We start from the raw sequence: 63,653 nt of genomic DNA on the forward strand, positions 1-63,653 counted from the left end.
ATCAATAACACTATCTGAACTCTGAGTTCCTATAGATGCCAATCATTCTGAACCTCAATGGATAAAGTGAGATGCCAAAACTATTCAAGAGGCAAAAAGCTACAAGTCCCGCTCATCTGATTGGAGCTATGTTTCATTGATAGTTTGGAATTTATAGTATATTCTCTTCTTTTTATCCTATTTGATTTTCAGTTGCTTGGGGCCAAGAAACAATTTAAGTTTGGTGTTGTGCTGAGCGGATAATTTATACGCTTTTTGGCATTGTTTTTAGTATGTTTTTAGTAGAATCTAATTTCTTTTAGGGATGTTTTCATTAGTTTTTATGTTAAATTCACATTTCTGGACTTTACTATGAGTTTGTGTGTTTTTCTATGATTTCAGGTATTTTCTAGCTGAAATTGAGGGACTTGAGCAAAAATCAAATTCAGAGGTTGAAGAAGGACTGCTGATACTGTTGGATTCTGACCTCCCTACACTCAAAGTGGATTTTCTGGAGCTACAGAACTCAAAATGGCGCGCTACCAATTGCGTTGGAAAGTAGACATCCAGGGCATTCCAGCAATATATAATAGTCCATACTTTGGCCAAGTTTAGATGACGTAAAAGGGCGTTGAATGCCAGTTCTACGCTGCTGTCTGGAGTTAAACGCCAGAAACATGTCACAAACCAGAGTTGAACGCCAGAAATACGTTACAACCTGGCGTTCAACTCCAGAAAGAGCCTCTGCACGTGTAACATTCAAGCTCAGCCCAAGCACACACTAAGTGGGCCCCGAAAGTGGATTTATGCATCAATTACTTACTTTTGTAAACCCTAGTAGCTAATTTATTATAAATAGGACTTCTTACTATTGTATTAGGATCTTGGGGATCATCCTGGATTGTATTTTTGATCCTGTGATCACGTTTGGGGGCTGGCCATTTGGCCATGCCTGAACCTTTCACTTATGTATTTTCATACGGTAGAGTTTTTGTACTCCATAAATTAAGGTGTGGAGCTCTGCAGTTCCTCAAAGATTAATGCAAAGTACTACTGTTTTTCTATTCAATTCAACTTATTCCGCTTCTAAGATATTCATTCGCACTTCAACCTGAATGTGATGAACGTGACAATCATCATCATTCCCTATGAACGCGTGCCTGACAACCACTTCCGTTCTACCTTAGATTGAATGAGTATCTCTTAGATCTCTTAATCAGAATCTTCGTGGTATAAGCTAGATTGATGGCGGCATTCATGAGAGTCCGGAAAGTCTAAACCTTGTCTGTGGTATTCCGAGTAGGACTCTGGGATTGAATGACTGTGACGAACTTCAAACTCGCGAGTGCTGGGCGTAGTGACAGACGTAAAAGGAGGGTGAATCCTATTCCAGTATGATCGAGAACCTCAGATGATTAGCCGTGCTGTGATAGAGCATTTGGACCATTTTCACAAGAGGATGGGATGCAGCCATTGACAAGGGTGATGCCTCCAGACGATTAGCCATGCAGTGACAGCGCATCGGACCATTTTCCAGAGAGGATTGAAAGTGGCCATTGACAACGGTGATGTCCTTACATAAAGCCAGCCGTAGAAAGGAGTAAGACTGATTGGATGAAGACAGCGGGAAAGCAGAGATTCAGAGGAACGAAAGCATCTCTATACGCTTATTTGAAATTCTCACCAATGAATTACATAAGTGTTTCTATCCTTATTTTCTATCTATTTATTATTTATGTTCGAAAACTCCATAACTATTTTATATCCGCCTGACTGAGATTTACAAGGTGACCATAGCTTGCTTCATACCAACAATCTCCGTGGGATCGACCCTTACTCACGTAAGGTTTATTACTTGGACGACCCAGTGCACTTGCTGGTTAGTTGTATCGAAGTTGTGAATGAAAAACGATTTATTAAGACGTGCGTACAGAGTTTCTGGTGCCGTTGCCTGAGATCATAATTTCGTGCACCAGTCAGCTGAGTAAGAAGATTACTGAAACTCCTCCTAGCACTCTCCTAAGCAATACAGAAGAGAATCCCAAAAGAGAGTGCAAGGCCATAACCTTACTTGGTGTGGCCGAACCTGGAGAGAGTGAAAAGGCAGTGATTCCCAGTGAGGAAGACCTCATGGAACGTCCACTGACCAGTAAGGAGTTCCCCTTTGAGAAACCAAAGGAATCTGAGGCTCATACAGAAACCATAGAGATTCCTTTGAACTTCCTGTTACCATTCATGAGCTCTGATGAATATTCCTCCTCTGAAGAGGATGAAGATGTCACTGAAGAGCAAGTTGCTAAGTACCTTGGAAGACCCTTCCTAGCCACAGCAAAAGCTGTAATTGATGTTGACAGAGGAGAATTGGTCCTTCAATTGAATGGGGACTACCTTGTATTTAAGGCTCAAGGATCTCCTTCTGTAACCATGGAGAGGAAGCATGAAAAGCTTCTCTCAATACAGAGTCAAACAAAACCCCACATCCAAACTCTAAGTTTGGTGTTGGGAGGCCACAACCAAACTCTAAGTTTGGTATTGAGAGGCCCCAACCCTGCTCTGATTATCTGTGAGGCTCCATGAGAGCTCACTGTCAAGCTATTGACATTAAAGAAGCGCTTGTTGGGAGGCAACCCAATTTTATTTAATTATATCTATTTATTCTCCATTGTCATTTTATGTTTTCTGTAGGTTGATAATCATGTGAAGTCCCAAAAACAATTGAAAAAGCAAAAACAGAATGAAAAAAAGTATTAAAAATAGCACACCCTGGAGGAGAAGCTTACTGGCGTTTAAACGCCAGTAAGGGTAGCAGAATGGGCGTTAAACACCCAGTCTGGCACCATTCTGGGCGTTTAACGCCAAAAATGGGCACCAGACTGGCGTTTAACGCTAGAAAGGGGCACATAACTGGCGTTTAACACCAGAATTGCACTCTAAGGGCATTTTGCACGCCTAATTGGTGCAGGGATGAGAAATCCTTGACACCTCAGGATCTGTGGACCCCACAGGATCCCCACCAACCTCAACTCACTCTCTCTCACTTCTTCACACCTTTTCATAATACTCTTCCCCAAATAACCTCCACCAATCACCTCTATTACTCCTCCAAAACCATTATACAACCCACCTACACCCACCCACTCAAATTCAAACCATCACTCCTTCCTTTTCCACATCATAACCACTTAAAACCCCCTTTGGCCGAACAATTCACACACCTCCATCTCCTCCATCTCTTCTTCTTCTCCTCCTTTCTTTATTCTTTTGCTCGAGGATGAGCAAATCTTTTAAGTTTGGTGTGGAAAAGCTCAGCATTTTTGTTTTTCCATAACCATTTATGGCACCTAAGGCCGGAAAAACCTCTAGAAAGAGGAAAGGAAAGGCAATTGCTTCCACCTTCGAGTCATGGGAGATGGAGAGATTCATCTCAAAGGTCCATCAAGACCACTTCTATGAAGTTGTGGCGAAGACTCCTCATTAAAGATGACAAGCCCATCACTAAGAAAAGGATGGAGCAAACAAGAGAGCCCACTCATGGACCTCAACAAGAGCATGAGGAAAATCCTCATCATGAAATCCCTGAGATGCCTCAAGGGATGCATTTTCCTCCACAAAACTATTGGAAGCAAATCAACACCTCCCTAGGAGAATTAAGTTCCAACATGGGACAACTAAGGGTGGAGCACCAAGAGCATTCCATCCTCCTCCATGAAATTAGAGAAGACCAAAAATTCATGAGGGAGGAGCAACAAAGGCAAGGAAGAGACATTGAGGAGCTCAAGCACTCCATAAGATCTTCAAGAGCAAGAACGAGCCGCCATCACTAAGGTGGACCCGTTCTTTAATCTCTTTGCTCTTATTTTTCTGTTTTTCGAAAATTATGCTTTATGTTTATCTATGTTTGTATCTTTATTACATGATCATTAGTGTCTTAGTGTCTATGTCTTAAACCTATGAATGTCCTATGAATCCATCACCTTTCTTAAAAGAAAAATATTTTAATAAAAAAAGAACAAGAAGTACATGATTTCGAATTCATCCTTGAAACTAGTTTAATTATTTTGATGTGGTGACAATACTTTTTGTTTTCTGAATGAATGCTTGAACAGTGCATATTTTTTGAATTTGTTATTTATGAATGTTAAAATTGTTGGCTCTTGAAAGAATGATGAAAAAAGAGAAATATTATTGATAATCTGAAAAATCATAAAAATGATTCTTGAAGCAAGAAAAAACATTGAAAAGCTTGCGAAAAAAAAAGAAGAGAAAAAAATTGGCGAAAAAAAGAAAAAAGAAAGAAAAAGAAAACGCAAGCAGAAAAAGCCAATAGCCCTTTAAACCAAAAGGCAAGGGTAAAATAAAAAGGATCCAAGGCTTTGAGCATCAGTGGATAGGAGGGCCCACAGGAATAAAATCCTGGCCTAAGCAGCTAAACCAAGCTGTCCCTAACCATGTGCTTGTGGCGTGAATGTGTCAAGTGAAAAGCTTGAGACTGAGCAGTTAAAGTCGTGGTCCAAAGCAAAAAAAGAGTGTGCTTAAGAGCTCTGGACACCTCTAATTGGGGACTCTAGCAAAGCTGAGTCAGAATCTGAAAAGGTTCACCCAGTTATGTGTCTGTGGCATTTATGTATCCGATGGTAATACTAGAAAACAAAATGCTTAGGGTCACGGCCAAGACTCATAAAGTAACTGTGTTCAAGAATCAACATACTGAACTAGGAGAATCAATAACACTATCTGAATTCTGAGTTCCTATAGATGCCAATCATTCTGAACTTCAAAGGATAAAGTGAGATGCCAAAACTGTTCAGAGGCAAAACGCTACTAGTCCCGCTCATCTAATTGGAGCTAAGTTTCATTGATATTTTGGAATTTATAGTATATTCTCTTATTTTTATTCTATTTGATTTTCAGTTGCTTGGGGACAAGCAAAAATTTAAGTTTGGTGTTGTGATGAGCGGATAATTTATACGCTTTTTGGCATTGTTTTTAGTATGTTTTTAGTATGTTTTAGTTAGTTTTTATTATATTTTTATTAGTTTTTAAATAAAAATTACATTTCTAGACTTTACTATGAGTTTGTGTATTTTTCTATGATTTCAGGTATTTTCTGGCTGAAATTGAGGGACCTGAGCTAAAATCTGATTCAGAGGCTGAAAAAGGACTGCAGATGCTGTTGGATTCTGACCTTTGTGCACTCGAAGCGGATTTTCTGGAGCTACAGAAACCCAATTGGCACGCTCTTAATTGCGTTAGAAATTAGACATCCTGGGCTTTCTAGCAACATATAATAGTTTATACTTTGCTTGAGATTTGATGGCCGAAACCTGCATTCCAAATCAGCATAAAAATTCTGGCGTCAAAACGCCAGAACTGGCAAAAAAGCTGGTGTTAAACGCCCAAACTGGCACAAAAGCTGGCGTTTAACTCCAAGAAAAGTCTCTACATGTGAAAGCTTCAATGCTCAGCACAAGCACACACCAAGTGGGCCCGGAAGAAGATTTCTGCATTAATTACTTATTTTCATAAACCCTAGGCTACTAGTTCTCTATAAATAGGACCTTTTGCTATTGTATTTTCATCTTGGTTCTTCTGGTTCCCTCTCTGGGGCCGAAGCCAATGATCACCATTATCACTTTTTATTTTCAACGGTGGAATTTCTAGACACCATAGATTAAGGTGTGGAGCTCTGCTGTTCCTCATGAATTAATGCAAAGTACTATTGTTTTTCTATTCAACTCAAGCCTATATCTGTTCTAAGATATCCACTCGTTCTTCAACCTGATGAATGTGATGATCTGTGACACTCATCATCATTCTCACCTATGAACGCATGCCTAAAAACCACTTTCGTTCTACTTGCAATAGCTTGAGTGCGTATCTCTTAGCCTCCTGGTTCATGACGCATGGTTGCCTCGCCTGACAACCGAGCCTTCCATTCCATGAGATCAGAGTCTTCGTGGTATAGGCTAGAATCAATTGACAGCATTCCTGAGATCCGAAAACTCTAAACCTTGTCTGTGGTATTCCGAGTAGGATGTGGGAAGGAATGACTGTGACGAGCTTCAAACTCGCAAGTGTTGGGCGTAGTGACAGACGCAAAAGGATCAATGGATCCTATTCCAACATGATCGAGAACCAACAGCTGATTAGCCGTGCGGTGACAGCGCATTTGGACCATTTTCACTGAGAGGACGGGAGGTAGCCATTGACAACGGTGAAACCCAACATAAGCTTGCCATGGAAAGGAGTATGAATGATTGGAAGAAGACAATAGGAATGCAGAGGTTCAGAAGGAACAAAGCATCTTCATACGCTTATCTGAAATTCTCACCAATGAATTACATAAGTATCTCTATCCTATTTTATGTTTTATTCATCTTTTAATTATCAATTCTCCATAACCATTTAAATCTTCCTGACTGAGATTTACAAGATGACCATAGCTTGCTTCAAGCCGACAATCTCCGTGGGATCGACCCTTACTCAGTGCACTTGCTGGTTAGTTGTGCGAAGTTGTGATAAAGGGTTGAGATTACAATTGTGCGTACCAAGTTGTTGGTGCCATTGATGATCACGATTTTGTGCACCAACACGCCATGTGCGCGTACGCGTCGCATCCAATCCACCACCATCCACGCGTGCGCCATGCGCACGTACGCGCGGATGTCCTTCCTTCATTACATTTCTTTTCTTCTCCTCTTTCCATTTCTTTCCTTCTCCTTTCTTCTTCCCTTCTTCTACCCCTCATCTAACACTCCCAAACACCATTGATGACCATTTATTTTAGTTAACTAATTAGTTAGTTAGCTAGTTGATTAGTTAGTTAGTTTAATTTTCATTTCATTTTCTCTTTTTCATTGTAAGTGTTGGATTGTTATTCTTGTTTACCATTAATTGCTGCTGAGTATTAAAAAGGGATGTTATCTTAACATTATTATGTTTATAATCTTTGTTGGATTCTATTGTTGAGGTTATATTTTGCTACATGGTTTTGAGTTTTTCATGCTTACCTTTTATGAATACCAAGTGATGAGAATTGTCTTCGAGCTTGTAACTCTTCTTGAATTACATGATTTGGCCACCATGTGATTTAAACCCTATTCTTTGATTAGGCAATCTCCTGACATTGGATGTTGTGCATTTACCTTAATGCATTGTGTTTCATGATTATATGCATCCATATGTTATGAATTGAATGCTCTCATGCTTCTTTAATGATTGTTTTACCTTACAAGCTTACTTAAAGCATCTCAAGCATACTAGAATGAGTAAAGTGCATGCTTCTTTTCTGACATCGCTTTTTGTACTAGTGTGCGTTCTAAACCACGCAATTTAGAACTCACACACCTTTTTGTCATTAATGTCACAATAATTCACTCACTCATTCCTAGTGATTTACCTCATTCCAACAATTATACTTCCTTGCTTTTGTATTCTCTCATCTTATGGTGTTATATTTTTGTTTTTCATGAATGATGCACCACAAGCAATAACGGAAGCGGGAGAAAGAACATGCAGCAACTGGTTGACCTACCAGCTGAAGGTAGCAATCCGGAGAGTCGCCGTACCCCCTTGCTCATCTTTGAGTGCACCGAGGACGGTACAAACTTTTAAGTGTGGGGAGGTCGTCCGACCGTTCGGCGATTTTGGGTGACAAGTTTCTAATTTCAACACTTCTGCATTTCATTTTAGGTCTTTTAGGATTTTTATTTTCATTTTCATATTTTTACATACATATACATAATAAGCTTAGTCAAAATAATGAAATTTTTCAAGATTTCTATCTATAGGGCATCAATTGATTTGAGTGAAAACTTTTCATAAAACTTGCCTAAATTATATATATATTGTGGAACATGATTTTTGAGCTAAGAACACAAGCAAGTGAGACTTGAGCCTAATGGCGTGGTTACATCTTATAACCATTTATTTTTTCCTTCTTGTGTGCATTATTCTCTTTCTATGATTGTAATCTTTGATTTGTTTGATTCTCTATGTCCATTATTTTGTGTATTCATGCATTTATATGATTGAGGCCATCATTTCATTAGCTCACTTACCCAAAAAGCCTTACCTTTTATCTTCCTTTGTTAGCCAAAATTTGAGTCTATGATTAACCCACTTGTTCTTAATTTAGCACATTACAAGCCTTAAAGCAAAAAACAATAAATGTTGTTAATTCAGATCTTTGATTAGCTTAGGCTAGAGTGTGTGTATCATTCAAGTGTGGGAATCTTGGGACATTGGGGGAATAAAAGATTAGTTTTGTATTTTTATTGAAATTATTGGGAATTGGGTACATGCTCATGTATTGATAAAATGTATAGACCTTATCCATTGATGTTCTTGTATATAGTTTGAAAGAAAGAAAAAAATGAGAAAAATGAAAGAAAAAGAAAAAGAAAGAAAAAAAGAAAGAAAAGAAAAGAAGAAAATAGAAAAAGAAAGAAAAAGGAAAAAGAAAGAAATAAAAAAGGGACAAAAATGCCCTAAAGCAAAGCGAAGCTCAATAAAATCAATGCATAAGTGTCATGATCAAGGAAAGAAAATGCATGAGTATGTGAAAAAGTGAGAAAAATTGGTAGTTAGGTTAGCTTTGAAATTGTATATGATGTTGTAGGTTAGGTGGGAAGTTTAATCTTATCAAAGATTCAAATTTTAAGAAAAGACCTCATGATAATTGTATGCATGCATGGAATATATGTTGATTGTTAGAAGAAAAACAAATCTTAGAAAGCATGAAATATAGGAGAATTGAGAGAATCAACCCTAAACACTTGAGCGAATAGAGTGCAAACACATCCGTTGAGGGTTTGATGCTCAATTACATGTTTTCACCTATGATCATTTCTTTTCATGCAAGTTTGTAAAAATATTTAATAACTCAATTCAATTGTGGATTAGACTTGCTAATTCTTAGCCCTTGTGCATATATGTATTCTTGGGAATTGATTTATTTTGACCAAGCAATTGCATTCATGTAGCTAGTTGCATATAAGTAGTTTGCATTTAGATTAGTTTACATTGAATAAATGTTGATACCCTTTGTTCTTTCTTGGTTTAAGCATGAGGACATGCTTGGTCTAAGTGTGGGGAGGTTGATAAACCCCATTTATAGGGTTTATCTTGTGCTTAATTTAGAGGATTTTATCATCTTTTCCCATATTTATTCAATGAAATAGCATGATTTTGTAAATTCTCCTTTAATTGTGCTTAAGAGTAAAAACATGTTTTTTTAGGACTTAAAATAGCTAAATTTAATTCACCTTGATTCCATTAGATGCCTTGATATGTTTTTTAAGTGATTTCAGATTTAGGAGGAAAAGATTGGATCAAGGGAATGAAGGGAAAGCATGTAAAAATGGAGAACTCATGAAGAAATGAAGGAATCGCAAAAGCTGTCAAGCCGACCTCTTCGGACTTAATCGACCATAACTTGAGCTACAGAGGTCCAAATGATGCGGTTCTAGTTGTGTTGGAAAGCTAACATCTGGAGCTTCAAAATGATATAAGATTTTCCATATTTGCATTACGGATAAGGGTGCGCACGCGCACAGTAAGCATATGCGCTGATTTGCATGTGATTCATTAAATGCAAATTCGTGGCCAGCGAATTCTAAAGCCTTGTGGGCCCAATCCAACTCATTTCTGATGCTATTTAAGCCAAGGATTGAAGGGGAATTGATATACTTTACATACCTTTGATCATTAGTCATAGTTTAAGCTTTAGGAGTAGTTAGAGTTAGTTTCTAGAGAGAGAAGCTCTCACTTCTCTCTAGAATTAGGATTAGGTTGAGGTTTTAGATCTATATTAGAATTCCTTAGATCTAGGTTTAATTCATGCTTTGATTCACTTTTCCTTTATCAATTCTAGTTCCTCTTCTTCTCCTCTCTCTAATTTTCTTCTTTTAGTTATGAGTTTACTTTTCTATTGTTTTGCCTTTCTATTGTTAATCTCTTACTTTTGTAGTTGTAGATTCCTTTAATTCTTGCAATTTACTATGCTTTTCTTTTGCGCCTTCCAAGTGTTTGATGAAATGCTTGGTTAGATTTTAGAGTAGATTTTAGTGCTCTTGACTTGGGAAGGTAACTTAGGAACTCTTGAGTTACTAATGTCCAAGTGATTGACGATTGGGAGCCATTAACTCTAGATCTCACTAATTGATTTGGTGGAGAACTAGGACTTATAGACTTGGATTGACATAGCTCACTTGACTTTCCTCTACTATTAGTTAGGGGTTAACTTAGTGGGGTTGGTCCTTGCCAATTCTCATGTTGTGGTTAGTGATTAGGATAGAGATCCTTGACCACCAAACCTTGTCAAGACCTCTTTAGTTGTTAGTTTATTTTCATTTCCATTTACTTTTCATGCCTCTTATAAAAAACCCCAAATATAACTCATCACCAATAACAAGACACTTTATTGCAATTCCTAGGGAGAACGACCCGAGGTTCAATACTTTGGTTTTTAAATTTAGGGGTTTGTTACTTGTGACAAACAAATTTTTGTATGAAAGGATTGATGTTAGTTTAGAAACTATATTACAACGAGACTTATTGTGAATTCTAAACCGTCAAAAGTCCAGTCATCAGGTACCGAGAGTGACTTGGAGTCCGCTACTTCCTATTCTTCTGTTGGCACTACTAATACATCTTTGCATCCTACAGGTGAACCATACATGGCGGAGCCACGACGGATCACTTTGCATAAGCAAGGAGCTCCAGATATCATACTTTAACCTTTGCAAGCAAGGTATCCCAACCTTGATTCAAACTTTGAGTTGAAGAGTAGCTTGATACATCTACTTCCTAAGTATCATGGGTTGCCGGGTCAAGACCCTATCCGACATCTAAGAGACTTTCAAGTTGCTTGTTCTACGGCTCGAAGGTATGGAGCCGATGAGTTGGCTATTATGGTTTTTGCCTTTCCCTTCTCTCTTGAAGGGCAAGCAAAGACATGGTTTTATTCACTACTGGATGAGATTGTGACCAATTAGAATTTCTTGAGAAGAGAGTTTCTAGATAAGTTCTTTTTACTGGAGAAGACCGATTACGTCCGGAAAGAGATCTCGAGTATAATGCAAAGGGATCAAGAGAGTTTATATGAGTATTGGACTCGGTTCAAGAGGCTATTGGAATCTTGTCCATACCATGGATTGAACACTCACTTGCTCATTAGTTACTTCACCGGAGGTCTTTGTGTGGAAGATAGAAGATTGCTCACCGCTTCTAGTGGTGGTTCCCTTTCAAAAAACAAGATGGAGGGAGAAGCTTGGAAATTGATAAATGATGTTGCCGAGGCTACACAACATGTAAGGGTGAGAAGTAATCCTCTCAAGGGTGTGGTAGAACCATTCCCTTCCGAAGCAAGCTTGACCAAGGCGCTTGGGGACATGACCACTATCCTCATGCAGATACAAAAAGATCAAAAGGAATACTACTCCATCCAAGCCATCCAAGTCCCACCCCCAGTTACTCAACTTGAAGGCCCTCCTAGGATTTGTGGTTTGTGCTCTAGCACCACACATTACACCGATCAATGCCATCAAATTCAAGAGGAGCATGCCCTTGTCGTGGCCAATGTGAATTACAACAACCGTCCGCCCTATCCTTCTCAAGGCCAAAAATAGCTACCCTCATGGTAGTAATCAAAATCAAGGGTGGAGGGATAATGTACAAGGGAGCAGTCAAAACCAAAGATGGAACAACTCTTCTTATCATCACAACAACAACCAATCTTCATCCCAATACCACCATAACAACACCAACCACCAAGCCAACCAAAATCACCCCAACCAAAACCAAAACAACTACACCAAATATCAAGCACCTCACCATAGACAAAAATCCAACCAAACCTTTTCATCTTCCACTAATCAAGTTGATGAGCTTAGAGACGCTATGGAGAAACAGGACGAGAGCAACAAGGCTCAATTTGATGCCTTGGGCGCTCAATTGGCCAATCTCACCAACATGCTTTCAAAGATGACCATGCCCTCTCCCAACAACAACACCAACCAACCCTCAAGCTCTTCTAACCTTCCATTCCAACCCCAACCAAACCCCAAGGGTGGTCTCAACGCCATCACTCTACGGTTGGGGACTACATTGGAGGAGATACCTCCTAGGGTCATGAAAGACGATGAGGAAGAAGTGGTTGTTGAAGCTCCGCATGAAGAAGAGGAGGAAGACAAAAGGCATGAGGAAGAAGGAGTAAGCTTTAAGGAACCCAAGAGAAAAGCTATAGTGGATGAGTTCATTCCTATCCCATTCCCTTCCATGGTGAAGAAAGCAAAGAAGACCCCAGAATTTGATTTGAACATGCTTCAAGTGTTCAAGAAGGTTGAGGTAACTATACCACTTCTTGATGCTATCCAACAAATTCCGAAGTATGCAAAATTTTTGAAAGACTTGTGTACACACAAGGATAGGATAGGAGAGTTGGAGGCATTATCCTTGGGTAGTTCAATTTCTTCCTTGATGGAGCCTATTCCAAAAAAATGTAGTGACCTTGGGCCTTGTTTGGTGTCTTGTTGTATTGGTGGGCACACTTTTCATGACTGTATGTGTGATCTAGGAGCTTGTGTAAGCATCATGCCGCTTTCTATCTTTGTGCAGTTGAATTTAGCTCCATTAAAGAAGTCGACGGCGAAGTTTGCCTTAGCCGATAAAAGTGTGATCACGGTGATGGGAATAGCAGAAGATGTACTTGTGGCGATCAAGGACTTAGTCTTTCCGGTTGACTTTTACATCCTTGAAATGCCTCCAACAGAAAATAGAAGCTCATCCTCCGTTCTACTTGGTAGACCCTTCCTTAAGACCTCTAAATTCAAGTTAGATGCCTTTACTGGCACATATTCTTTTGAGGTTGGAGACAATACTATCAAGTTCAATTTGGAGGAAGCCATGAAGCATCCTTCCGAAGAGCATTCCGTTCTTCGATGTAATGTAATCGATGAAGTGGTAGTGGAAGTGCGAAAAGAAGACTACAACAAGTTATGCTACCCTATTGTTGAAGGAACGAATGACCAAGAGGATAAACAAGAGAAAGTTGTTGAGAATGAACTCCATGAGCTTGATGAAAAGGAACTTCAGCTTGAGGCAAAGAGTAAACTGAAGCCTCTTCCATCTCATTTGAAGTATGCTTTCTTAGAGGACAACCAAAAGTTTCCAGTCATTATTGCTAGTGATCTTTCTAGTGAAGAAGAAGGAAGCTCCTAGATGTTCTAAGAAAGTACAAGAAGGCAATTGGTTGGAGCCTAGCCGATATTTTGGGGATTGACCCTCGCAAGTGCATGCATCGTATATTTCTCCAAGAGGGAGCTAGGCCGGTTAGGCAACCACAAAGGAGGCTCAACCCAACCATCCTTGATGTGGTAAAGAAGGAGGTCACTAGGCTACTTAATGCGGGTATCATATACCCAATTTCTGATAGTGAGTGGGTGAGCCCGGTCCAGGTTGTTCCCAAGAAATCAGGCATCACTGCGATTATAAAGGATGATGGTGAAGTGGTCACAAAGAGAGTGCAAAATGCGTGGCGAGTGTGCATCGATTATAGAAGATTGAACGCCGCTACAAGGAAGGACCACTACCCTTTGCCCTTTATCGATCAGATATTGGACCGTTTGGCGGGTAAATCCCATTATTGCTTTCTTGATTGATTCACTGGTTACTTCCAGATTCACATTGCTCCTGAGGATTAGGAAAAGACCACATTCACTTGTCCTTTTGGCACCTTTGCTTACAAAAGGATGCCATTTGGACTATGTAATGCACCTGCTACTTTTCAGCGGTGTATGACAAGTGTCTTTTCCGATCTGATGGAGAATTGTCTGGAAGTCTTTATCGATGACTTCAGTGTTTATGGAACTTCATTTGATTGTTACTTAGAGAACTTGGCCAAGGTCTTTGCTAGATGTGTTGATACTAACCTTGTCTTGAATTTTGAAAAATGTCACTTTATGGTAAGACAAGGTATAGTGTTAGGACATGTAGTATCTAGTGAAGGCATTTCTGTAGACCCGGCCAAGGTCGATGTTATCACCACTTTACCTCACCCCTCATCTGTGAGGGAGGTCCGCTCATTTTTAGGACATGCAGGATTCTACAGGCGCTTTATTAAAGATTTCAGCAAGATTGCTTTGCCATTGTCGCGCCTACTCCAAAAAGATGTGGACTTTGAGTTTGACAGTGCATGTGTGAGTGCATTTGAAGAGCTAAGGAGAGTTCTTACCACAGTATTGATTGTGCGAGGTCCCAACTGGACGCTACCATTTGAGATAATGTGCGATGCGTTGAACCATGCTGTAGGTGATGTGCTTGCACAGCGCGATGGTAAACTCCCTTATGTCATTGCTTACTCTTCTAAAACATTAGATGAAGCACAATCCAACTATACCACTACAGATAGTGGTATACACGGATCATGCAGCTTTAAAGTACTTATTGACAAAGAATGAGTCAAAACCTAGAATCATACGTTGGATCTTGCTTTTGCAAGAATTCGACATTGAGATTAGGGACCGGAGTGGGTCTCAAAACTTAGTTACGGATCATTTAAGCTGCATTGAGAATTTAAAATTTGACCCATTTCCAATCAATGACTCATTCCCATTGGATAGTTTGCATGCTGTGTCGGATAGCTTTCCTTGGTTTGCACCAATGGCAAACTACTTGGTTGCAAAAATCTTTCCTCCTAACTTTTCTAAACACCAAAGAGACAAGTTGAGGAGTGATTCTAAATACTACATTTGGAATGACCCTCATTTGTGGAGGAGGAAAGTTGACCAAGTAATTCAAAGATGTGTCCCAGAATCTGAAATCCAACCCATTCTTAAAGCTTGCCATTCATCCGAATGTGGTGGCCACTTTGGCCCACAACAGACAGCTAAAAAGGTGTTGGATTGTGGATTCTGGTGGCCAACCTTATTCAAGGATGCTAACCGATTCTGTGTGTCTTGTCATCAGTGTCAAAAGTCAGGAAACACATCCCAAAGGGATGAGATGCCTCAGCAACTTATGTTGTTCTGTGAGATATTTGATGTGTGGGGCATTGACTTTATGGGACCGTTTCCCAACTCAAGTGGGTATCTATATATTCTGTTAGCGGTTGACTACGTGTCAAAGTGGGTAGAAGCAATACCTACCCGCCTTGACAATGCCAATACCGTCATTTCTTTTATTAGAAATCACATTGTATGCCATTATGGGTCGCCACGAGCAATCGTGAGTGACCAAGGATCCCACTTTTGTAACAAAAAAGTAGAGGCACTACTCACGCGCTATGGATTATTGCATAAGGTTGCCACTGCTTATCACCCATAAACCAACGGACAAGCGGAAGTGTCCAACCGGGAGATTAAGAGAATCTTGGAGAAAGTGGTCAATCCACAAAGGAAGGATTGGAGCCTCCAGTTAGGAGATGCATTATGGGCGTATAGGACGGCCTACAAGACTCCGTTGGGGATGAGTCCCTTCCGGATCGTCTACGGTAAGGCATGCCACCTTCCGATGAAAATTGAGCATAAAGCCTATTGGGCGGTAAAGCAATGCAAGATGGATTTAACCAAGGCGGGAGTGGCCAGAAAATTATAGCTAGAGGAGCTCGAGTGTTTGAGGAATGAAGCATATGAGAATGCCCAGATCTACAAAGAAAAGACTAAAGCATTTCATGACCATCACATCCGGAAGAAGGATTTTCAAGAAGGTGATGAGGTTCTCCTCTACAACTCGAGGTTTCGATTCATGCCTTGCAAGCTCCGCTCTAGATTGGAAGGACCCTTCAAGGTGAAAGAGATAAAGCCCTATGGAGTGGTGGAGTTGTTTGATCCTAAAAGTGAAGCAACTTTCAAAGTGAATGGAAAGTAGAGTGAAGAAGTACCATCGCTACAAGTTTCCAAAAGAGCTAGAGGTGTTCCTACTTACGGATGCACCTAGAGGAGGAAAAGCTTGAGCGACTGACCGTCCAACTTAAGGACGTTAAAGAAAAGTGCTTGGTGGGAGGCACTCCACCGTGGTAAGATCTTCCTTGTGTATACCTTCTTGTTTTTAGCTCTAGATTTTTGTGCATTTTGTGACATCCTGATGTTGTTGATTACATAAAAATGCTAGTTTTGTTTATCTTGTTGGATAATTAGGATATTCATATAGATTTCCTCATTTTGGTATGGATGAATTGTTGAAGTAGAGAGAATGCTATGTTTTGAATAATGCATGAATTTGTGAGTGTTCTCTTGACTACTAGCTTAAACACCTGCCAATAATGTGTTAGAATAGCCCTTTCTATGTTGTTTAAAAAAAAAGGGAAAAAGGGGCATCCGCGCGCGCGCGCTGGTGGTGCATTTCATACTCCTGGTCCAAAAACCCAAGACTTATGCCCACTTTGTGTCCACTTCGTGTCAGGCACCCACGCACTAGCGTGCATGCCGCATGCGCGTCCCTTGCAACTTGGCTATCGACGCGCCAGCGCACTGTGCGTGCATGCGTCGGTTGTGCAATATGAACTCCCTGGTACAAAAACCAGATAGTTGTGCCATACTTATGCCTAGTCTGTGCCCGCACTGACGCGCAGGCGTACTGTGTGCGTCTGTGCCACTTGTGCTGCATGCCAACTTTGGTACAAATGACCCGAGAGTTAGGCCTACTTTGTGCCAACTCTATGCCAGGAGCCCAACTGACTTCAGGCGTATGCGCTCTTCGCTCCACCCTCATCGACGCGGTAGCGCACCATGCGTGCGCGCGTCGATTGCACGAACTAGTTTTAAAGCTAGTGCGCCCTGTTCTGTCCCTCTCCCACCTTCTTTCTTGTTTCTTTCTTCTTCTTTCTCCATCACCTCTCTTCCCTCCTTCTTCTTCCAAAACCCACCACCACCGTCTCCGGCCACTCACTGGCGACCACCACCACCTCCGGTGGCACTATATCTCTTCTATCTCTTTCTCATTTTCACAACAAGAAAATTCTACCTTGATTCTTTTACACTTCTCAAGGTTCTACTTCTTCTATATCTCATCTATTACTTTCTTTGCACAATCTCTTCTTCTAGTTAGATGTTTCTTGTTGATTCACTTATTTTCTCTTTTAGTTACATGATTATACTACTTACTTTTTATTTGTTTACTTTTCCTTTTTCTTGCTTTTCCATGGATGTTGAATTTGAGTTGTAAATTGCTTTAATAGATCTTCTTGTTGTCTTGATGATTGGGATTTTGTGTGGTTTAGGATTTCACTAATGAAGTCTCGTTGTAAAGTATAGTTTCCAAACCAATCAATAATCCTTTCATACAAAAATTTGTTTGTCACTAGTACAAACCCCTAAATTTATAAACCGAAGTATTGGAACCTTAGGTCATTCTCCCTAGGAATTTCAATAAAGTTTCTTGTTATTGGTTATGAGATATTTTGGGGTTTTTGGTATAAGAGGCATGAAAAGTAAATGGCAATGAAAATAAGCTAACAACTAGAAAGGTCTTGGCAAGGTTTGGTGGTCAAGGATCTCTATCCTAATCACTAACCACAACATGAGAATTGGCAAGGATCAACCCCATTAAGTCATCCTCTAACTAATAAAGGAAAGTCAAATGAGCTATGTCAATCCAACTCCATAAGTCCTAGTTCTCCACCAAGTCAACTAGTGAGATCTAGAGTTAATGGCTCCTAATCGTCGGTCACTTGGACATTAGCAACTCAAGAGTTCCTAAGTTACCTTCCCAAGCCAGGAGCATAAAATTCTACTCTAAAATCCAACCAAGCATTTTGTCAAACACTTGGAAGGCACAAAAGGAAAGCATAGTAAAATTGCAAGGAAAGTAAATCTACACTACTCAATTGCAAGGAATTAACAACAACAACTAAAGAAAATAAGATCTACATGAATTACCTCAAATTGCATTAAAGGAAAATAGAAGAAGAAAGAGTGCATCAACAACAAAGTAAGTAATTACAAGAATGAAATACAAAATTAGAGAGAGGAAGAGTAGAAGAACAAGAAATTGTAAAGGAAAATTAAATCAAAGCATGAATTAAACCTAGATCTAAGAAATTCTAATCTAGATCTAAAACCTAATCCTAATCCTAGAGAGAAGTGAGAGCTTCTCTCTCTAAAACTAACCTAAAATAAACTAATGATCAAAAGTATGTAAAGTATGTTAATTCCCCTTCAATCCTGGGCTTAAATAGAATCAGAAATGAGTTGGATTGGGCCCACAAGGCTTCTAAAATCGCTGGCCACGAGTTGCATTAAGTGAAGCATGTGCCACCATCGGTGCGTATGCGTACCGTGCGCGTGCGTGCCTCTATGCGCAGATAAAACTATGGAAAATCTTATATCATTTCGAAGCTCTGGATGTTAGCTTTCCAACGCAACTAGAACCGCATCATTTGGACCTCTATAGCTCAAGTTATGGTCGATTAAGTGCGAAGAGGTCTGCTTGACAGCTTTTGCGATTCCTTCATTTCTTCATTGAGTTCTCCATTTTTACATGCTTTTCCTTCATTCCCTTGATCCAATCTTTGCCTCCTAAATCTGAAATCACTTAACAAATATATCAAGGCATCTAATGGAATCAAGGTGAATTAATATTTAGCTATTTTAAGACCTAGAAAGCATGTTTTCACTCTTAAGCACAAATTCGGAGACAATCATGAAAGCATGCTATTTCATTGAATAAATGTGGGTAAAAGGTTATAAAATCCCCTAACAAGATAAACCCTACAAATGGGGTTTATCATGTCTCTCATTATCTTTATCAGTAAGTGATGTTGTATGATGATTGATATTTCATTTTGGGATTCAAATTGGTTGAGTATCTCATAATTGCTCATTGCTTGATAACTGCACGCCAAGTGTTCAAGGAAATGCACGAATGCCATTTTGGGTTATTTTAATCATATACCTTTAATTTGGTGCTTCCTCCTCATTCACTTGCTCTCTTCTAAGTACATTGAGTCCACTTTGCTTAGAGTGTATGCTTGCTAATTAGATACTCATTGAACATGACTTGCTCTTTGTTATGGATGCTTGAGATTACTCTTCTCATGCCATATTGCATGCTTTACTCCCTCTTGCATCCCATGCCAAGTGTTGTGACACATGCCTCTATGATTACTTTATTGCACTATTTCTTTTAGGCACTATCTTTCACTTGCATGTTTTTGTTGAGATGATCCTTTGGGTTTAATGCTTTCCTTCTTTCCCTTCCTTTTTCAGGATGGCCACCAAGAAAGGCAAGGAGAAAGCTTCAAGGAAACCAGCCGCAAAGAGGGCACCCCGAAAGTCAAATCCTAAGGCGCACTCGTCATTAGGAGCCAAACCCCTATCTAAGAAGGCGAAGGCACCTGCTCCTATTGATAAAAAAGAGAAGAGAAAACCGGCAAAGGATTCCTCAAGGTTCCCCAACCGCTTCTGTGAACTTGAGTTCCCCGCCATGGTTGAAAGGAACTATCATGCCGAGTATCTACTCGCCCCGCCAGACAAGGTTGCTCCTTGTATTCTACCCCGCATTGAACGGCGAGGATGGAAGTTTCTTCTGAGAAAACCACAGGAGGTTAACCTCTCATGGGTGGTAGAGTTTTACACTAACTACCATCTTCCCTCTCTTTAATCGGTATACGTGCGTCGGAAGCAAGTCTCAATTTCAGTAGAGGCTATTCAGCAAGTGCTTAATGTGTTACCGGTACCAAGTGACATGGATGGCTACCAAGAGGTCTTACATCAGCAAGTAGAGTTTGGATCTGATTGGGACTCGATCCTCCGAGTCATTACTGAACTAGAGACATTTTGGACCCATGGTCGACTCCGGATGAGGCCCAAGTGCATTGACGCACGTTTCCTCACTATAGAAGCTAGAGCTTGAGCCCAGATCCTATCCCACTATGTGCTATCTAGCGCCCACAAGTTGTCCTTCAGGGCGTATCTCGCCTTGCTTGTTTGGTGTATTCTCACGGAGAGACCGGTGAACATTCCGCTTCTTATCAGGCAAGCGATGGGTCAAGTCCACGCCCGAGGTAATTTGCCATTTCCAGCATTGGTATCTGATTTAGTTGCTGCTGCAGGTGTTCCTTGGGAAGCCATGGACACGAAGGCTATAATTCCGGCTAAGGGCGATGTGGTCCCAAGTGGAAAATACTTACATCTTCCTATGAACAACACAAGCCTTGACATCGCCCTCCCATTTACTATTCCTTCCACCTCATCGTCAACACCACGGCAAAGATCCACCCATCAAAGGATAGAAGATCTACATCGGAAGATTGATAGATATGAGCGGTGCAACCAACACCGATACACTTACATCAAGAAGCTTCTGCGTTGTGTTACCCCTAGCATGGAGGAACCCGAAATATTCACATCCACCTCAAACCCAAGTGATGGGAGCTCTGATGAAGGGGATAGTGAAGGTTCCGGTCCTGACCGTCCTTTGCGCATTGTTGGTAGCACGGAAGACCGTGCTAAATTCTAAGTGTGGGGAGGTCATTCGACCGATCTCCATGGGTAACAATCTCTTCCTTTCAACACGCATAGATCTATCTTTTGCTTAGTAGTTAGTACATTGCATTTGTAGTTAGTCTTGCTTGTAAATACCCTTTGCATGATAGTTAGTCTCTATAGAGTTACTTGGTCAAAATAATGACTTCTTCCCCAAGAAACTGTAATTTTGGGATACCCTACCAATTTTGAAAAAAAAATTTTCTGTAAACTTGCGTCGAGAATGTATTTTGGAACATAGTGATTGAGCTAAGAACACAAGCATGTGAGTTTTGAGCCTATTGTGTGGTTATATCTTCTAACCACTATTTTCCATTCTTGTGTGCATTATTCTCTCTCTATGAATGTAATCCTTGCTTTGTCTGATTCTATATGTCTATTACTTTGTGTATGAATGCATTTACGTGATTGAGGCCATCATTTCAATAGTCACTTTTTCCAAATGGCCTTAACCCTTTTATCTACCATTTCTAACAAATTTTGAGCCCATGATAAACCCTCTTTGTTCTTAAATAGAGTGCATCAACAACCCTAAGCAAAAAACAATAAATGTCCCTGAATTTGAATCCTTGATTAGCTTAGGTAAGTGGAGGTGTGTATCATTCAAAAGGGAGGGTGTACTTGGGAACTTGGGTAGATGTAAAGAGGTGTATTGTAGTTGTAATTGAAAATTCTAGGATTTGGGAACATACTCATGTATTGAATGATTGAACCATATGCATTGAAACTTTTGTACATAAAATCCCAAGAAAAAGGGGACCAAAAAAAATTGTGTGTATATATGAGAATGTAAGAAAAAGAAATAAAAAAAAAAGAGAGAAAGCAATGATAGGGGACAAAAATGACCCAAGACAAAGTAATAATAACAATGCATATGGGATGTCAATTGAAAAGAATGCATGAATATGTAAAAAGTGAAACCCATGGGTAGCTAGGTATTGTATTATAGTTGTATAGGTTGTCCTATGTGTCTAGTAGGATCTTAGGTTAATCAAGGATTCAAATTTTAAGCTCACTTGACCATATACATCCTTACCTTCACCCTAGCCCCATTACAACCCATGAATAAGACCTCATGATACTTGTAAGCATGCATTAAGTAATTGTTGATTGTTAGATGAAAGACAAATCTTGGAAAGCATGATCAGGAGAGGATTGAGTGACGAACCCTATACACTTGAGTGAATAGAGCGGATACACTTCCGGTGAGGGTTTGATGCTCAACTCCTTGTTCCCGGCTTTCACAAGCGTTCATCTAGCAAATTATATGCACTTCATAGTAATGTTCAAATTGGTAGGATTTATGAACTACATATCATTTTCTCCCCATATGCTCATATGTGTTCTTGGAGGATAGATTTACCCTTGACCAAGTAAATAGATGATTTTACATTAGTTGCATGCATTCACTTAGGAAATTTGCATTTCATAAACCCTTTCTTACCATGATCCTTGGTCTTTTTATTTTTTTAAGCATGAGGACATTCTTAGTTTAAGTATGGGGAGATTTGATAAACCCCAATTTTGTGGTTTATATTGTGTAGAATTTGGGGGGTTTTGTTAATATTTTTCACACTTATTATTCACAAGAATTGCATGGTTTTGTGTTCTCTTCCTAATATTGCTTCATGATGGAAAACATGCTTCTTTTGCCTTAAAATTACTATATTTTGATCCTCTTTTATTGCCATTCGATGCCGTGACGTGTTTGTTGAGTGATTTCAGAATTTATAGGGCAAGGATGGCCTAGAAGAGAGAAAGAAAGCATGCACAAGAGGAAGGAACATGAAGATTTGGATTTCGGAAATTTCAGCATGGGCGCGCACGCGTACCTTGCACGCACGCGTGGATGTGGACAGCTGGAAGCGGCGCGCAAAGATCGACGCATCCCCGCAGATTAGGAAAATTCACACCGGCGCACACGCGTGGATCACAAAAGCAATCGACGCGCACGCACGCATGGCGCATATACACGACAAGCTGCACGTGACCTCATTAAAGGAAATCGTGGCTGGCAATTTCTGAGGCTCAATAGGCCCAAATTCAAGCTGGTTCTGCATAGAAAAGACCCAAGGATGCTAGGGGAAAGGGGAGGATCATTCATTTTACACTTAGACACAATTTTTAGCTAGTTTTTGGTTCTTGTTCTTCTAGAGAGAGAAACCCTTGTTCCACTCTAGATCTAGCTTTGATTTGATCTTCCCTTGTTGAATTCTGAATTGGATCTTGTTAATTACTAGTTTTAATGGCTTAATTTGAATTTCTTAGCATAATTTTGTTTAGATCTTGTGTTAGTTTTATGTTTTCTTATCAATTGTCATTTTATACCCATTTCATGAATCTTGTGAATCTTGAATTGCTAATGTTACATTGATGATTTTTATGATTAATTGTGTTGTTTGAATGATTGTATGTTGATAATTGTTAGTGGGTACTTGTTAATTTCAATTTAATTGCACTTTGAATATGTCTTTCAGTAATGCTTACCATGTGTTTGATGAAATGTTTCCTTTGATTATGGAGTAGTTCTCTTTACTCTAGGCCTAGGCTAAGGAAATTGGGTAAATGATGACATGCCATCATGTCATGTTTTTTCTATGCTTTTTCATACAAGAAATTGATAATTAGTGCCTAAATATTGCATTCTTTTGTGCTTAAATGGTATATTTCCTTGATCTTTTAATTTTATAAATTTTGTAGGAAATAAGAAGAAAAAGAAGCAAAAGAGCACAAAATAAGCTAAAAAGAAGAAAAGAGGAATTTTGGGCACGCTTTGAAGATTGAGCACGCCTCGGAATCTTAGGCCACGCTTTTAAAAGCGTGGCCCATGACCATGAAGCCTTGGCACATGCATTAATATCATATGCATGCATGCATGAATTGTTTAATGTAATTGGCAAATAACGTTAATGCATTAAAGCATTATTAATTAAAGTCATAAAAGCATGCAACTTTAATTACTAATGCAATTAACGTTAAAGCCATGCATTGCAACTGGCAAATGAGTTCGTTAATGTTAATACATTAAGCTTTATTAAAGTAAATGCAAGAATGCATGTAACATTGCAAAACCAAAACAAGGAAGCATGGGCGCTGCGTGAATTGCACCAACCGAGCGCTACTCATCATCCAAGGAAAGCATGAAGCGCTATGCTCTTTGCACTAACCGAGCATTATCGGGCGCCATCTCAAGGAAATTACAAGGCGCTACACAAAAAAAAAGGGGCAGCCAAGATTCAAACCAAGGAGCTGGAGGAGCGCTGCCTTTGGTTATTCCTCAAATTGGGCGCTGAAATGCTTCCACCAAGGCTCGAACCTGAAGCCTCAATCCACAACATGGATGCTGCGCTCTCCTTGTTAACCGAGCATTAAGAGCTGCCCAAGGGAAGGCTTGTCACGCACCAAAATTGGAAGGCCAAGGCAAGGGGGAGTGCTGCGCTCACTCCATCAACCGAGCATTCCCCTGGGAGGTGACCTTGGTTCATTTTCCAACCAACTTGAACCAAATCCAACCGGATCCACTCTTCTTCAAATCTAAAGCAAGCAAATCCCAATCACTCAAAGGCACAAGGATCAATTAGATGAGGAATTTCATTTAAGTTGTAATTTATTTTTAATTTCAATTTCATTTTATTTTCATTTCGTAAAAAGCCTATATAAAAGCATCATTCTCATTTCATGAGAAGGCTGGCTCCACTAGGGAGCAAGTAGAATAGAGAGCTCTCTTCTCTTTGCTTTTACTTCTGAAATTCTACTTTCTGTTTCTGAATTTTGGATTGAGATTTGAAGGAATTCTGTTTCAAATCTTGATTTGAAATCTCTTTGTTCTTCTTCTGCATAATCTTAGTGAATTGAAAATTTAATCTGAGTTTCCTTTACTGCTTTCATCTTCATCTCTTTTGCAAATTGTTCTCAGTTGGATCAAAGAAGGAATTGAGATCTAGACTTGTTTTCTAGTCTCATTGATCCCCTGAGATCTTGAATTTCTCCTTTAGATTTCACAATTGAGCTAAATTTAAATTCTGTTTTAGTTCTTCTGCAAGTTTCCCTTTCTGAAATTTCACAATTCAATTTATATTGAGCGTTGATTTCAATCTTCTATTCTCGTTGCTTTCTATTCCCATTGCACCCAATTTACTTTCATGCAATTTAAATCTTCATGTTCCTCTGCATTCTACATTTGATGTTTGCTGTGAGCTTGATTTATATTTCCTGCAAATTTACATTTCCTGTAATTGCTCTAAGTTACTGATTTACTGCTTTCATTTAACTTTCCCGTACCCAACCCCCTTTACATTTGATGCAACATTTCTTGTCATTTAAGATTCTGTCAATTTACATTTCTTGCTCTTTAAGTTTTCTGCCTATTTACATTCTGTCATTTACAATTCTTGTCAATTTACTTTCTGTTGGCTACATTTCATCCAATTTCACTTTAATGTTAGCTTGACTAAACTAATCACCCACTAAAGTTGCTTGATCCATCAATCCCTGTGGGATCGACCTCACTCTAAGTGAGTTTTACTACTTGATGCAACCCGGTACACTTGCCGGTGAGTTTAGGTGTTGGAATTTTGATTTCAACCCATCAAGTTTTTAGCGCCGTTGCCATGGATTGATTTAGATCAACAATGATTAAGTGGGTGAGAAGTCTAGATCAAGCATTTTCTTTGTTTTTATTTTCTGTTTCAAAGTGACACCAAGGTGTTTGAGTTATTGCGTCACTAAGAAATTCTCATCTCTGATATGAGTAATTTCAATTTTCCTTGGGGTTGTGTTTTCCAAAATTCAAATAGAGTTTAACTCATCTTATGATCAAACAAATTTTATGGGATATTACCCACCATCACTAATCTCTAATGGTGGCTGGGAATATCACCAAAAAAAGAACCAATTCTGAGCACTCCAATTCATGGAAATTTTCTTCAGAGACACAAGATGAGCAAAAGAATCATATGGGATACTTCCCACCACCACAAAATGATTCAGGTCATTATTCTAATGGTGGCTGGGAGTATCACCAAGGAATGAAAGAGCATCCACCCTCACGTCCCAGTTTCTCATTTGAAAGTTCTTCATCACTTGATTATGCCTCGACACAAAGTTTCCTCCAAGATCCATACAAGTCATCCCACCAATCACACAACTCATTCCACACCCCTCAACACAACTTCACACAACACATCCATGTCACCAAAATTTCTCTCAACCTTCATCTCTTGAACTAGCAGTTGAGGATTACCTTCAATGGTCCAAAGAACCCTCAGAAAGTCGATGCCAAGCCATTGAAATACACAGGCAACTCGTGGAAAGATACACGCAATCCCAATCCTGAAAAGAAATCCTCTTCAAGAAGATGAATGGGCCCTTAGAGCAAACAAGGAGGAACTTAGAACCATTAAACAGTGAGGATGAAGACCAATTTATGGGTGAGGAAGTGGAAAAACAAGAACAAAAGGTCCCTGTGTCAAGTGAAATTGCAATGAAGGATGAGGAACATGAGCCAAGGTTTTACATTCACAAAAGCTACTTGAGGTGACAATGAAACATAAAGATTCCCTCCCAAAGGAATTAATGGAAAATCATGAAGAAGAAATGGAGGAAGATACTCAAGAGAATTCACACTCAAGTAAAGTAGAGAAGTGCATAGAGGAAGAGCTCACGGAACCACCATTGCAAGGGACTCTTGATGAGGACAAAACTCCAATAATAACACAGCAACCATGTCTTGATATCTAAGAAGTGAAGGCAACTAACAAGAGCACCAATCCTGTCCCTGATCCAGCAAGCAAGCTCAATCAAGCCATCTACAAAAGGAAGCTTGCTGAGGAGAGGCCAAGACAAGGGACACTAGCTGAATCTTCTCCCCCTTTGAGGTCATTCCTCTTAACAAACTGGAAGAAGAGGAAGAAAGTGAAGAACATGTCAATCGTAGGTAACATTTCTTTGCTTTGTTTACTTTCTATCTTTGCTTTGTTTAAATTTCAATAAATTTGGCATACGGTTACATTCTAAGTTTGGTGTTGCCCTGCAACAATTTGTTTTCAAACCCTTTGGATGATTGCATCAATTCTACATGGAAGTGTCACACTAAGATTCTAAGTTTGGTGTGCCACTTATTTTTCTATGCAATCCATTAAGCAACACTACTTGTCTGCATAATCATAATGCCTCTGCAGTTTTATTTTTCTCTTTTGATTTGACACTTTTTCATTCTACTTGCTTTAGTCATTTTTTCTGTTTTTAAATGCCTTCATCTAGTTTGCTTATTAACTGTCTTTGTTAGGACATCACCAAGAGATCCTTATTAATGACATATTCTTGTCTTGGTGATTGTACTTAACATATAACAGTTTCATGTGCTTAGTTTTAATTCAAATAAATTGACATATGATTGCATTCTAAGTTTGGTGTTGCTATGCAACAAAATTTGGTTCCAATCCTTACAAGATACTTGCATCAATTCTAAGTGAAAGTGTCACACTAAGTTTGTTGTGCCACTTATCTTTTATGAAATGTATCATGCACACCCTCTTATGTTTGCAATCACAATGTTTCTGTTTCTCTGTGCCTTAATGGTTATTTTTAACTTGCTTGCTTAAACACATATGCTACTGACATCTTCTTGTGTAAGACATTCATGATCCATTTTAGACCCCAGCACCATTGTTCTAATTGTTGCTTAAGGCTAAGCAAGCATTCTAAGTGTGGTATGGGAAGGAGGAGAATGGGAGGAAAATGACAATAATAGAGAAGATGAATTACAAGGTTGTAAAGTTCCTTTTCCTCTCATTTGTTTCCAGCACTTTAAATTGCATGCTTGTCTTTATCTTCTCTATATGCATGTGTGGTATGAATAAGCATAGCCTAAATTTTGATTTGCATAATGTTGCTGTGACATTATGACTACCAACTTGAGTTTTGTGAATTCAAAAGCAATAAAGCATCATGATCATAAACAAACAAGGTCATTAAAGAAGAACTTAGCATGTGCATACAAGTTTTGGAAAGCTAGTATAATTAATTGTTGCTCAATTGCATTAGATTTTATTTTATTGAAGTTTTCATCTAGGACATTTTGTGAAATCTTTTGAAAATCATGAAAAACTTGAAGAAGAAAATACAATTAAGGCAAGAAAAGCAAAAAGGAAAGAATGAGAAAGCTGAAGGCTCTGTGTACCAAAGACAATTAATTTGTTAAGTACTTGTGGTGTTTATGTATCAAGCAAAAAGCTTGAAAACAAAACACTTAGAGTCAAGGTTAGGCTCAAAGTGCAAATGCACTCCCTCAAAGCTCAAGGCTCTGAGCATCAATGATTAGAGAGTCAAGAAAAGAAACAAATGAGCTTAATGAAGTCCTCTAATTAAATGCTTGTGGTGCTTATGTATCAAGTGGTAATACTTGAAAACAAAGCATTTAGAAGTCGTAGCTTTATTATCAACTCATGGGGCAAAGCACCCAAAAGGAGAAGCTAATAAGAAAATCAAAAGCTTATTTCAAGGAAAAATTATAAGGAAAACATTTCATAAATTGAGCTAGATAGAAGCATTAATCATTTATATTTCTTTTGTGATTGTAGCTTGCATTGAAAACTAGCTTACCATGAACATTAACTTGCTATTTTTCCTACCTTGGATTATCAATCTTTATTGCATGATTCTTTTCTTGCTTGGGGACAAGCAAGGTTTAAGTTTGGTGTTGTGATGACATGCCATCATGTCATGTTTTTCAATGCTTTTTCATACAAGAAATTGATAATTAGTGCCTAAATATTGCATTCTTTTGTGCTTAAATGGTATACTTCCTTGATCTTTTGATTTTATAAATTTTGTAGGAAATAAGAAGAAAAAGAAGCAAAAGAGCACAAAATAAGCTAAAAAGAAGAAAAGAGGAATTTTGGGCACGCTTTGAAGATTGAGCACGTTTCGGAACCTTAGGCCACGCTTTTAAAAGCATGGCCCATGACCATGAAGCCTTGGCACATGCATTAATATCATATGCATGCATGCATGAAATGTTTAATGTAATTGGCAAATAACGTTAATGCATTAAAGCATTATTAATTAAAGTCATGAAAGCATGCAACTTTAATTACTAATGCAATTAACGTTAAAACCATGCATTGCAATTGGAAAATGAGTGCTTTAATGTTAATGCATTAAGCTTTATTAAAGTAAATGCAAGCATGCATGTAACATTGCAAAATGAAAACAAGGAAGCATGGGCGTTGCGTGAATTGCACCAACCGAGCGCTACTCATCATCCAAGGAAAGCATGAAGCGCTACACTCTTTGCACTAACCGAGCATTATCGGGCTCCATCCCAAGGAAATTGCAAGGCGCTACACAAAAAAAAGGGGGCAGCCAAGATTCGAACCAAGGAGCTGGAGGAGCGCTGCCTTTGGTTATTCTTCAAATTGGGCGCTGAAATGCTTCCACCAAGGCTCGAACATGGATGCTGCGTTCTCCTTGTTAACCGAGCATTGAGAGCTGCCTAAGGGAAGGCTTGTCACGCACCAAAATTGGAAGGCCAAGGCAAGGGGGAGTGCTGCGCTCACTCCATCAACTGAGCATTCCCCTGGGAGGTGACCTTGGTTCATTTTCCAACCAACTTGAACCAAAGCCAACCGGATCCACTCTTCTTCAAATCCAAAGGAAGCAAATCCCAATAACTCAAAGGCACAAGGATCAATTAGATGAGGAATTTCATTTAAATTGTAATTTGTTTTTAATTTCAATTTCATTTTATTTTCATTTTGTAAAAAGCCTATATAAAGGCATCATTCTCATTTCATGGGAAAGCTGGCTCCACTAGGGAGTAAGTAGAATAGAGAGCTCTCTTCTCTTTGCTTTTACTTCTGAAATTCTACTTTCTGTTTCTGAATTTTGGGTTGAGATTTGAAGGAATTCTGTTTCAAATCTTGATTTGAAATCTCTTTGTTCTTCTTCTGCATAATCTTAGTGAATTGAAAATTTAATCTGAGTTTCCTTTACTGCTTTCATCTTCATCTCTTTTGCAAATTGTTCTCTGTTGGATCAAGGAAGGAATTGAGATCTAGACTTGTTTTCTAGTCTCATTGATCCCCTAAGATCTTGAATTTCTCCTTTAGAATTCACAATTGAGCTAAATTTAAATTCTGTTTTAGTTCTTCTGCAAGTTTTCCTTTCTAAAATTTCACAATTCAATTTACATTGAGCATTAATTTCAATCTTCTGTTCTCGTTGCTTTCTATTCCCATTGCACCCAATTTACTTTCATGCAATTTAAATCTTCCTGTTCCTCTGCAATCTACATTTGATGTTTGTTGTGAGCTTGATTTACATTTTCTGCAAATTTATATTTCCTGCAATTGCTCTAAGTTACTGATTTACTGCTTTCATTTAACTTTCCAGCACCCAACCCCCTTTACATTTGATGCAATTTACATTTCTTGTCATTTAAGATTCTGTCAATTTACATTTCTTGCTCTTTAAGTTTTCTGCCTATTTACATTCTGTCATTTACAATTCTTGTCAATTTACTTTCTGTTGGCTACATTTCATCCAATTTCACTTCAATGTTAGCTTGACTAAACTAATCACCCACTAAAGTTGCTTGATCCATCAATCCCTGTGGGATCGACCTCACTCTAAGTGAGTTTTACTACTTGATGCGACCCGGTACACTTGCCGGTGAGTTTAGGTGTTGGAATTTTGATTTCAACCCATCAGTAAACTTGAGTCATTGGGTCTAATGGATTTGATGATTTGGGAACCCTTAGTGGTCAATTTGATAGCCATTGACACTAGCCTACTACTAAGTCAATTAGTAGCTAGGTTGGACCTTATGGGTTGATGTTGACTAAACCATTTAACATACTTCAAGTATAGAAGTAGATTTAATGAGTTTGGTTCCTCAAAGTTGTCAAGATATGGTTATTAGACAAGGATAGTGACCCCAATTCCCATGTCTAGCCAAGAGTTGCTTTATTATTCATATTTGAAAACTCCAAAAATCGTAATTGCTTGTCTTAGTCATAGTTATTTGGTTAGTCTTAGAGTAGGGTTATATTGGATGTTATCTTATTAGTTTGGAATTGCTCACATCTTGCTTTAGTTGTTTGAATTAGTTTCTTGCACTCCAAGATTACTTGCTTGTTAGGATTCTTAGTTAATTTCTTGCTCATGACTTGCAACCCCAGAATTCTAAGCAATGTTGATGCACATGTTTGCCCATTCCTTGTGAGACGACCCGAGGTTTGAATACTTAGGTTATTTTTATTAGGGTTGAACTTGTGACAACCAATTCCTTCAAAATTTGACTTGAGGATTGTTGTTGGTTAGAACTATACTTACAACAGGATTTTATTGAGAAATTCTATACCGACATAATCCACAACCATCAAGAACCTCTGGTTCTCATTCCATACTTTGTTGTTATTTTTCAAATACAGGTCGTAGTCCACCTTGGTGAGATTGCGGATATGGTGACAGAGCGGAGTATGGTTCCTCTTTGGTTTATTTATGTTTTTCTTTGTTATAGTTGCTCTCACATCTTTTGTATATTTATCTTTATGGCCTTAGAGGCTTATTTGAGAGAATAGTTGTATAAGCTGTTTTTAACTCCAAACTTTGTATGTCTGTATATACTAGTCGGCTTAAACTCCGCAAGTCGCGACTAGTCTCTTATGATTATTACACTATTATATCTATATATATTCCATTCCTTTGCATCTATATCTTGTATCTTATGCGTTAGTTTCGTGTGAACATTTCGCGCTTTTGTAATCCTGTTTTTGAGCTCAATCCTTCATCAGGCTTCTAGAATATATTATTTCCTTCTATATAAATATGTATAAGCCTTAGAATTATCGTAACCTTTTATTAACCTTTGCCTTACAGCTAGAGGTAAGGCTTAGGGTAATTGGGGTGTTACATTTAGTGGTATCAGAGAGGTTCGTTATCGTGAGCCTGAGGGATGGACCGATTGTGCTTCATTGCATACTCTGGGTCATTTTTCTTTCATGCTATTTAGGTTATCTACTTGATATTTCATAGCATGCTTGTTTGCGAGTGCCTTTTTGGGATAATTGAAGAATCAGGCTTTTGATATTGAGACTGATCACCTTGATATTGAATGTTTTGTGGAGACAGGAACCCTAATGGCTACTCGCGGATGAGGTCGTACACGTTCACGAAGAGAGAGTAGAAACGAGCAACCGGCCGATAACCATGCCGAATTCATTGCAACGATGGCGAATTTAGCGAATACCATGGAGGCTAATGCTACTGCAAGTTTGCAAGCGGTGCAGAGGTTAGCCCAACTGGCGGGAAATGGAAACGCAAATAGTGAGGGAAACGTGAATGACAATGCTGAGGGAAATGGAGATAACATGGGAGGTGCTCCGATGACTTTGGCGACTTTTCTTAAAATTCATCCTCCAAGTTTTTGAGGTTCAACTAATCCCACGGAAGCAGATAATTGGTTCCAAGCTATGGAGCGCGCATGATGCACCGCTATTTGGGGGTGCATCCTATGCTAAATTTAGGGGATTTTATCACCCTTTTCCCACATTTACCCACTAAAATATCATGGTTTCATGATTGTCTCCTAGCAAGGTAAAGACTTGATAAAACCACTCAATTAAACACAATATAAATCATAAAATAATGGTTTATCACCACCATCTCCCTATTCATACCAAGAATCATCCTCTTTTTACTCTTATCAAGAACCATCATCTCCTTTTTATTCATATGAAAAGCCATCAGCTCTTGAGCTTGTCATGAAAGAATGAATACATGATATAAGGATGAGTTTCAAAAATATAGAGAAATATGTGGAGTTGATTATCAAGCCCTAGGAAGAGGAACAAGCGAATTCCTTCCCAAGAGATACAATGCAAGATCCTATGGAAGAAAGTGAGGAAATTAATCAAAGGCATTCATACTCCAGTGAATTAGAGAACTCTCCACCCTCACACATGGAAGAAGAAGAAGATGCAAAAACAAAGGAGGAAGATGCACAAACAAAGGAGGAAGATACACAAACAAAGGAGGAAGCCATGCACACTCCATGCTTGCACATTCCAATAATTTCGGAGGAAGCCATATAAGTCTCTTTAATTCTATGCATGCAAGCTCCTGAGAAGAAAAATCTGAATACACTGTCCACATTTGAATTGAAGTCTTCTCCCTCAATACTTGAATATGCTTTCCTTGGTCCTAATGAATCAGAGAGTTGTATGGGAGTTGCTTTTTGGTGGGTGTCATTTTTCTCCTCATGTCCACTAAAATCATTTCTTTTAACTAACTAGAAGAAGAGGAAGAAAAGTAACAATCAATCGTCAAGCTAGTGACGTTAAAGAAGCGCTTGTTGGGAGGCAACCCAACTACTAGTATCCTTGGTTTTGCAGTTACTTTGGTTTTAATTTTATAATTATTTTGATTTTAGCATTATAGTTATTTTACTTCTGGTTTTAAATTACTTGATCTCAATTTTTTTTGAATTTTTCTTGTTTTATATATGTTTTGGTCATGCAGAGTGATTAGAACAAGAACAGGAGCAATTAAAAGGAATTTTCACACCCTGGAGTTTTTCTTTGCTTGGAGAGAAGAAAACTTTTAATTTTGGTGTTCTAGAGTGCTTTCTCTGTTTACCTTATCATAAGTGGCACCATGGGGAGATGAATGTTCTTCATGGAGGAGCACAGCCGGAGGAATGAGACGGCCACCAGCATAACTGAGGTGGTTGAGTTCCTTTCATTCTATTTCCCCTTCCGTTCTTATTTTGTTGTCTTATGTTTTCTATTGCTTTGATTGACTGCATGATCTTTAGTACTTTCAGTTCTTAGATTTAGTTTCCTTCTGTTAATTTGCTTTAGTTTAAAAAAAATTTGCCTCATGTACCGCTCACTGAGCTTGAATCTAAAAAGAAAAGAAAAGAAGTGATGTATTGCTTGAGAAATTGAGTTTATATTTAAGAGTAGTCTTATTTACTTAATTGTTGTGGTATTATTTGTGATTCTGAATGCATGATATGAACAGTGCATAGTTGAATTTGAATCTAAGGATGTTGGTGCATAAGGAATAGGAATTTAGAGAACTATTATGAATTCTCTGAATTAAACAAAAGCTTAATCCTTGAAGCAAAAGAAACAGTGAAAAGAGAATAAAGAAAATTAAGATCCAAAGCTCTGAGCATCAATAGTTAGGAAAGTCAAATATGATTAAAAGCTCAAAGAGTTGTTTTGCTAGCTATATGCTTGTGGTGTGAATGTGTCAAGTAACCCTTGAGACAGAGCACTAAGAGTCGAGATCAAGTGCATTTAACAGAGTATGCCAAAGGCTTTGAGCACCACTGTCTGGGAGTAACTGAAAGAAGAATCTGAACTAAAAGAGAGTTCCCCAGTCAAGTGCCTGTGATGTTTTTGTGTCAAGTAAAGATTCAGACAAAACATTTAAAGTCACAGCTAGGCTCAAGGTACAAAGTATCAAAGAAAAGAAAATGAAAGAAAAATGTTGTGTTCAAGGATTAATCCAAAGTAAAAAGGCCAGATGATTTATAAGATTACTCGAATTCTAATTCCAAATGACAGTGACAATCTTCAAATTCAAAGGATAGTGAGATGCCAAAAATATTTGGAGTTTCAGTGTTATAAACCCCACTTTGAGACAAACAAGAGCTTAATTGAGTACTCACTTCTCATGCAAATTCACATCCTAAGTTTACATTAGTTTTGGTTGCTTGAGGACAAACAACAATTCAAGTTTGGTGTTGTGATGCGTGAGTATTTTTCCTATCTTTTTCTAGTGATTTTCCTAGTGAATTTGCATTTGAATTGTTAAGTTTAATCAAGATTTAAATACTTTTTAGCCAATATAAATGCTACTTTGAGTTGTGATCAATTTTGTTTATTTCAGGTAGCATTCGGATAGATTTGACGGAGTTTTATAAAAGAAGAGGAAGAAAGTGGATGATGTTGTCAACCCTGACCTCCCTGCGCTCTTGATGACAAGTAATTTTAGGCTAGTTTCACAAGCATTTTTTGTAGTTTTCATTAGGTTTCATGCACTTTCTTGAGCAATAAGTAAGTAATTGGATTAGAATTTCATGCACCCCTTGATTCAATCAAACATGATTGTTTATGTTCTTTTTCATAAGATTTTATACAAATTTACTTGATGATTAAATGATGCAAATATCTTATGATTATAGCAAACTTTGATGCAATTGTTTTATTGATGATAGGTGGAAAAGAAGTTAAGGAAGGGAAAGCAAACAAGCAACAAAAGGGCCATGGAAAGGAGCAAAAGGAAGCAACGTTGGTAACCAAAGTTGGCTCACCAACGTTGCCTCAAACGTTGATGAAGAAAAGGGGAGACCAACATTGGAGCCAAAGTTGGTGCTCCAACGTTGCCTCAAACGTTATGCTCAAAGAGGTGCATAGTTGGAGCCAAAGTTGGACCTCCAACTATGCCTCAAACGTTGGCTAAGAAAGGTGCATAGTTGGAGTCATAGTTGGACCTCCAACTATGCCTCAAACTATAAGCAAGAGGCAACATTTGAGTCCAAAGTTGGACCTTAAACTCTACCTCAAACGTTGGCCAAGAGAAAGGTGCATATTTGGAGGCAAAGTTGGAATCCAACTATGGGTCCAACGTTGGGGGTAGAGAAGTGCCAATGTTGGAGGGAATGTTGGTGGTCCAATGTTACCTCCAACGTGCTCGATGAAATCTCAAAATTTGAAGTTGCAAAAATTGCATCGACGCGAACGCGTGAGCGTGGAAAAATTGCAGTCCACACATACGCGTGGTTGACGCGTACGCGTGACAATGCCAATGTTGGAGGTAATGTTGGTGATCCAACGTTAGATCCAACGAATGCGATAACATTCTTGGGAAATTTTGATATGACGCGTACGCGTGGATTACGCGTACGTGTGGAATGAAAAAAGAGCAGCATTCACGCGTACGCGTGGGTGACGCGTAGCGAACGTTGGTGCACCAATGTTGAGTCAAACGTTGCTGGAAACACCTAGAATTCATTTTTCAAGTGACATTTGACCCAACGTTTGCCCATAAATGTTGACCCCAACGTGAACTCCAACTTCAAAGCCAACTTCAAATGCAAAATGGTACCATATAGAGTATGGATATTAATGTGCAAACGTCCTCATCAACAACACTAAAGGCCACTTTCAACTAGCTTCAACAAAGGCCAAGGCCCACATCAAAGACTTGAAGAGCTGAAAGAAGAAAGTGTATAAATAGAGGAGAATTTGAGTTAGAAAGGGGACTGGAAGGCTGGGAGTGAGGGGACCCAAATTGGGAAACTCTACACTCATTTTTCTTTTGTATTTTCTTTACTTTCTTTTCTAAAATTTTCTGCAGTTCTTCTTTTCTGTTTTACTTGAGCAATGATGAACTAAACCCCATTCTCATTAACGGGAGGAGCTCTATTGTAATCATAATGAATCAATAAAATTCTTCTTCTTCTCAATTCATTTGTGTAGCTATAAGATAACTTCTGTTTTGATTGTGAATTATTTACTCCTGAAGGGGGTTTGATTCAATTGAATGCTTGTGTGAGCCTCGGAAGGGGAATCACTTGCATTAGAATTGGAGCTCTATCCTTCGCAACTCTCTTGATCAACACCATTCGGGAGGAATTGAGATCTTGAGAGTTAGTGTGGCTTATGGATGAGAGATATGCACTTAACCTCTTCTCATGACAATTAGATCAAGGAATTGGCAAGATTGATTGTGATTAGAAAGATTGGATTGCAAAGGAATTGGGATCCAATCAATTTCAATCCGCCATAGATCTACTCATATGATTGAGAAAGGAGTTGAGACCCATTTGATTCATGATGGATTATGATATCTCCAATCCCTAATGAATCATTCTCTTTGATTTTCTTTAATTTAGATCTCTCTAAATTTTCTTTCATTTGCAATTGTTTACTGCCTTTCTTCATTCCCTGCACCCAATTGCCATTTATAATTCGCGAAATTTAAATTTCAGTGCCATTTAGATTTTGCTCTTTTACTTTCTTTAAATCTAAGATTCCAGTCATTTATTTTTATTTCAATTTAAGATTCAGTTTATTTTACAGTTTCTTGCAATTTATTTTTCATGCAATTTAAGTTTCTTGCCAATTAAGTTTCAAGCAAATTTACATTCAACACTTTAGATTTCATGCTATTTACTTTCTGTTGATCCAACTTCACTCAAATCATCACTTTTTAGCTTGACTAGACTCATCGCCATACTAAAGTTGCTTGATCCATCAATCCCTGTGGGATCGACATCACTCTTGTGAGTTTTACTACTTGATGCGACCCGGTACACTTGCCAGTTAGTTTGTGCAGAATTCAATTCTTCGCCATCAACTCTAACGGATATAACTTGAGCTACATAGGTCCAATTGCCGTGCTTTTAGTGGCATTGGAAAGATAACTTCCAGAGCTTTCCAACCATGTATAATAGTATACACTTCTTGTCCAACCTGTACAGCCATTTTGGCACCTAACTTGGCTTTTCCGAAGTTAGGTGCCGGAAGAAGAACATGCGCTCCATTTGCAATCTGCCTAGGCCATGCCTAACTTCAAATTCTTGAAGTTAGGCACCAGGTTCAACAATCTGGGGTGGTCCCTGCTTCTCCACAAATACCAGAACGCAATCTTATTTAATTTTTTATTAAAACTTTTTATTTTAATTAAAAATAGGAAAAGATATTATTTAGTTTTAGAAAATATATCTTACATTAATTAGGATTAGATATAAAAGGGAAAAGATTCAGCCCTTCGGGCTCTGCTCTCTTCTCTCTTACCTTATTCTGCAATTTACAGTTTTTGAGAATCCTAGTTTTCTCTCTGAGCCATGAGCAACTAAACCTCCACTATTAAGGTTAGGAGCTCTGTTTATTGTATGGATTGATACTATTACCCTTCTATTTTAATTCATGTATTTATTTTAATTTCAAGAATTTGTTTTCATTCTTCATCTTACGGATTAGGGTATATCGGAAGAATAATCCTTATTCTAATTAAGTTCTTGTAAACCTTGGAAAAGCAATTTACCTGGACAACATCTTGAAAATGAATTTTCATAAATCACTAATTATCTGGACTTAACGGGATATGTGACATATAATCCTCTTATATTTGGATAATTAGGGTTTCTGTGGCACATAAACTAGTTTTGAACTTAACCCTCTAATTGAAATCAAGTGACCAAGGAATTGGCAGTTGATGAAGGTTAGAGAAGACTAAAAATGTCTAAGGAATTAGGGTTTAGTCACATATAGTTTGCCATGAATTGAATCTTGCATTATTAAAATAGTTGGTAAGAAAAGTTAACTCCGGAAAATAAACATCTCCGAAACCTTAATTGTTTTCTCATATATTCTTCACACCAATTTACTGTTGCTTCCTAATTTCTTGTTTATTGTTTAATGCAATTAATTCTCAAAACACCAATTTTTGCTTGTCTGACTAAGCCAATCACTCAATCATTGTTGCTTGATCTATCAATCCTCGTGGAATCGACCCTCACTCACCTGAGGTACTAGTTGGTATGACTCGGTGTACTTGCCAATTAGTTTGTGGGTTATAAATTCCGCACCAGTTTCTGAATTTGAATTTCATTCAGTTTTTTCATCAAATTTATCAGCGAATAAATCTGACTGTAATACGCTTGTAGTTGTCCAAAATGCCGCGTTTCATTTATTCACATTACCGTCAGAAATTTTCAACGGTAAATCCCTCAATAAAATTGGTGCATATAAAGTTTTTGCACCCGTCATTACCATTGGAATTATGTTATGGAATTCAACGGTAATTTTTTTTGGCAACGAAATTACACTCGTAACCTTGAAAATTTTGCCTCTAAAACCGCTGGTAACGACCCTTCCTAAATTCGTCGATAAATCTGACAGTATTCAATGTTCTACTTATATTGTCAGACAGATAGATTGTGATATACAAATTGGACTGTTTCTCAAGACATCGGAGCCTTAGATTTGAGGACCAAGACAGACGGCTAGATGTTGCTCAGAATTTGGACTCTCAGAATTCTTTTTCACAAAATCGAGCCTCATACTTGTGCTCTTTAGGACACGCAACGCTCATGCATGTGGTGTGCATTGTGGTGCAAGCATACCTTTTCTCCTCTTTCTTGTTAACTTCATTTTTCTTGAAACATATCTATTAGCAAAAACAGTTCAGCTGAAATTTCTTCTTCTACTCTCAATTTTTTGTGCACAAGAAAGAGGATTTATTCAGCTTCAATAATGCAAGGAAACCAAAAATTAAAAAAGTTGATCGTCCTAAATTTTACATTATTAAGTATCTTAGCCAATCTAATTATATAAGTAATTTATTTCTTTTAATTTATGTGAAAAAATGATAATATTATAGATTTATGTTGATTGTATACATTGATTAAATAGTAGTTTATATAGTGTATGCTTAGATAAGTATTAGTTAGTCTTAGACAATGATAATTAGTATTTTAAAATTTTACTTAGGTATATTTAATAGAGGTGTTATAGTATAGCGGTATGCTAATGAAATATTAACTATTAGTAAGGTTAATAATTGTTAAGAATCTTAGTTAAAGATAATTAATAGATTTGTACGTGTGTTGTTTCATATAACAACTGCTAGGTTTCTTAGTTAATGATACTTAGCCAATGACAATTAGTATTTTAAGCTGTATTATAATGAAACGAATTAATGATAATGAAAATGAAAATTAAAATAAGTATATTATGTTAATGGAAAATAATATTGTATTTTTGTCTGGGATAGGATAAGAATTAGAAATTAGATATTGCATATAATAATAATAATACTATTAGTTAGTTATATTTTGGGAGCGTTAAATTTTTAATTAGAATTGTAACTATTTATATTTTTAGGGTAAATTTATTTATTATTTACAGTATATAGTTGTTAGAAAATAAGATTAAATTTGCCTGGGTGTTGTTGATAATTATTAGCTACTACGGTAATTAAGTTAAAATTATTTTAGTGGATATAATTTTATTAAGTACAATAGTTAGTATAGAGGTTAAAAGAATTTTTCTTAAATTTAATATTAATGTTAGTATGTTTACGAAAATTAGAATCATGTGTTTTAATTGTTTATTGATTAAATAACTGAGTTTACTTGTGTTATTATTTGTCTATATTTTGTAGCGTTCACAAATTTTGATGTGTGTTTACATGAATCCACCCGATGTATACAACTTTATTGTGGAATCTGTTTTGGAGAAAATTGGCTTTTATCACGTTTCTTAGATTAGAATGATCCAAAGAGAGTTACCTTTATTAATAGCTAGCTCTGGTTGAGAGATGGCACCCAGAGACCTATACATTTTATCTTCTAATTGGTAAGTGCGCCGCTATGTTGGAAGATACCGCACTAATTCTAGGTCTTCCGATAACTGGTCTTCCCATGACAAGAGTAACTATGAGTAGTCACAAGGCTATGCAAGTTGAGTGTATGCACCAATTTAGAGTTGAACCTAGGACTAGAGATTGTAGAGAAAGCTATATCAAGTTGACCTAGATTAGAGACGTGAAAGATTGGCTACATCTAAATGATCAAGTTACCATCGAGAGATACGTGAAGCACCGCATCTTGTTATAGTTTGCGTCAACATTGTTTGCTGATGACAAGTCTACGTCATTGATTCACTTGAAATTTATGTCGTTGCTCCACGACTTTTCTGGAATCATCGAACTCGATTGGGGATTAGCATCCCTAGCACACTTGTATAGAGTATTATATAGAGCGTATTGTTTTAACTGTAAGGAGATCGGTGGTCCACTAACATTGTTGCATGTCTAGGCTTGAATTCGTCTGCCATTTAATTTCTTGCCCCGATTTCCAGTTCCCCCGATATTTTTTGCTTGCTAACCAGTAATGTTTATTATTAATAACTTTACAAAGTACATTACATTGTACTTTAATGTATACTTAGAAAGTTTAGTAGTAAAAAAAATAATGTCAGGTGAATTAACTGGGAGCGTGCTAATCAGTTGTACAAATATCATACTCTTGCTGACTTCAGGAGATTGTTATATGAGATACAGGAAGGCCAGGTATGTTCTAATAGAATATATAAAATGATCTTGATATCCATGTTTGTTGAACCTTTGTATTATTTGGTGAATAATCCTCTATTTTTTCGTATCTGTCTAGTTTGTTTGAAAAGCATACGGTGTTGATCGCATAGATCCGGAGGTTATTTCATAAGATATTGGTCATCATTTAGTGGTTTGGATCACAACATTACCATTGATATCATTTGAGACTCTTGAGTGGATGCAATCGACAGGTGCAGGAGACAGTTTGGTTTTATACAAGGACATCAAGAGAGGTCTCTGGATGGTCAACATGGAGAGGTTTTATCTGGGCCAAGAAACTTTGACTAGTCCATCAACCACTCGTTTTACATAATGCAATGGACCAACCGATACAGTCAAATTCTAGTTGAGGATCTTATGCCTTTGCAGTATTCATTGGACCTTTACATTTATTGGTACCACATGAAATATGGCACTCACTTGCAGTTGTCTGAAGACTGAACTTATGTTTCAAGAATATTAAGAGGACAATGTTGTGGTGAATTAGCCAGCCCCGCCACATCCGCAACAAGCCCCATAGTCACCACCATTGCAAGAGCCACCTCAGCAGCCTTTGACTTCATATATTCCTCAAACTCATACCACATCTTATTTTACACTATCATACCCACCGCGTCAATAGCATTAGGGTGTACAATAGATGGAAATAGAGGACCCAACATAGTTTAGCCAAATGTTCGAATTCATGGAGACATATCCAACTCGATCACAGTCGTGTAACCTTAGTGAGGTCCCCCTACCCCAGTCAGTGCACCCTAATGTGCTGACCTTAGGAAGAAGGTCATTGGATTCAAGACTTTATTGCTGCACTCCCTCAGGAAACTCTGGAGGGAGACTGTCTATTGATTTGAGAAGGAGTGAGAGGGTTAAGGTGTTGTCAATAGCGGAAATCCCTGTCATATCCCAATGAGTCTTATCGAAGAGAGCACAAGGGGGGTTGATGGTGATGATGGTGACTATCTAATAGAGTTCCCGGAGGGTGATGACGAAGATGAGGATGATGATGAGGATGCTAGTCTTGATGATGACGATGACGATTGTGGTGATGACCCTAGGTCTAGCGTAAGTAACATACTTTTGTTCATTGATGGATGTACTTATATTTTAATGCATAGAATATTATTAGTAGGTTGATATATATGTTATCTTTAATTTTTACTTAGGTGGGACAAGTATAGCCACAAGTGGCCCCTCAACTCCATTTGCGTAAGGAAAATGATACAATCTTAGATCTAATCCTCCACGCTGTAATGCAAACAGATTCACACCATCTGCATTTACAAATGTCGCAAAGAAGTGTACAAATTTTTACAAAGATCTAAAGTGGGCAATGGGGTAGTAGAATGTGACGAAATGAGTTATTTATACTTTGTGTAACTATTTTATGCTGTTTCATTCACATATTTGGACTTTGTGTAACTACTTTAGGGACAAAATTTTTTTGAGTGGTAACATCATGATGAGTAAAAGAATATAAATTACAAAATTTCTAACATGATATGACACTACTACTAATGCAACAAGACACAATTGGATCACAATAAGGTATTTTGACTTTGAGAAGCACCTCCTGCACTTGAACCACCACGTTGATAGCATCTATTATGGTTGTGGCTCTCACCCCCATATTGCCTATTATCCTTGGACCATGCATCATTTGCATGTTCATCTTATTCAAGAACTGGGTTATCTTTGGCCGACCCTTGGTCACTCACTTAAGGAACAGATTTGGTACGAACCAAGGTTTGTGATAAACAGGCCATGTATTGGGATTCTCGAGTGGCCTAAACCTAGTGCTCTATACCCTTCAAGCGTGGTCTATCTTGTAGACATCATGAACGTATACTTGCTAACCCAAGCACTGATTTACACAACAAGCATGATGACATGGCATTCAATCCACTTAGAATTCACCACAACCACAATGATGCTAACGTAAATAAACTACAAACTCCAAACCACTAGGCATCTTACACACCTCAAAGAACTCATTCTACTTGTCGAAACAATCAACATGAATGTTTTCCGCTGCACGCTTATTTGCATGCAATTTGGAGGTTACAAGCTCATGGAACATATGGCCAGCATTTATTCGAGCCTTATGTTTAGCTCTTTTCCTGGTGAACAACTCATTAAGCCTGTAAACTATTCTCTTTACAAGTGTAGTGACTGGGAGTTTTTGTGGAATACTGTTCATGCAGAATGTTGTCCAGTCACTTTGTGTATGCCTCACCTTGCTCGCGTAAACGCTGGTAACACAATGTTGTAGAATACACACATTTGCAATAATCTACCTTTCACAAGTCCTTACTAAGTTTCATCTGTAACCACATACATGTACATAGATATAGTGAGAATTTAAATTTCTTAGTAAATATAAGTCATATGAAAATAATTCTTTAATACAATGTAAATATGTCTTATGGAGCTTTCTTCGATGGAAAAAGTATTTTCAAGACCTTGAAGGACCTGGTTGTAAATGAAAATAATAAAAAACACATGGGTTGGTTCACAAATAAAGAAGAGTAATAGTTGAGGGAGAATTTTGGAAAAATAGAGAAAGTTATTTACGAGGTGAGAATTTTTTATTACAAGAAAGCACCAAAGTCCATTAATAGGTAGGGTTGCGTTAGGTTGGGGTCACACGGAAGCTTTGTTTGGACCACCTAGAAGGAGACGACGCTTCACGACGCAGGTATGTTGTGTGGATTACGTTGAGTTCTTTATGGTTTGATAATGTCGCCGGAGGTTGCTGGAGGTATGCTCCCGAAATTGGTTTCAATTAGGGACCGTGCCTTCGCCGTGACTCCGAATTGATGACAAATCTGATGTTGCGATGTTTGTGGTGTCCGGTGTAGGTACAAACATATAGAATTTAAATATTTGATTTTGTTAAGCATTTAATGTGGTTAGTTTTCGTTTTTAAGTTGTGGAGATTAAAATTAAAATAGAAGAAGAAAAATTTTAAGAATTGGAATTTGAAGTTATTAACATGTGTGTTGAAATTGCTGTTGGTTGTTTCAATGAATGAATTGTAGTTGGATTCGACATATGTACAAGATTATTTTAGGAGATGTATGATATAGTTGTGTGTTCGTATTTATGATTGATAATGCCAAGTTTCACTTAGTGGGATGTGTGAACTATGACAAGCGAATGGGTTTGCAGAACGAAGCTACAAGGTTTCATCTAATTTTAACCGAGTCCTTGCGCTGCAAGTGTGTGTGTGTTGTTCAGTTTTAAAGTTTATGATTTTTTATTGACTGGTTTATGTTGATGTGGCCCATTGCTTAGTGTCACCCATGGTCTATGTTGTGTGTTTTAGGTTAGAGAGGATGCGATGAGCAGCAAAACCGTTCCTATAGAGGAAATAGAAGCGGTGGATTTGTCAAAAGTAAATGCAGACATAGAAGTAGAAGAATCAATGATGATTGTTGATGAGATTGGGTCATTTGATGCAATTGAACTTTCAGCCCTGACAGCGAAGGACATCCTGAAGACAGAGTTCATAAATTTACAGGAAACTTATGACTACTACAATGAATACGGTCGCATTAAAGGATTTTCAGTGAGGAGGTCGAAGGTGGGTTGCAGAACAAAACAGGGGTCGGAGGGTGAAAGCATTTGGCAAATATTCGTGTGCTCGAAGGAAGGAGAGCTAGAGGGAAAACACATGCAGCCAGAAGACAGGAAGATGGATCCTCGACCTATCATACAGTACAGGTGTGAAGCTCGGATAAAGGTGCATGTTGATGACACTAATGGGCAATGGTATGTTGAACAATTTTTTGATAACCATAATCATGCCATGCTGGATGTGAGGTTTAGGGGTTTGATTCGGTCACACAGATCAGTCAAGGAAGGTGATTTGCACCAAATCAATTCGATGAGGAAAGCTAGTTGTGAGTGCCGATGATATTCTGCACTTTTGCCAATCAGTTAGGGGAATTCGAGACTGTTGGGTTCGAGATAAAAGATAAAAGATAAAAGTTGTTCGAGATAAAAGATATCTATAATGCAATAGAAAACAAAAGGCAGGCTAGGACGACAAATGCTGAGGAAGCATTGAAAATCTTGTCAGGTTTAAAGAGTACTGATTGTGGAATATTCTGGAAGTACTCGTTGGATGGTGACAAGAGGCTTCAAAATCTCTTCTGGTGCAAAGGTACAAGTTGTTATGATTATAGTGTGTTTGGGGATGTCTTGGGATTTGATGCAAGGTCAGAACAAATACAAATGCCCCTTGGTAATATTCTCAGATGTGGACCATTATATGAAGACGGTGGTGTTTAGTTACGCGATTTTGAGCAACGAGAGTGAAGAAAGCTATGTATGGTTGTTGCGCTCATTTCTTGAGGCAATGAAAGGAAAACAGCCAAAATCCATGATGACAGACCAGAATCTTGCAATGAAGAGTACGGTTAGTACAATTTTTCCCAGTGCACATCACAGGTTGTGTAGCTGGCATTTGTTAAGGAATGGCACTGCTAATGTTGGACGGCATGGGTTTCTTCAGAATTTCCATTTATGCTTGATGGGCGGTGATCTAGAGGTTGACGAATTTGAGAGAATATAGACGGATAGCGTCGCAGAGTTCGGGTTAGAGAACCATCTGTGGATAGCTGACATGTATGCAATGAAGCATTCGTAGTCTAATACACACATCCGGGGCAAATACTTCGCAGGACTGAAGATAACATCGAGGTGCGAGGCGTTGAATATGCGGATAAGGAAATTTATACATAATAGGTATAATCTGAGAGAGTTTGTGGAGCACTTCCACCACTATCTTGAGTTCATGAGAAGAAGAGAATTAGTGGCAGATTATAAGTCTGCATATGGCTATCCTGTAGTAAAAATAAAACTCGAAGCAATTGAGCAGTTTGCAGCGACGGTCTATACAAAAGAGGTTTTCGAACTGTTTCAGAGTTGTTTCCACCAAGAGGACGAGCACTTGTGTTTTTTACGAGGTCGTAACGTACTTCAAGTAGATATCATGGGTCGTGGCATCAACTAATAAAGATGAAGAATTCAGCTATTCTTGTCATTGCATGGAGTCGTTCGGGCTGCTTTGTGTACACATGGTTAGGGTGCTGGTGTATTTGAACATGACTACTATCCCAAGAAATCTCATCCTTGATCGGTGGATAAAGAGGGCAAAGCAGCCGAGTGCGACCAGCGACAGAATATATGTGAGGGAGATTCCAAATGCAGCATACATTAGCATGAACGCGGCAATATTGGAGGATTGCAGGGAATTAGTGAACTTGTCCTGCCGGTTCTTTGACGACTACTTCGACGTGAAAACAAGATTGGCCAAGGGGCATCTATCCCTGCAGGAGAAACATCGCCAAAGACTAGGCGTTGCTGAGGAAGACAGTAGGAATTCTGATGAATGAGATTTGCTCGATGGTCTAGAATTTCTCTTATAGAAATAAGAACTTCGTTGTAAGCATAGCTCCAAACCAACAAACAATTCTCACATAAAAAATTTGAGTTGTCACAAGTACAAACCCCAAATAAAAATTAACCGAAGTATTTGAACTCTTGGTCGTCTCACAAAGAATTGCAATGAAGTGTTTAATTATTGGCTATGAAAATGCAAAGGGGGGTTTGATTTTATATTTTTGCAAGAAAATAAACAAGAAAGTAAAATAACAAGAACTAATAAAATAAATGGAAAGAACTCGTGGCTAGACTTAGGTAATTGAGATCACCATCCTTGTCTACAAACCAAATATTGACAATTATGAGGAACCAAGCTCATTAAGTTTACTTCTATACTTGAAGTATATCAAATAGGCTTGATCACATCAACCCATAAGTCCCAACCTATCTACTAATTAGATTAGTAGTGGGTTAGTATCAATGGGTATCAAATTGATCACCAAGGGTTCTCAAATCACCAATTCAATGAGACACAATGACTCAAGGTCACTCAATTCCCTTAGCCTAGGCCAAGAGTCAAGAAAACTACTCAAAAACTAGTGTAAATATTTTATCAAACACCTAGAGTGCAATAAAAATAAACATCATAAATTGCAAGAATCAATCAAATCTACCAACTACCAATTGCAAGGAAAGTAAGATCACAACTCAAATCAACCATAAAATAACATCAAAGCTTAAACTGCATTAAAGAAAAGATCCAAATCCAACATGTGTTCATCATCACAAAGGAGAGCAAAAAGGGAAATTAACATTACAAATCATGAGAATGAAAGAGTAGAAGCAAGAATTCATAAAAGAAACAAGATGAAAACATGTAATTGAACCTAAATCTAAGATGCAAATATCCTAAGGAACCCTAATTTTAGAGAGAAGAGGGAGCTTCTCTCTCTAGAAACTAAACTACATGATGCCAAAACTATAAACAATTGCTCCCCCTTGCCCAAGATTGAATTCTACATGAAATAGCATCAAAAATAAGTTGGATTGGGCCCAAAAATGCTTCAAAAATCGCCCCCAACGAGTTGCCCAAAATAGACCCACGTGCAACATCGGTGCGCATGCGTACAGTGCACGTGCGCACCCATAAACGCAAAGCAAATATGGAAAATTTTATATCATTTTGAAGCCCCGGATGTTAGCTTTTCAATGCAACTAGAACTGTCTCATTTGGACCTCTGTAGCTCAAGTTATGATCGATTGAGTGCGAAGAGGTCAGGCTTGACAGCTTTACGGTTCCTTCATTTCTTCATGAGTTCTCCCACTTCGCATGCTTCTCTCCTCACTTCTTCCATCCAATACGTGCCTTACGAACCTGAAATCACTCAACAAACACATCAAGGTATCGAATGGAATTAAAGTGAATCAAATTTAGCTATTTTAAGGCCTAAAAAGCATGTTTTCACATTTAAGTACAAATCAAGGGAGAATTGCAAAACCATGTTATTTCATTGAATAAATGTGGGAAAAGGTGATAAAATCCCCCAAATTAAGCACAAGATAAATAAAAAAATTGGGGTTTATCAATTTCTGTTCGAGATCCGTTGCGAGCAAAGTACAAAGGATGCGGATGAAGAGTTGTCACGGCTAGGAGTAAGTTCTGCCATGTTCAGAGGTGTCGACTGTGTGGAAAGGCTGGACACAATGCTCGAAAGTGTCATGAATCACAACCGGGGGACAACATCGATAGTTGTGAGGCACCATTGGCTTACTAAAGCATAGTAGTAGGAGAGGAAGGTGATGCGTGATATTTTGTCGGTATAGAATTTTAGCAATAAATTTTGTCGTGAGTATAGTCTAAGCCAACAAGCTATAACGCATCAAACTTAGAAAATGTGTCACCATAATTCAAAATCAATAACCGGGAGTAGAATCCCAGGTCGTTCTCCCTAGGAGTTGCCCTAAGATACTGACGTGAGAACTTTAGTTGATATAGAATTTCTCAATTGAAATCTCGTTGCAAGTATAGTTCTAAACTAACAAGGAATCCTCACATGCAAAAATATTGGTTGTCACATGTACAAACCCCAATGAAAATTTACCGAAGTATTTAAACTCTAGGTCGTCTCACAAGGAATTGCAATGAAGTGGTCAATTATTGGCTATAAAGGGACCAGGGGTTTGATTTATAATTTGCAAGAAAATAAATGACAAGAAGAGTAAATCAAGCAAGCATTTAAAGATGACAAATAGTAAAGAGAAGCGAATAGTAAAAAGAGACATCCATGGCAAGGATTGAGATCATAGGCTTTCCATCCTAGTCACCAATAACAATAATTAACAAGAATTTATCCTATTTCGTCATCTCCAATGTGGAAGAAGGTGTAAGTTATCTTCCATGAGAGAAAGTCAAACAAGACCAGTTAATCTCAATCCAAAAATCCTAATCAACTCATTAATTGAATTAGCAAGAGATTAGAGTAAATGGAGATAGTATTAACTAACAACTTTAGATTGCCAACTTGAGTTGGGTGTTCATGACTCAAGATTACCTAATTACTCTTTCTAAGCCAAAAATGCTCAAGATCTACTCTAACATCCTTCCAAGCATTTTGTCAAACACTTAGTGGGTATAAATGGAAAGCATAGTGAATGTGCAAGAATGATAAAATCTACCAACTACCAATTACAAGGAAAGTAAAATTCACAACTCAAATTAACGATAAAAGAACATCAAACATCAAATTTCATTAAATGTAAACTAAATCCAACATGAGCATTCATAAACATAAAAGAAGCATAACAGTAAAATTAACAAAAGAACCAAGAAGAATTGAAGTATTAGAACAAGGAATTGTAGAGGGAACAAGATGAAAACAAGTAATCAATTCAAGATCTAGGAGAAATTAACCTAATCCTAACCTAATTCTAGAGAGAAGAGGGAGCTTCTCTCTTTAGAAAACTAACTAAGGGCTCATCATGACTAACAAAGTGCTCCCCCCCCCCTTTGCTCAAGCTTGAATTCTGCATTAAATACCCTCAGAAACAAGTTGGATTTGGGCCTGGGCAGCTCAGAAATCGCCCCCAGCATTTTGCCTTTAAGTGAGTCACGTGCGAGCATCGACGCGTACGCGTGGGTCACGCGTGCGCGTCGCTTGGGAATTTTCCATCCACGCGTACGCGTCATGTGCGCGTACGTGTCGCCATGCAACTTCACTTCCACGCGTGCGCGTCTTCTGCGCGTGCGCGTGGGTTGATGTACTCCAAATCCTTGTTTCCTCATGCATTCTCCACTTTGTATGCTTTTCTCTTCATTTCTTCCATCCAATACTTGCCTTATGAACCTGAAATCACTCAACAAACACATCAAGGCATCGAATGGAATTAAAGTGAATTAAAATCACCAATTTAAGGGCCTAAAAAGCATGTGTTTATACTTAAGCACAATTTAAGGGAGAATTACAAAACCATGCTATTTTATTGAACAAATATGGAAAAAGATGATAAAATCCCCTAAAATAAGCACAAGATAAACCACAAAATTAGGGTTTATCAAACCTCTCCACACTTAAACTAAGTATGTCCTCATGCTAAAATCAAGAAAGATGCAAAGGGTATCAACATTTATTCAATGGAAACTAACTACACGCAACCTATCTATATGCAATCTATCTACATGAATGCATCTACTTAGTCAAAACAAATCAATTTCCAAGAATACATATACAAGTGCAAGGGCTAAGCATTAACAATAAAAGTAAACCCACAATTGAATTGAATCATTGAAAGATCTTACAAACTTGCAAGAAGAGATGATCATGGATGAAAACATGTAATTGAGCAATTGAACCCTCACCAGATGTATATCTGCTCTAGGCACTCAAGTGTATAGGGTTGATTCACTCAATTCTCCTCTAATCATGCTTTCCAAGATTTGTTTTTCATCTAACAATCAACAATTACTTCATGCATGTATACAAATATCATGAGGACTTTCCCATAGGTTGTAATGGGGTTAGGGTCAAGGTAAAGATGCATATGGTCAAGTGGACTAGAATTTGAATCTTTGATTAACTTAAACTTCTCACCTAACCTATGAGAACCTATACAATGCTAAACAAACCTAACTACCCCTTCTTCACTTTTCCACACACTCATGCATTCTCTTTTGATCACCACACATATGCATTGATTCTTATTGAACTTTACTTTGGGGCATTTTTGTCCCCTTTTTATTGCAACTCTTTTTCTTTCTTTTTCTGTATATATTCACTCAATTCTCCCCTAATCATGCTTTCCAAGATTTGTTTTTCATCTAACGATCAACCATTATTTTATGCATGCATACAAATATCATGGGGACTTTCCCATAGGTTGTAATGGGGCTAGGGTCAAGGTAGGGTGCATATGGTCAAGTGAGCCAGAAATTCGAATCTTTAATTAACTTAAACTTCCCACCTAACCTATGACAACCTATACAATTCTAAACAAACCTAGTTATCCATTCTTCACTTTTCTACATACTCATGCATTCCCTTTCTGATCACCACACACATGCATTGATTATTATTGAACTTCACTTTGGGGCACTTTGTCCTCTTTTTATTGCTTTTCTTTTTCTTTTTTTTCTATATATTTTCTTTTTCTTCTTTTATATATGTATTTTTTTTTGTTTTTCTCATTTTTTTCCTTTTAAAACTAAAATATATACAAGAACATCAATGCATATGGTTTACACATGATTAATATATGAGTATGTACTCAATTCCCACGATTTTCAACAAAAATACCAACACCTTTTTATCTCTGCCCTATGTTCCCAACTCTCCCAAGCCAAATAATGAACACTCTCACTAGCCTAAGCTAATCAAAGATCCAAACAAGGGACATTTATTATTTTTCACTTAGGCTTGTAATGTGCTACAATTAAGAACAAATGGGTTAGGCATTGGCTCAAAGTTGGCTAACAATTGAAGATAAAAGGTATGCTATATGGGCAAGTGAGCTATTTGAACAATGGCCTCAATCATGTAAATGCATGTATACACAAAATAATGGACATAAAGAATCAAACAAATCAAGGATTACAATCATAGGAAGAGAATGATACACACAAGAATGAAAATAAGTGGTTATATATGATGTAACCACACAATTAAGGCTAAAAACTTACATGCTTGTGTTCTTAGCTCAAAATTCATGTTCCACAATATGTAGCTCAAGCAAGTTCTAAAAAAAATTTTCAATCAATTGGGGTGCCTATAGATAAAAATTCTTGAAAATTTTAATTATTTTAACTAAGCTTAACCTAATGCAATGTTGTGGTTTAGAAAATTTTAAAATTCCTTAGTTTATCCCCTTTTTCAATCAAACCAAATTTTCATATGTAAAAAGGGTAACCAAGCTCCAATAATTCATAATTTTCAAATCACAATCATTAACTAAAGCAACTACATATATATACTATCAACTACAAATGCAAATTCAACTAAAAATCTAAGATAAAGAGTATATCCAAACCATGGTGTAAAATGCAACAAACTAAAATAAAAGTTTCCAGAATGACAAATATATACAATGATCCAAAAAAGTGCGGTAAAACAGAGTGCAAAATACAAGAAATAACACAAAAGAAAAGACAAATGTCCGAACTCGTCACCCAAAATAGCGGTCCCACCGACAACGACGACGGTGACCTCCCCACACTTAGAATGATGCATCATCCTCGACGCTACTGGTATGGCTCAGAATGGGGGTCAACAGTCGCGTCTGGCTGCTGGGTCTCAGGCTGTGGCTCCTCAGGTGGCTGCTGAATCTTCGGAGTAGCCTGTGTCTGCGGTGGTGCCTCTCTCTAAGATGGCTCCGCCTCATGCTCCTCAGCATGCTTCTCCTCTGATGCAGAAGACTCGGGAAGAGGGGGCAACTCAACGCTCAATGCTCCTCCTCCTCAGGCGTCGCATAATGCGGCGCTCACTGCGCTCCATGAATCGGATCAGGTGCTGAACTAACAGACAGGTCAGCTGGGGTACTGCTGGTGGTGCAATGGATGCTGATGGTATTGACGGTGCTGCTGTAGCTGATGAAGAAGAAGGTCTGGCTGCTGCTGCTCTAGCTCTAGAGCGACGCCGGAAAGCTGGCTTCTCGTGCACCCACTCCCCCCATGGAATCACTTCCTCCTTTTCATGGATCGGGGGTGGTATCTCATCATTTGCCTCCCACAGGGCGCCGGCTAACTGAATCATCGTGGTGACCAAGGTGGGAAAGGGAAGTAAGCCACGGACATGGGCCCGCCACATGTATCGTCTAATCAGTCGAGGGAAGTATACCTCCTTCCCTTCCATGACGCATCCGATCAGGACAAGCATGTCCATGGGGATCTCTGTGAAGTGGGTGGTCGGCATAACGTAATGTGCGAAGATCTGCTGCCACGTCCTGGCCACCCTAGAAAGATGAGTAAACAGCATCCCCTTGGGCTTCCTGTTGTCGGCGTCCATCACCCAAGAGGCGTCCGGGGTGGCAATCACATCCCTCAAAGCATCATAATCGAAGGTCATGTAATGTATGGCCACCTCTGCCTACTCAATGGCATCCGTAGTACCGGTCTTAGGCAGATAGCCGAGTCTATCCTGAATAGCTGCCTCCGTAACCAATACTTGCCCGCCTCGCAGGTGAACTGACTCAAGGGTGTGTCTGAAGAAGTTATAGTAGAATTCCTTCACCCAAGAGGAGTTCACCCTGCCTAGATCCATGTCAATAAATCCCATGCCCATCCCCTGAATACGGGTCATCATAGCTTGTCTCACATCAGTCGGGAGGACCAGTTTCTTCTCTATATTCAGATTTTTCTTTTGGTATGTCAGAAACCGGAGCTCACAATAGAGGTTAGGGAACCAGTGAGCATCCGTAGGCGGTAGCTGCTGGTTGGCCTTGTTCTCGTCATTCAGAGGATTCTTTGCATAGTCATAGTAGGGAGAAAGAGTGAATGGTTAAGTTTTCTTTTTCTTCCTTGAGGTAACCTTAGCTTTTCCTCTGTCGGCCATCCTAAAAAAGAGATATACATGATATAAACAATTATGACACGTAGAGGAAAACAAAGCCAAGAATGGCATATTCGGAAGACAAGAGGATCGATAAGCAATCATGAAGTGAGTTAAGAGATAAGAATTCTTGGAATGCAAGAAACAAAATTTAGAACTCAAACAAAGTCACAACCCAAGAATTCAAGCCATATTTGCACAATGCTTTGTTTATTAAGCCTAAACAACGTCATACCCAAAAGATTGGTTAATGGGTTAATTTGAAAACAAAAAAAAGAAGTTAGGTGGTTAATCAAGTTAGAGGTTAGAAAACCGGTTCAAAGGTTAGTGGTATGACGGTTGTTAGCTCAATTAAAAGGAATGTACAAAGTATGGAAGATAAGCACACTCACATTCATGAAGGAGATGCGGTCATTGATGATGAATATGAAAATTCACATAAAATCATATAAATGGGAAGCAAATCATCAATCAATGCCATGGTCACGAAGTTTGCAATAATTGGTGTAAGGATGTGAAGCATGCACTATGTGTAATAAAAAGAAACTTGAAAACAGTTTTGAATAAAAAGAGTTACACTAGTGAAATCCACCAAACATTGCAAGTGAATGAACCATATTCAAGAATTTGCAAGTTAAGGTCAAATGGTAAATTTAGTTTGAGTCAAAGGGCATTTGACTTAATCTTGGCATTGAAAGCACATGAAGGTTCACATAGATAAGTCAGGCAAGGGATTGGGTGACTTAGAGATCCATCAAACAATTCCTTGAAATAACTATGTCAATGCATATCACGAAAAACACAAATAAGCATAGAAATGCCAACCCAGGCAACCTATGAAGTGAACTTGTTGAAGTCATGTAAAACTCAAATTGAAAAAGTGTCAAGTTCAATCCTTAGGTTGCAAGTTAGGAACAAAATAATTTTCTAGAAATTTGGGCAGCATCCCGGCAGTAAATTGGACATTTCCGGATAGGAATTGGCAGCCAAAATCACATATGAATCCAAGAATGCAACAAGCATGATATAAGCATGGATTACATATATTCAGGCAGCATCAAACACAATCAGACAATGAATCTCAGCAAGGCATCAGTAGGTAACAGCATATAAAACATAAATCATCACAGCAGCCATTATTCAGCAAAGCATGCATTATTCGAAAAATAAACAAGAACGGAGCACTTATCAGACCTAGAATCCTCTAACCACATCCTAACTACCTAACAGCATGTATTTCTATCTAACCTAACATACAAAATTCAAACAGCTAATCTAACAAAATCTAACCAACAAAAATAATAAAACAAAGTAAAGAAACATAGCAGAAGGCAGTAAACAGGAGAGTGCTGGAAACCTAGAAGGGCGAGTAAAACAGAATTGGAGAAATGTAAGAAGAGAGGGGAAGCAGCACCGCCCAGTAGTGGCGGCGGTTCAGTGGTGCTCGCGGTGGCGCTAGAACGAAGCAGAGCAAAGGAGCGGCGAAAACAGAGTGAGGAGTGGTGTGTGTATGGAGCAAAGGGAAAGGTATGGAATGGAGGAAGGGGTTGGCTGAGGAAGGAGAAGAAGGTTGGTGGTGGTTGAAGGTTTACCGGCGACAATGGTGGTGGCCGGACAAAAAGCTGAGAGAGGAGAGTGGTGAGAGAAGGCAGTGAATTGAGTGAGTGGGAAAGAGCGGAAGAACGAGAGAAAGAGGGAAGAAAGGTGATGGGGCGGTGGTCGGCGGCGAACGGAGCTGAGGCGGCCAGTGATGGTTGAAGGTCGGAGGGAGATTTTGGAGGTTGGAGGGAGAAGAAGAGGAGACGTTAGAGAGGGGGAGGGGATAAGGGACGCGACTACGCTAGGGCTCGCGTCCTTTGGGGTTATGGTTTTTGAATCCACGCGTGCGCATCCTTGACGCGTCCGCGTGGGTGGGCGAAAAACATGATAGATGTGTAAGCGCGATATGCGCACATGCGTGGGTTGAAAGGGTGCGCTTCGACGCGTACGCGTACTATACGCTTAAGCGTAGATGGGAGTGGAGCGCGCCGACGCGTACGCGTGATGTACACATTCGCGTGGATTGAAACATACGTGAAAAGCACATTGCATGCGCAGTGTGCGCGTAACTCTCGGGTCTCATGTATTGGGGTTACGTTCAACATATCGACGCGTGTGCGTACAGCGTGCTCACGCGTCCCTACCCCCTTCTTTTTTTTTAATAACTCAAAATTCTCCTAACCTTCCCTATGACTCAACAACAAGCCAAAATGAAAAATTAGCCACATTTTGAATTTTCTAGGATTTTTCAAACAATTTGAGGAAACTTGTAATCCAAGCAAAAACTCAAATTCAAAGAAGTAATCTTATTTAAGGCATACCATACAATGTATAAACAATCTAGCAAGCAAGACAAAATATACTAAAGAGTAAAGAAGCTATCTACAATGGAACTCAATTTATTCATTCATTATATCTACAAGAGAATGGAAAGAGTGTACCATGGTAGGGTGTCTCCCACCAAGCACTTTTAGTTTAAGTCCTTAAGTTGGACATTCGGAAGGCTCCTTGTCATGGTGGCTTATGCTTGTATTCTTCCTTGAACCTCCACGAATGCTTCCTCTTCAATTGGTTGTCAGAATTTCCAACCATCTTCACCGAGCTTGGGGGAAGTTCTTTCCAAGGTATGAGCTCCCAAAATTGGTCTTCATGTTGTGATCCGAGATCCCATATCTTATTCTCACACCCATCTTTTAGTTGATCAAGACAATTTTATTTGGGTGGCAAGTGATCCGAATTCTCATGTGAGCACCAAAGCACTCTCCTAGACCCATTCAATTGAGCACTACACCAATTCATGCTCCTCAATTTCGAGCTTCCAACCATAATGAACTTAGAGGGATATCTCCAACCACTACACAACTCTCCCCTACTCTTAACTCCACAAAGGGCTCTAAGTTGACCATCATTTTCAAGCAACCCATATTCAAGTGAGAAAGTGAAGTTTAGGGAGAGAAATGTTACCCACTTGAATGTTGTGTTGGATGATGGTGGTTTAGGGAGGGTGGCCTCCCCACACTTAGCCAATACAAGGTCCATTCCCTTGTGGTCTTCCCTTGCAACTTCCACCTCTTTATAAGCTTCTTCAATTTCAATTCCTTGCTCACCAACTTCTTCTATCTCATCCCCATCACTCAAGTCGTAAATAGGAGTTTTAGTGAAGTCTACCTCAACATCAATTCCAAGCATAACGGGGAAGGGCTCATCAAGCTCAAAAGGATCATATGTTGATGCAGAATTATCATATATAGGAGGGTTTGTTGCTTGGGACACTTCTTCCAATTCTTCACTCACAGTATGCCTTAGAAGTTGCAAATCCTCCTCAACATTGCTTTCTAATTCAATGGAAGAAGGCTCAACAAGATCATCAAGAGGATTGATCAATGTGGATAAAAAATCACTAATGATGGAATCCACTTCTTGATCAATATCCCTTAACTCTCTATCCACTTCTTTAACATTACTCTCCTCCTTAACTTCCTTTCCAAACTCCATGGAAGAAGGCTCTTCAACTTGAGATTCTTCTATGTACTCAACATATCCTAAGTACCCAACCACTACTTCCTTTTGTTCAATAATCTCTACTTCCTCCTCTTGTTGTACTTCTTGCTCTAACTTCTCTTCCTCACCTTGGAGCTTCAAGTCCACTCCCTCACTAGGCTCCTTGATTGCTTCTCCACATTCAACAATGGGAGTACTTGGGATGCATGAGCTTAGGTGGGAGGTTATGTGACTCACGGCCTCTACCATGATAGCCATCTTGGCTTCTATCTCCTTAAACTCCTTTTCCGTCCCTTTTTGTTGCCTTAGGATATGAGATTCAAGATCTCTTAGTTCTTGCGTGAGAGCTTCATTGGGGGGCGGTGGTGGAAGAGAGGGTTCATTATTTGAGGGAAAGGTGTTGTTGTTGGAAGGTGGTTCATGTTGGTGAGAGTCTTGAGGTGATGTACATGGAATTTATGGCTCTTAGGAGTATTGGTATTGGAATGGTGGTGGTTCTAAAGATGGTTCATATGGTGGTTGGTATGGTGGGTATGGGTTGGGGTTATATGGAGGTGAATGGTGGTATGAGGCTTGTGAGTATGGTTGTTGAGGGCTATGTTAGGAAGGGGTTCATATGTATGTGGTGGTTGTGGTTGACAATCACAATAGGGGTCATCACATACATTAGATTGGTATGCATTAGGATTAAGAGTATACCCATAACAATCCGAAGAGTAGTTATGTTGGGGTGGCGCTTGAACGGCTCGGATGGAATGAAATGCCTTTTGGTCCTTGTGCATCTTCGTGAGGAGAGTAGTCATATCCCCAAGCACTCTTGTCAAACTTTGATCTCTAAATCCTTGACACATGCTATCATTAAATCTTCCATCTCCTACAACATAGATTGAACCAAACTCATAGTCAAAGTGATGAGAATTCATGGTGATAAGAGAAAATAAAAACAAAAGCTAACAAGAAACAAAGAAATCAAATCCTAAAACTAGCAAAAACTAACAAACAAACCAAAAATCAAGCTATTCACAATATATACAATAGCCAATAACATAGCACTATTGCAACTCCCTGGCAACGGTGCCATTTTGACGTGAGAACTTTAGTTGATATAGAATTTCTCAATTGAAATCTCATTGCAAGTATAGTTCTAAACTAACAAGGAATCCTCACATGCAAAAATATTGGTTATCACATGTACAAACCCCAATGAAAATTTACCGAAGTATTTAAACTCCGGGTTGTCTCACAAGGAATTGCAATGAAGTGGTCAATTATTGGCTATGAAGGAACCAGGGGGTTTGATTTATAATCTGCAAGAAAATAAATGACAAGAAGAGTAAATCAAGCAAGCATTTAAAGATGACAAGTAGTAAAGAGAAGCGAATAGTAAAAAGAGACATTCATGGCAAGGATTGAGATCATAGGCTTTCCATCCTAGTCACCAATAACAATAATTAACAAGAATTTATCCTATTTCATCATCTCCAATGTGGAAGAAGGTGTAAGTTATCTTCCATGAGAGAAAGTCAAACAAGAAAAGTTAATCTCATTCCAAAAATCCTAATCAACTCACTAATTGAATTAGCAAGAGATTAGAGTAAATGGAGATAGTATTAACTAACAACTCTGGATTGCCAACTTGAGTTGGGTGTTCATGACTCAAGATTATCTAATTACTCTTTCTAAGCCAAGAATGCTCAAGATCTACTCTAACATCCTTCCAAACATTTTGTCAAACACTTAGTGGGTATAAATGGAAAGCATAGTGAATGTGCAAGAATGATAAAATCTACCAACTACCAATTGCAAGGAAAGTAAAATTCACAACTCAAATTAACGATAAAAGAACATCAAACATCAAATTTCATTAAATGTAAACTAAATTTAACATGAGCATTCATAAACATAAAAGAAGCATAAAAGTATAATTAACAAAAGAACCAAGAAGAATTGAAGTATTAGAACAAGGAATTGTAGAGGGAACAAGATGAAAACAAGTAATCAATTCAAGATCTAAGAGAAATTAACCTAATCCTAACCTAATTCTAGAGAGAAGAGGGAGCTTCTCTCTCTAGAAAACAAACTAAGGGCTCATTATGACTAACTAAGTGCTCCCCCCCCCTCTTTGCTCAAGCTTGAATTCTGCATCAAATACCCTCAGAAACAAGTTGGATTTGGGCTTGGGCAGCTCAGAAATTGCTCCCAGCGTTTTGCCTTTAAGTGAGTCACGTGCGAGCATCGACGCGTACGTGTGGGTCACGCGTGCACGTCGCTTGGCAATTTTCCATCCACGCGTACGCGTCATGTGCGCGTACGCGTTGCCATGCAACTTCACTTCCACGCGTGCGCACCTTCTGTGCGTGCGCGTGGGTTGATGTACTCCAAATCCTTGTTTCCTCATGCATTCTCCTCTTTGTATGCTTTTCTCTTCATTTCTTCCATCCAATACTTGCCTTATGAACCTAAAATCACTCAACAAATACATCAAGGCATCGAATAGAATTAAAGTGAATTAAAATCACTAATTTAAGGGCCTAAAAAGCATGTTTTTATACTTAAGCACAATTTAAGGGAGAATTACAAAACCATGCTATTTCATTGAACAAATATGGAAAAAGGTGATAAAATCCCTTAAATAAACACAAGATAAACTACAAAATTGGAGTTTATCAGATACACATCATTGGTTAGGAGTTCTCTTGGTAGTTTGAAGTTGAATACAAGAAAAGTAAATGAACATGAATTTAAGCAATGAGCAATTAACAATTGAACTAAGGAAAACAAGAACTTAAGCTAGCAAGTGGATGACTATCAATCAATGTAAAATCCTTGGCTAGGGGTGAGAATTGAAATTCCTATCCTCACTGCCTCCATCAATTGTGATAACAATTGGTTATTGCTCCACTTAGTTAACCTCTAACTATGAAGGAAAGTCAAGTGGAGATAATCAATTTGAGTCCACAAGTCCTAGTCAATTAGCAATTTCCAATTATCAATCAATAAAAGGCTTTGACAATTCAAGTGTCACCAATTACCCAACCCCCAAGCCAAGAGTGAAAATCTACTCCATAGCTATAATTGACATTTTCTCAAACACTTGGTGAACAAGAATGAAAGGCATTGTGAAATTGAGAAGAGAATTCAAAATTAGAGCTATCTACTATAAGCAATCAACAACATTAAAGTAATTAACAACAATGAACATGAAATTCCTCAATGCATTAATAGAAATCAATGTAAACAAGATCCAAATCCTAGATCCAAAATAACTAGAATAAGAAGAACACTAAATGAGAGTAAGAGAAGGAGATCTACAAATTAGAGCAATGCAAAATTGAATTAAATTTAGATCTAACCAAAGCATCCAAGTGAAATTAAAATTGAAAAAGTCAAAACCTAGAGAGAAGTTAGAGTTTCTCTCTCTAGAACCACAAATTCAAAAACTAGCTAGGAAATTGTCTAATGTGTGTATCCCCCCATTCCTCCTTGGTCCCTTGGGTCCTTTTCCTCCAGAATTCAGCTCAAATTGGGCTTGAAGCTCCTCAGAAATCGCCAGCCACGATATCACTAATGAAGTCACATGCCGAGCATCACGCGTGTGCGTCAGTCACGCGTGCGCGTCGATTGGGTTTTTGCTAGCCACGCGTACGCGTCAAGCACGTGTACGCGTCGATGAGATTTCCGCACAGCCACGCAGATGCGTCAACTTTACACGCCAATCCCAAATCCAAGCTCCCACGCGTGTGCGTCGGCCACTTTTGCGCGTCGATGCCAATGCTCCAAAGCTCCATTTTTCATGCTCCTTCCACTTATGCATACTTCCTTCCTCTCTTCTAGACCATTCTTGCCCCTATAAACTTTGAAATCACTTAACAAACAGATCATGGCATCGAATGGTAATAGAGGGAGATAAAAATACAGCATATTTAAGGCCTAAAAAGCATGTTTTCAACCATCAAGCAAAATTAGGAAGGAGCTACAAAACTATGCATTTTATTTGGATAAGTGTGATAGAATATTGATAAAACCCCCCAAATTCTACACAAAATAAACCCTAAAATTGAGGTTTATCAGAAGGTGATGACTACTTTGATATAGAGGGAGTTGCTTGAACTAATATTCATGGAGGTAAATCATCGTTAGGGATAATTATTTAGATTTTTATGTAATCCACATGTGGTATTGACATTCGGATGGAGATATGCATAAGCTATGATCTATGAAGATCCTTTTAATTTGGTTGAACGGTAATGGTAACTGTGTGGGTAATGCAAGTACCATGTTAACTTGTGCTGGGGGAGGTCAACTTGTGTTGTCTGTCTCTGATCCATGTGGGTTTAAGGTATAAGATAAGTTGCTGTAGAATAGTATCAGTTGTTGTAGAATACTGAGAAACTTAATGTAGAAGAAAATGAGTCAAATGGTGATGCAATGTTGGATGTTGTGGCCTGTGTGATGCCGTTCAATTACAATGGTGATGTTCTGTAATGACGTAACAATGTTTGTAAATCCAATACTTCACTGGGTAGTATAAATTATGGAGCGATATCTTGTGTAACACCTTTATGGTCCAATATACCTCGAATGGCATGCATACTAGGCTAGGAAAAGCCGTTGAGACATCGAGTTAGCGTTGCTTGTGCGGAAGTCTTTGGTTTGTGTCTTTCTCATGTGTGATTGAAACTTTAGCTAAAATTTAGGGTTTATGTGTTCCTTGTATTTGTTTTGTTTCGTGGTTGGTAGTTTGGTTTGAAGAGTATGACATTCTTGGGATTTAGGAAAGGTATAGCTTAGATAAAACACACCGAGGGTCTTCCTATACGAGGTGAAACTGTGATGCAGTAGTTGGTCTATGTGTCATAGGAGTTTAGCCTAGAAATTCGTCACTCCTTTCTTTATGCTGGGGGTGGAGTAATTTTATGTTACCATTATCCTTGCCAGAACGAGATAATTCCATTCCCCCACATTAGTATGAACATAACAGCTAGGGCTATAAGGTCACCTTGCATGCGTGAATTACTTGTTTATAACAGAAAGAGATGAATTTGTGATTTAAGTGTTTGACATCAGAATTCATCGCCACACATAAGATAAAAGGAAAGTACCGCTAAATTCGGCACGTATGTTAATATGAGGTTCAACATTAGTACATAGTATGTCCTTGCATGTAACACAAAATATTTAGGTCCAACATTAGTACATAGTATTTAAAAAAGCACAGTTGGATAGCCTCAACATCGAAGTGGAGCCTTGTTCAACGATAATTCAATACCACTTCAAAGTGATGTCTGACCCTGACTTTGACAAAAGGGGGCATAAAGAGCCCAAGGTGTTCAAAACGAAGGGCACACGAGGGACATATACCTTAAACCGTAAATAAAACATTAGTTACAGTGAAATTATTTGACTTAGTTAACTTGGAAGGAAAGCCTCTGGGTGGTTTTGGTTCACATGGTCATGGGAACAGGGCTGCCACGGCCCTACGGCTCTTCCAATCCACCTCAGCCCATTACCGGATTTCATCCCTCAGCTCATTGAAGTACTCATTAACTATGTGAATTGTAGTGTCAATTTGTATTTTGTCCGATAATTAGTCTATGCTCTTCAACATGAAAAAATGGGCATATATGGAGATCATTAGAAATATTTACACAACAAAAAGAGTTCTAAGTATCATATAGAGAAGCAAAAGCTAGAAACTACCTTTTTCTAGCCACCAAAATTGGTAGTGAACTTCTGCTCCATCTGAAGCCCCAGCATCATCCACAACTTGTCCTTGTAGCTTTGTAATCCATTTCTTCAGCATAATAAAAGGAGATAAAACTACACCTCTAACCCTAACAAAAACAAAACAGCCCCAATAAACATATACAACTCTTTTCAACTTAGTATTGTCAAGTCAAAAATCTCTGTTAACTGCAGTAATCCTCTACAATTGAAACAAGGGTTTAACTTTAATAAATTGACAATAGAAACACTTTATATCTATGAATTACATATACTTCACAGAGTTATTATGTTAATATGTCAAATACATTTTAGACATAATACTTATTAAGTGTCTTTTATTTTTAACTATGTCTTAATAAAAAATAAAAAAAATCGAATACATTTGGATACATCTAAATACCATCACGTATTAGTGTGTCCAACTTTATTCTTAACATATATTATAAAAATGAGTTTAAAAATAGTATATATTATTATATATTAAAACAAAATATTTTAACTATTTATATTATTAAAAAATATATTACAATCAATTAAAAAATTAATTTATATTTTAATATTAATAGAATATCAAAATATCATTATAATTTATCTAAAAAATTACTTTATATTTTATGTATATATTATCTCTGTATCTTATAAGAATTTAAAATTTGTGTGTCTACATATCCCATATCGTATCGTGTTCATATCCATGTCAATATCTATGTATCCTAGCTTTCTCTGTTAACAATTTAAATCCATCAATTTCATTGGTTTAAATGACTATTCAAGTTATTTAACTAAAACGTGATTTAAATTCATCCTCCAAACTACTACTAAACCCCTACCACTTTAAGTTTCCAAACACTTTTCTTTTTTTATATTACTACTTATAACCTTTTCAAAATAAAAATCTACTTTGTAATGCACTAAATTATTTCAATCTTGACCAGATTGTTAAAACAATAAAGGAATTTATATTTAGTTATAATTTAAATATACAAAATTTACAAATTAAATAAATTTTTTTTATATGAATTTCAAAGACTAAAGTAATATTTCAATAAAAAAATGTATATCGTACTTATAAAAATAGATTCTGATTGACAATTACCTTATGAAAGGTAACTATATAAGATTAGGTAAGTAAGAATTTAAAAATTTTGAATAATTTTTGAAAATTAAAATAATTTATTCAATTAAAATCATAGTTATCAAAATCAGACCGGATTGACCGGTTAAATTTAGTAAACACCAGTCAAAAGTGATAGAAACCAATCCAATCGAACATGCTCGCTTTGTCACTAGATTATGTTGTTTCTTATTATTTTATATGATAATTATTAATTATATCGTAAAAATGTATAATAATTTTGTT

The 63,653-nt window shown here is 38.2% G+C and overlaps 1 protein-coding gene across 1 annotated transcript; it reads left to right on the forward strand.

The window, feature by feature from the left end:
- Nucleotides 41,508-45,177, forward strand: LOC107640707 (protein FAR1-RELATED SEQUENCE 5-like). The gene is made up of 4 exons (XM_016344211.1): nucleotides 41,508-41,663; nucleotides 43,927-44,464; nucleotides 44,626-44,766; nucleotides 44,861-45,177. The coding sequence occupies exons 1-4, from the start codon at nucleotides 41,508-41,510 to the stop codon at nucleotides 45,175-45,177; spliced, it is 1,152 nt and encodes a 383-aa protein (XP_016199697.1).

This window comes from Arachis ipaensis, chromosome B05, assembly GCF_000816755.2.
Source record: "Arachis ipaensis cultivar K30076 chromosome B05, Araip1.1, whole genome shotgun sequence".
NCBI classification, from domain to species: domain Eukaryota; kingdom Viridiplantae; phylum Streptophyta; class Magnoliopsida; order Fabales; family Fabaceae; genus Arachis; species Arachis ipaensis.

Coding starts and splice junctions, on each gene's coding strand:
- LOC107640707 (XM_016344211.1), top strand. CDS start 41,508: ATGAGTCTTATCGAAGAGAGCACAAGGGGGGTTGATGGTGATGATGGT. Junction 41,664..43,926: donor GTGATGACCCTAGGTCTAGC/GTAAGTAACATA, acceptor TGTGTGTTTTAG/GTTAGAGAGGATGCGATGAG. Junction 44,465..44,625: donor ACACAGATCAGTCAAGGAAG/GTGATTTGCACC, acceptor ATAATGCAATAG/AAAACAAAAGGCAGGCTAGG.